The following is a 72,089-nucleotide window of genomic DNA, read 5'->3' as shown; positions in this document are numbered from 1 at the left end:
GAATAATCATCTATGAAAGAGATGAAATATTCATACCCACCTTGAGCTCTAACATTCATCGGACTACAACAGTCTGAATGTACAAGCTCCAAGGCTTCCTTGGCTCTGTAACCTTTTCCAGTAAAAGGTCGTTTGGTCATCTTGCCTTCGAGACATGATTCACATACCGACAAAGAGTTTTCTTCTAAACTCTTTAGAAGTCCACTTTTAACTAACTTCTCAATCCTATTGAGGTTGATGTGACCTAACTTAAGATGCCAAAGATGGGCGTTTTCCTTTGGAGAAACCTTTGGTCTTTTAGTTGTTTTTGCCGTACTGAACATTTCAATGTTAAACAAGGCTTTTATGACTAACGATCTTAGTATATATAAGTTATTTGCCATTGAACCATAATCAATCTCCATTCCATTCTTGAAAATAAACATTTTATTCTCAGAAAAGGAGATGGAATAGCCTTGTTCAATGAGATAAGAAACCGAGATTAAGTTCCTCTCAATATGAGAAACTACAAAAATATTATCCAGTAACAGATAACGTTTCTTGTCAACAAATAACTTCAGCCAGCTTATAGCAACAGCTGAAACAACCTTACCAGTACTGACTCGAAGATTTATCTCTCCCTGTGGCAACGTTTGTCAGGAACTGAATCCTTGGTAAGAGGATCTGATATGATTGGTAGCACCTGAATCGAGGATCCAGGCAGAATCATCATTCTCTATCAGATATGTCTTCAAGACCAATAAATCATATTTACTATCTTGTCTCATCTTTTGGAGAGTAGTGGGATGAAGGTCGTTTGCTACAAAATTCGTTTCACACGATCCTTTCCACTGTAAATAATCAGTCATTTTTAAAAGCTCTAAACGGAAATACGAACGAGTTTCTGAAAGGAAAAACACATTGACCTACGTTAGGTTTTGAGCAAATACCCATTGTAAAAAAAAAAAAAAAAAAAAAATCCAATAAGGTTTTAGCAAAACTAACATGAACCCCGTGTGACATCTAGTTTCGCAATGACGCTTCAAAGGTTTAGGACAAAAACCGTCGAAGGGAGGTAAGTTATCCCTCCTCTGAATTGAGAAGTAGCATCTCAACTCAAGGTCTTTTATACCCACAAGAGGAAAGAGTCTCTATCTCAACCAGTCATTAATACCAGAACAACTCTTGTTCCTATAACAACAAGCCATCATTGATTTGGCCAAGAGATCATTAACTTACTTAACGATCTCCCGTAAGTGTGACCCGCCATTTTAAGCCCTAGAGGTCCGTCCCAAAAGGCCAATCCGAAGGAAAAAATCCGATTGGGGGCAAAACCTAAAGCAACCTTATCCATTCTAGAGTTCACCTTCATATTGACCAACTGCACAAAACCCATCCAAAGGGGACGCTTCGAAGGCGACACGAAGGCATACAAAATGATCTCACGGTGTGAATCAATGACAGAGACCATAGGATGTGTTGACACACACCCTTCGCCTACTTACTATAAACACTCTCTCCGTTCATCTTGATATTGACTCATGCAAACACCATCCGAAGGGGGATGCATTCTGGGGACCACGAGGCCAAGCATGAATCTCACGGTGTGAACATACAGGGAGAAACATGAGTGAAATCATAGACATATCTGATATGCCTCTTCCTCTCACTAAGTATTTTATAACCTAGGGTTTAGCTTACATAAAAAAAACAGGCCAAGGATTTTAACTAAGTGACTTTTAGGTTTTCCCAAGAATAAATTTTACCTTGGATAGTGAAACAACTTTTGATCATCATCCATTAAACTCTTTAACGGAATCTTTGACCAAATCATCGCATCTTGTTGAAAAATCTATCTAATTCACCTTTCTAGGTAGGTTCCTAGGTAGGGGTGTTACGTTTCCGTCAACTTAAGAACCCTAGCCTAGTCAGGGCCCACCTTAGACAAAAGGTCCCTTATAGATAGGTTTACAACAAATTTAATCTTTTATTTAACCACTTTAATCCTATTAAACCGATTTTAAAAGATTAATCTAGTTTACTAAACTCTTTAGAACCACTTGAACTTAGGTCTATCTCAATCCAATTTTAAAACCCTTTTAAAAACTTGAGTTCACCCTAAGTCTACATGCAACTTTGAATTATTGATTTTAAGTCTAATTTCCTTTATAACACTTATAAACGGAAACAACCATAATGTTAAGCTAACACATGCAAGACATTCATAACGCTTATAAACAACCTAAGTGTCATGCACAATGCATTGTTCATTCATTGCTACTTCTTTTATATAGAACTTATACAAAACAACAATGAAACAAGCAAAACATGCTTCCATTCACCTTTAGACTATAACACTTATAATAAAAGGATGATGCATGATAATGCTCACTGCATGCAAAATATCTCTTATATTTCATGATGCATGCACATGCTTTCAAATAATTTCTTCATGCAATATTATAACATTTATAATACATGATGCATGAATAATTACACAACCTAAGGTGGGTTTTTAACTATGTGACAAACACTTTGCCATATAAGTACCGTACATCACATGTACAAGCAATAAATGTTGATGAACCGGGTAAAATTTCCTTAAAAAACACAAAAAGAAAGCTAACTATTGCAAAGACATGGAGTCTCCGGTTCAAACAGGAGAATCGGGTCTTGAACCGCTCGGGCAAAGCATCGCTTCTCCAACCATCGTGTACTAAGCACCCCGCGATCGTCTACATGATAAAACAAACTCTTTGCTCTATCGCTTACCAATGCTCCTAGAGCTAAATGACCGTTTAGCATTTACTATATTATCATTTACAAAAATCCAAACAATCATTTAGGTATTACTATACAATCGTGTACCTTTACTAAGCGATGAAGCTTGAAGTACACGATCGCTTAGCGTGCTCCGCACAACGTCCATTTTCTGCGATCGTCTAAATGACTACGATGCTGCAGAGCACCATCGCCTAAGCGATTGCTTAGCTAGCGCCTCTGTATAGCATACGCACAACCGCGTAGGTAGTAACTAAACGATGAAGCTTGCTAAATACACGATTGCCTAGCGTGCGCCTTTATCTAAACGATTGGGCATTGCATGCTCCTACTACGATTGTCTACCTCCAGCGCCTATGCGATCGCACAACCAACGCCACACGATATGGTAAACGATTTACCCTATCGCTTAGCATTAGCTAAACGATCGTTTAAAAAATACTACTCGATCGCATCGCTTAGTTAAATCCCAACGATTACTTACCCGAGGCTACACGATCTGACTAATGCTTAGTCTTCTTCTTCGTTGTGAGCTACATCGCCATGCGCCGAATCTTCATCACCGAACGACTCGACGAAATCAAACATTTTGAATTACAGACTCGATTTTAATGTTAATTTCGCCCAAAAACACAGGGGCCCTTATGATTAACACTTTGTAATAACTAAAGCTCTAATAAAAAAGTCAATTTAAATCCGAAACGTTCATCATTTTCATCCACAAGTGCAGAAAACAGTTAACCACAAATGCAGAAACCCACCGCGACTGAAAAATGAGTTCAAATTCAGATATGTAATTTGGAATATCAGAGAACCTAGCTCTGATACTAATTGAAGGAAATCGGATCCGAGATTTTCATTAGCAACGGAACAATATTATTCCAAATCACAATCATAAATGAACATAACATTTACAATCAAATTCAAACAAGTGGTTATACAATTCATACAAAAATTACAGCATGAAAAACTCAAAAGAATAGAGGGAAAAACTGTATGAACAAATGCAGAAGCGTCTCCACGTTCTGTTGCGCACAAACGCTCGAATGCTCAATCTACACAACCGCAACACCGCAATGAACACAACACGAACACTTCGCGCTCCTCCTCAAGGATCGCCTCGGCCATGAACTCCTCAGTAACACGAACGACCTCCATAACACCACGAACGACCTCCAGAAAACCTCGACGGTGTCGAGTTGAGTCTGATACCACCAACAAGGTTACCTTGGTATTCTTGGTATGAGAATCCAGAGGGTGGGCTCTATTTGGACTTGGTATGAGGCAAACGAAGGAGGAAACACCGATTTGTACACGACTGGACAAGTGAGAGATGGTGGAGACCTATCGTATAGGTCGATGCCTAATCGTTTAGAAAAAGCTAAGCGATCGTCTAGCAAAAGCTATGCGATCATTTAGCTCATCGTTTAGCTTGGTATATCGCCTACAGACTATACACGATCGTTTACTTTGGGCAAGTGATCGTCTAGCAAAACTATGCGATCGTTTAGTAAATACTGCACAATCGTTAACTCACCCAACCGTCGTTTAGTAAATCCGTATTTACTTGATGACTTCGTGAGTTTCTTTTTGCGAGATAAAAAACTCAAAAAACTTTTTACAAAAAATTTTCAGTGTTTTTAAATCTTCTTTTTGAAAATAGGAAAACCATTTTCCTTTTAAACTCACGATTACCATGAATCTAATAACCACCCACTCATTTGGTTATTAAAGAAAAAGAATTAATTATCCAATAATTAATATTATTATAAATATAAATGATAACCAACTTATCATACTATATTTATAACCTATAGTTTTAATATTTCATCTCATGAAACATATAAACCATAGTTCTTTTTCTATTCTATGGTACTTAATGTAAATCTCATTTACATCAATCCTCCAATAGATGTATCTCGTACATCATATCAATTATATCATATATAATCAAAGTACCTCTTGTCAATTAGAATATTTCAAATCAACACCAAGAACTGATCCTCAACTAAATCCATTAAGCTACCAAGGGGATCTCATGGACCTGTAACTCGAAGCTCCAACGGTACGTGAATAACTGACTAAACTCTTTAGTCACCGGATCCACCATCCGTTAACTGCCAGGCACTCCACTAAAGACTGACAGCTGAACTCTCCTTACCATAGATATATTATGTGTCTATCTTAACCAAACAACAGTGCGACAACTCTTCACAGATCGCTCGTAAGTATAGCTGGGCCAATAATCGTTATGCCTCTGTAGTTACATCTGTCTCCTTAAGTACCACTGATCCCTTTAATGAACATAAGTCATAGTCGTATTATGACCGAGTCTTCTCTTCCAAAAGAAGTTGTGGCCACTATGTTCAAGCGTCGGAATTAGTCCTTAAGGGAGCAATCTTTCTACTTATCCCTGCTTCGGGAAAGGAGTGAATTCCATTTTGTGGATTGAGTTCTCAGTTCCCAGATCAGATAAGTCCCCAAAAAGGTAGGCATATTGAGTTGGCAATCTGGCCACTCTCACCCATACTAATCAAAGGAACGCTCTCAAAGGCAGGAGTTCCCAAAACACTCAGGATTGAGGTTGTGTCACCTATGGTCGTTTAGGTGAGATGTAAGTCTTTAGTATCAGTGACGTTATATATAGAGTCTAGTCATCTCGTGGTCTAGGTCTTATACAAACTCTTTGTATAGGATACCCCCGCTCGCAAGTCTCCACATGAATGGTTAGGATCAACTATCTGTAGTAGTTTGCAACACTTGCAAACCTCTACAAAGCAGGCCGTATTTGTAGTATCACCAGGATCAGGTATCCCACCTTAATTCTTATACTATAAACCTATTTAGGTTATCACTTAAGTCATGATCCACTTGTATATCACATATACATGCTTAAGTTTACATAAGATAACCAATGGGCTTTGTTTATTGGATATGAGTAAATGTCAGAATTAAATAACATTTATTTTATTCATTAAACAATGTGTATCTTTACAAAACAACGAGACTCCGGAAGAATTAGGATACCAATCCCAACAGTAACATGATGCTTATGTTGGGTTTTATGTCATAAAACTCGTGGTTTTGTAAAACAATAAACTTATTTTGTAAATCAATAAAGTTGTTATTGAAGTGTGGATTCAATAAAGTTGTTATTGAATATATGAATTACTTATTTCGTTTCAGAAATAAATCCAATAAACTAAAAGATCCATGACTATTACATGAGTACTTGAACTTTATGTGGAGACATAAGAGTGGATCAGGTTTGAGTAAATAGTCAAAATGATTTATAGTATACGAATAAGGTTAGATACCTTATTCTGGTAACAATTACTATTGGATGTGGCCTACTCTGTAGTTGTTACAAGGAGGTGTAAAGTGCTACAAACAAAGTGATATTGATTTGTTTATTTGGTGACATCAGGAGTGAGGGTGTCCTGTGCAATGAGTTTGCATAATATCAGACCAAGAAATAGGTCAATCTTACTTGATAACGTTGTTTACTATTTAAGACTAATTATTTCATAATGATGAACTAGGTAACTTAACCTTAATCCTGAGCTAACTATGAACTACTGTTTATTCGGGATTATCCTTAGATTTGCATAGGTGAGGGTTGGCTCAACAACGTCGGCTCAATCAGCTTCCCATTTCAGGGGTAAGACTGGGTAGATAGCTGGGGACATAGGGTGCAAAAGAAAATTCACTCCTACCCGCTTTCAGGGAAAGTAGAGAGGTTGTTCTCTTGGGTACTGGCTCCATGTCTTGAACAAGGGGCCCCACCCTTTCATTGGCTTGAAAGGGACTCGGTTTGATGATCAGATCACAAACCAATTTTTTATTAAAGGATCAATGGGACTTAAGGAACAAGAAGTAATCTCAAGGGTAAAACAACCTTTTGACTCAGCCGTTGTATAAATCACATACTCTACATGAAAGGGTAATAACAGGACATGGAAAATAGATTTTTGTGCTGAAGTGGTATAATTAAGTACAATCATTAGCATTAAAAAAACTCCAAATAAGTAATAATGAATATAAAGTAAATTGAGTATTGAGTCTTAAGATCACCAAAAGATCCAGTTATTATTAAGTTTAATTTCATTGTTTGTTCTACCTAAAAAGCTCTGACGGAGATGAATTTTGAACTTAACAGCATCTTATGGAGATGAAATACATTTCATTGAACCATGACCATTTGTAAATCAGGAATTACAAAATACTCCAAAAACTACTTACGAAAATATTTGATACATGCTTACATTATTAATTATGTTGCTTCCCTCAACACACCCAAATGATGAGAAAGTACATAAACCTACATTAATAAATCACGATTCAATCTTTTATTTATAATCCAACCTAAATAGATCACAAACATAATAACTTGTAATACTCGATGCTTAAGTCCTAAACAAAGAGAGAGTTTACCCAACAGATGCAAGAAAACCAGCAAATGTCATTGCCAAACTACCAGCCAGTGACTTATATTTGCTGTAAATGAGATAACAAGTTGGTGGACAAAAGTGAAAAGTACCATTTCCAGCACATAAGTTGCATATTAGAGCAATTGAAATGTGGGACGTCCTCCAGTAAAATGTAAAAGATATATATGCATACAAAACTAAAGGTTATCGATGATGTATTGAATAAAAAATATTGTACCTCTTAAGGCTAAGAATATTGACAATAGAATCAAAACCCAAAACACCTGTTTGGATTCTCGTTGGGGGTCATGGAATTTAATACGAGGAGGAGAGTTTCCTTCTTTTTCAGTGCTTGCTTGAGAGCCCACTTTTACCTTTATGCCATAGAAGCAATAGATCTTCAAACAAACCACATCTCAATATATAAACACTTTGAAGTTCTAAGCATATCAAAAGAATCATCTATGACCACATGTAAAATTCAACATTTTACATCTTCTAGACTAACATCCCCCAAATATTAGGCTTATCAACAATAGTATTGAACTATCATGAAAATAGGATATGTTTTACTGAACAAATGGAGTTACCAAGATAACTTAATGTTAACTTAAGCAACAAACAAAAGACAATAATTTGTAATGTTTCCAAACACCATTTTGTTTTCAAACTAAATATTATTCTTGATGTAATTGGTTCTTGCACCAACCATTTACTACTTAAACACCCCTCCCCCGGAAAATAAATAATCATAATGGTTATAAACTACAATGAGTTGTGATGCTTATTGACTTCAAACAGAAATGTTGGACACGTTATACATGAACAGACACCAACATTTGAAATGGTGAAGCCTCGACACTTATATAAAAACTTTTCATTAAAATAATGAAAAGATACAAGGTCGTCACTAAAAGAATAATAAACAAACAAGTTTGAGAGAAGGCATAGTTAAGCTAGAAAACGAAAGGGCAGGGGACAGCTTGATGAAGAAGACGAAGAGGCCTTTGAAATCTCAGTATATTAATCATGCAGTATTCACCCAATACACTCTATTTTTATACAACCGAAGCCCTAGGATCTGTGGGAAAGAATTAATAAAGAATAATAAATAATGTAAAATTACAAGTGGCCGCCAAAGAGGGGTGGTTCTCACTAACGAAAATCGAATCCGAAGATTTCCATGAGCAGTGGAAAATAGATCATTCCAAATTACAATCATGTATGTGAAGGAAATCGAACTTGAGATTTCCGTGAGCAACGAAAGCAAGATTATTTCAAATTACAATCATGAATCAACAATACATTTACAGTCGACTTCAATACAAGCGGGCAAATATATAGAGAAATTACAACATGAACTATAAATGTACAAAGAGACAAACTCTATACGAACATTGGCAGAAGCGTCTCCACGCTCTGATGCACACTCTGATCGATCACAGCAACCACGAGCGCTCGATCTACACGATCGCAACACCGCATGAACACTTCGCGCTCGTTCTCAACGATCTCCTCGGTCACGAACTCATCTGCAACAGTGAACGACCTTTGCAGCACCACGAACAGCCTTCGAAAAACCTCGACGGTGTCGAGTTGAGTCTGACACCACCAAAAAGGCGACCTTGTTATTCTCAGTGTGAGAATCCAGAGGGTGGGCTCTGTTCGGACTTGGTGTGAAGCAGACGAACGGAGGAAAGACAGATCGTATACACGACTGGGCAAGTGGGAGAAGTTGAAGACCTATCGTGTAAGTCGATGCCCAATCATTTAGATAAAACTATGCGATCATCTAGCAAAAGCTGTGTGGACTTGGTATGAGGTAGACGAAGGAGGAATGAACAATCGTGTACACGATTGGGTAAGTGGGAGATGGCTGAAACCTATTGTATAGGTCGATGCCCAATCGTTTAACAAAGGCTAAGCAGTCGTCTATCAAAAACTAAGTGATCATTTAACTCAGTGTCTGTCGCCTACAAAATACTACACGATCGTTTACTAAAACAAGTTATCGCTTAGTAAATCTGCATTTACTTGACACACTCCGTGAAAAGTTTTTCCGAGAGAAAATCTCAAAATTACTTTTGCAAAACTTTTTCAAAACTTCCTAAAATCAAGAAAATAATTTTCCTTTTATCTCACGGTTACCATGAATCACCAATAACTACCCACTTAATTGGTTAGTAGAGAAAAAGATTTAATTATCTAATATTAATATTATTATAAATATAAATGATAACCAACTTATCATACTATATTTATAACCAATGATTTTAATATTTCATCTCATGAAACATATAAACCATAGCTCTTTTTCTATTCCATGATACTTAATGTAAATATCATTTATATTAATCATCCACTAGATGTATCTCATACATTCTACCGATTATATCATATATAATCAACATACCTCTTGTCAATTTGAACACTTCAATCAACACCAAGAACTAATCCTTAACTGAATCTATTGAGCTACCAAGGGGACCTTATAGACCTATAGCTCGAAACTCCAACGATACGTAAATAACTGACTAAACTCTTTAGTCACGGGATCTACCATCCGTTGATTGCTAGGCACTCTACTTAAGACCGACAGTTGAACTCTTCTCACCACAGATATATTATGTGTCCATCTTAACCAATCAGCAGTGCGATAACCCTTCACAGATCGCTCGTAAGTACAGCTGGGCCAATAATCATTATGCCCCTATAGTTACATCTAGCTCCTTAAGTACCATTGATCTCTCTAATGAACATAAGTCATAGTCCTACTATGACTGAGTCATCTCTTCCAAAGAGAAGTTGTGTCCACTATGTTCAATCCCTAGAATCAGCCCTTAAGGGAGCAATCTCTCTACTTATCCCTACTTTGAGAAAGAAGTGAATTCCATCTTGTGGATTGAGTTCCCAGCTCCCAGATCAGACAAATCCCCAAAAAGGTAAGCATGTTGAGTTGGCAATCTGGCTACTCTCACCCATACTAATCAAAAGACCGCCTTTAAAGGCAGAAGTTCACAAAACACTCAGAATTGAGGTCATGTCACCTATAGTCGTTTAGGTGAGATGTAAGTCTCTAGTATCAACGACGTTATATATAGAGTCTAATCATCTCGTGGTCCAAGTCTTATACAAACTCTTAGTATAGGACACCCCTGCTCGCACGTCTCCACATGAATGGTCAGGATCTACCATCTGTAATAGTTTACAACACTTGCAAACCTTTACAAAGCAGGCCGTATCCATAGTGTCACCAGGATAAGGTATTCCACCTTAATCCTTATACTACAGACCTATTTAGGTTATCACTTAAGTCATGATCCACTTTTATATCAAATATACATGCTTAAGTTTACATAAGATAACCAAGGAGCTTTGTTTATTGGATATGAGTAAATGCCATAGTTAAATAACAATTATTTTATTCATCAAACAATGTGTATCTTTACAAAATAACGAGACTCCGAGAGAATTAGGACATCAATCCCAACAATCACACCATCAGATTATTCTCTAAATAATTTTTGTTAGTCACATAAACGGTCCATTCAGCTGCTGATTGTGTTGGATTGAGGTACCACGGTGGCCTTGTTGCTAACATGGTCATCTTTAGCCTTTTCCTTAACATCCCCCCTCAAACGAGACGGAAGTGCAAGAATGTCGAGTTTGTCCCAAAGAGTAAAAAACTGTGAATGTGTGAGGGTCTTAGTGAGACAATCAACTACTTGATTAGACGAGGGTACATACCGAACATCTAAGTTCCCTTTGAGGACTTGATCTCGAACAAAATAAATGTCAATCTCGATAATTTTGTCCTAGCATGGAATACCGAATTGACAGCAAGAGCACATACACTTAGATTGTCACACCAAAGAACTGATTTTGTACTTTGCACCATACCAATCTCTTCAAGCAACTATTGAATCAAAATTATTTCAGTTGATGCATATGCAAGGGCCTTGTATTCTGATTTAGTGCTTGATCGAGCCACCACCGACTGCTTTTTGGATGACCAAGACACAAGACTATTACCAAGGAAGACGCAATATGCGACAATGGCTTCTGATCATCCATATTAGCAGCCTAGTCAACATCTGAGAATGCCGAGATAGAGAGATCAGAGCTGGGCTGAATATAAAGTCCAAAATGCTTTGTGCCATTGATGTATCGTAGGAGTTATTTGACAGCTTGCTAGTGAGCATCGATTGGACATTTGAGGAATTGGCTGAGCTGATTGACTATATAGGTGATGTCAGGTCTTGTGTTTGTGAGATATTGAAGAGCACCAATCGTGCTTCGATACACAAAAGGGTCGGTAAGAGGTGTGCCATCAGAAATGGAGAGCTACCGATTCATGAAACTCGGTGAGGGGGCTGGTTTTGTGTCAAGAAGATTCAACTTAGTCATTAGGTCATCAACATACTTCTCTTGACTGAGAAGGACAACATTTTTCAGATAATGAATTTGCACGCCTAAAAAGTAATGGAGAGGCCCAAGGTCTTTTAAAGCAAACTGACTGTTCAACATCTTGACTAGGTTGTTCATCATATGAGAGTCATTACCAGTGAGGATAACATCATCAACATAAACGAGAAGCAACACAAGAGAAGAACCATTACGAAAAACAAACAAAGAAGTATCAAACCTGCATTTTGAAAACCCCAAGATAATAGTTCTTCTCTTAAGGTGGTATTCCACGCCCTTGGTGCCTGTTTTAGGCCATAGATGACCTTATTCAGCTTGCTACGTGATTGAGACAATGAGGATCAGCATACCCTGGTGGTTGGCTCATATAGACATCTTTTTGAAGTGTGCCATTGAGAAAGACATTGTTGAAGTCAAGTTGCCTTAGTTTCCAACACTTAGCTACTACAAGAGTAATCACAACCCGGACAGTTGAGGCCTTAACCACAAGGCTGAACGTTTTAAAGAAGTCCACTCCAAGTGTTTGATGAAAACCTTTAGCAACTAGGCGAGCTTTGTAGCATTGGATAGTGCCATCAAAATGCCTTTTGATTTTAAACACCCACTTTGTGCCTACAACATTATAGGAGGTTGAGAATGGAAAAAAGCGCTAGGTATTATTCTTTATCAAGGTAGAGTATTCAGCATCCATTGCTTCCTTCCACTGTGGTATTTTGAGTGCATCACTAACACGAGTAGGTTCTGTGGTTGACTAGTCCCTTGAAGGTTTAGTGAGTAGTACTCTAAGTTTGAAGATGTCGACTTTCCTACGAGTTATCATTGTGTGTGTGGGAAGTGGGAGAGGAGGCATTGATATGACTGTTGTTGCAGAAGATGTAGTGGCTGTAGGAAAAGGTGACTGAGGGGAGGAAGCATTGGTTGGTAAAGTAGGTGTGGACGTAGGAGTGTTGGGATGATTTTGTGGAGAAGGGGTTGGATGTGGGCTGTTTGTGGGAGACACGGACAATGGTGGAGTATTGGTGGATGAGAAGTTGGTTGTGGCCTGTATAGGAGGAGAACCGGGCGAAGGCACATCATGTTGATTTAAGGGAGATGGGCTGGGTAAAGGTGGGGAAGGCATAGTTGGTTGTACCACAGAGACTGAGGTAAGCCAAGGTGTAGGAGTATATTGTTGTACAGGAGCTTGCTGCACTGTTGTAAAACTGGACTTAAAGGAAAAATCAAGTTCATTAAAGATAACATGCCTAGAAATAAATACTCGTCCGGACTCATTCAAGCATTTATAACCTTTATGATGCGAACTAGGTCCAAGGTAAACACACTTCACTTTACGATAGTTACACTTGTGAGTAGTATATGGTTTCAGACAAGGAAAGCAAGCACAACCAAATATTTTCAGAGATTCAAAATCAAGCTTCTTACTTAATAGAAGTTCAAGTGGATATTTACCTTGAAGTACCATAGTTGGTAAGCCATTTATGAGGTAAGTAGCATACACAAAAGCATCCCACCAATGTTGAAGGGGAATGGAGGCTTGAGCAAGCATTGTGAGGCCTTTTTCCACAATATCCCTATGCCTTCTTTCAGCCTTACCATTTTGTGTAGAGGTATAGGGATAAGAAAATCTGGAGATAGTTCCCTGTTGTCCACAGAACTGATGTACCTTGACATATTCACCCCCATTGTCAGATTGAAGCATTTTAATAGTACTGTCAAACTGTCTTTTAATCATGATAGTGAAGTGTTGATAGGCAGCTAGAGTATCACTCTTCAACAGTAAAGGGTAAATCCAAGTATACCGACTGTAATCATCAACAAATATAACATAGTATTTATAATCATCAGTAGATAAAATTGGTGCAGGCTCCCACAAGTCTGTGTGGACTAAATCAAACAACTTAGTGGCTTGAGACTTAGAGTTAGGAAAAGCAAAGAGTGAGACTTTCCATATTGACAGAAATCACAAAACTCAATATCTTCATTGATGATTATAGGAAGATTAAATTGCTTTAAAACTAACTCAAGTGTTCTTAAAGAGGGATGACCTAGACGTTTATGGCACATACTTTTAGACACCTTCCTTGAACTAGACAATGTTAAGGCAGATAAACTATTATTTTTGTGCATAGACTGCTGCTGACCAGACTCCTTCAAGAAACCTCCATTCGAGCAAACTTATACATCTCTTAGCTGATAAAGACCATCTCTAATCTACCCCTTCAGTATGATTAGCTCTGTATCCTTGTCCTTGATAAGACAAAAACCATCATGAAAATCAATAAATATGTTATTATCTTTAGTAAGTTTGGATACACTCACTAAATTTTTGGCAATATTGGGTACACACAACATATCTTTTAGTTTCAGTTGGCCTTTATTACTAGATAAACAAACATCACCAATATGTGAAATGTTAAAGTTGTCACCATTTGTAATAACAACAGATTCCTTACCTCCATACTCATTGGCATTTCCAAGATTGCCATAGTCAGCTGTCACATGACTTGAGGCTCCACTGTCAGCATACGGACTTGTTGAGATTGGTGTCCTAATTCTCCCAGAGTCTCGTTGTTTTGTAAAGATACACATTGTTCAATGAATAAAATAAGTGTTATTTAATTCTGGCATTTACTCATATCCAATAAACAAAGCTCCTTGGTTATCTTATGTGAACTTAAGCATGTATATATGATATACAAGTGGATCATGCCTTAAGTGATAACCTAAATCGGTCTCCACGCTTCGTTGCACACTCTGATCGCTCGAACAACAGCAACCACGAACGCCCGATCTACACGACCGCAATACCGCAACGAACACCACACGAACACTTCGCGCTCGTCCTCAACGATCTTCTCGGTCACGAACTCCTCCACAACACGAACGGCCTCCACAGCGCCACGAACGACCTCCAGCAAACCTCGACGGTGTTGAATTGAGTCTGACACCACCAACAAGGCGACCTTGGTATTCTCGGTATGAAAATCCAAAGGGTAGGCTTTGTTCGGACTTGATGTGAGGCTGACAAACGGAGGAAACAATGATCGCGTACACGATTGGGCAAGTGGGAGATGGCTGAGACCTATCATATAGGTCGATTCCCAATCGTTTAGATAAAGCTATGCGATCGTTTAGCTCTGTTTGTCGTATATAGACTCTACATGATCGTTTACCTTTGGCCAACGATCGTCTAGTGATGCATTATTTTATGATGTGGAAATGTGAATGAAATGCGATGGTGAAGTTACGTTGAGCTTTCAAGTTTCCTCAGCAGAATCCAAGTGTAAACTCCACTGAGTTTCCTAGTAAGTCCAGGGTCGAACTCAGGGACTTGTGAAAATAGGTTGGAGTGGTAATTCTTAGGAAAACTTTGCGGTAACCAAATAAATCAATAGTTGTTGAGGTTGTTGTTTGCGGTACTGAAAAATAAACAAATGTGGCGGAGTTTGAAAAGAGTTGAATGAATAGGAAATGCGATGAGTATGCGTTGAATGGTTTGAGAAAATTTTCAGGTAACACTTCCTAGGATGCGTTCATGCTATGCGATCATGCAACATGCATACAACAGTAAACCACCTATCGATGCGAATGCCACGGCTTCTAACGGTAGAACACATGCGATATATCAATAAGTCTATAGGACCTACACATAAGCCTTTATTTTTATATTCTTGCGATGACAAAATGACATACACACAAATAAAGCGACCATATAATATCATTCCCATCTCTAAGATGCATGCGATGCAGGTTGACAACAAAGCTTATCTCTAAGTCCCTATCTCTTGTTTATGCAGTTCTAATCTTACTCTCTCAAGTCTTGATTCTAACCTAGCTCTCTCAAGTCTTAGGTTCTTTCTTCAGACTCTCTCTCGAGTAGCTCTAAAGGGGTATTTGGCATAGCATATCACAAGTTATCGCAAGCATTAAACTTCCTAGGTCATGTTAGCTTAATTCTTCTCAACCCATTCGACTAGTTTAGCTACTCATGCGTGCTAAGAGAGTGAACATATGTAGAATAAGAACTTCCATTGTATAAATATAAAGATGAATCACAAAATAATAATGCAAGTATAGAATAAAGAGCTTGGTAGTAATCTCTTACTACCCAGGCTTTTACACTGGTTTTCTACTCGTGTTCAAAAGATAATCTCGCTCTCACGAGAGTCGGCCCGTTCTCTGCTTCTACGCCTCAAGGTTCTCTCTCGAGTTTCTCTGAGCGATCTCCGACGTCTTTATTCTTCTCATGCTCCGCCTTAAAATAAAAAGGAAAAAACTATGGACAAAGACGCGCTGAGCTCTCAAATTCGTGAACAGGTTTACCCCTTTTTTGAAGAATGCCTTTGGTATTTATAGAGCTTCGGGGTGAAGACGGATTCTCTCTTATGACTGTTCAGATGGGATGGCTTTAATTCCCTGACAGATGCGACGAATAGTTGTCATCGAAAAGCTAAATGTACTTGTTATCGTTAGCGGCTGTCAGCTTAATTCGGATTCGACCGTCATCAGCTTTCTGTCCCATCGCGATTAATTATGCCTTTCACCTAGATACACCCACCAAGTTGCGTCGACCAAGTTGTGGCAATCCTTCTTGAACAAATGTTTGCGAACACAATCACTGCAAAGCCTTGCGGTAATGCTGCGCTCGACCAATGTTTTTCTATGATCGCAATTTCCGCCTTGCATCAATGCATATTCTGCATAAAAATACAAAAATTAACTGTTCCTATGCGATGAACGCATGCGGCCACAATATAATAAACTTAATGCTGCAATCTAACACATTTTATCAACGCAAACCAACATTGTTTAAGAACTTAGCACAATGATAACGTGCATTTCTGCCCGTTATCATCTAGCAAAGCTATGCGATCATTTAGTAAACATTGCACGATCGTTTAGCTCACACCTGCACGATTGTTTAGCTCGCTCAGCCATCGTTTAGTAAATCTGTATTTACTTGATGACCACCATGAGTTTCTATATGCCGAGAGAAAACTCGAAATTCTTTTCAATCTTTTGTAAAAACTTCTTTTCAAAATAGGAAACCACTTTCCTTTTAAACTCACGGTTACCATGATCCAATACAACTAGGCTCAGTGAGTGTTTTAGGGCTGGTAGTGGAGGGATGAACACTTTGTGAGGTTACTAAGGCTGACTGAATCTGGGGAGTTCCCCTATTTTGCTGTGGATTGAAGTTGTTTCCCCCTTTGTTTTGTGAAAAAATTGGTGGTGCTAGTTCTCTGTTGTAGCGTCTATAGCAATAATAAGAAGTGTGACCAAGTCGCCCACACACCTGACACATTGGCTGTTGCCTCTGCCTCTGCCACATCCTTTGTTACCTCCACCTCGCTGACTTCCATTCTTGTTAGCTCCATTCTGAGGTTTTTGGTTGTTGTTAATAACCGACCCTCTAGTATTGGCATTGTGACTGAAACCGATAGAGGTTTTTTGTACAACTTGATATTCTAGGTGTTTCTCAAGCAGAAGCAATTCAGATTGCATATCAAACCAGGATACTTCTACTTTGCTTTGGATTGTAGTCACCACTGTGTTGTGCTCTTCATCCAGACCTAAGAGGACCTGTGACACCAAAGCTCTCGTAGAATCCAGACTACTAGCTTGTTCAAGTTTATCAGAATTGTTCTTTATAACTCTTAAATATTCTTCCATTTTCATATTACCTTTGTGAGTAAATTGGAAAACTTGTTTGAGATAGTCTTATTCTACACAATATTAGACCCCAAAGAGTTGCTGAACGCTGTCCAATGGGTCTTTCGCATAAGAACACCCCATTACTTGAACGAAAACTTCAGGGGTCATTGAGTTGTACAACCAGCCGAGCAAGAGTTGGTCGACAACCATCCAAGCTTCATACTGAGGATTTACCTCAGGAACCACAGTGAAGCTCGAAGCTCCGACACTCCCACTTGAGCCTCCTTCAGACAAGGATGCTCCAATAGCAACTTTACTGATGCCAACATTTACAACTCCTACAGTGTTAGACTTTCCTCCCATAGCCATCTGAAGATACATCGGGGGACAAGTCTTCTGGCCGCTCAGGTGACTTTCAAGCCTATAGCTCCTTAGAATAGGTAGTGCAAGGTTATTTCATAGCAGGAAATTACTCCGATCCAAATTTATCGAGGTGATTTGGTTCAGAAGTTGACTCAGGGGAGGGCTACTAAATACAGTGCTGTTAGGGTTAAAATGGGAGCTGCCATTGATATTAGCGTTGGCCATAATGGCTCTGATACCAAGTTAAGGTAGAAAACGAAAGGGCAGGGGACAGTTTCATGAAGAAGACGAAGAGGCCTTTGAAATCTCAGTATATTAATTATGTAGTATTCACCCAATACACTCTATTCTTTTACAACCGAAGCCCTAAGAACTTTGGGCAAGAATTAATAAAGAATAATAAATAATGTAAAGTTACAAGTGGCAGCCAAAGGGGGGTGGTCCTTGATGCGCGAAAAATGGAATAAATAAATATGCGTTTATCGTCCATTCTCCATGTGTCGTTGGTCATGCATTGGTCTATGCAATATGCATCTAAGAATCTATGCGATGACCATGCATTCTTGTCACAAGTTTTCTTGCTTTCTCGCCAAGTATAACGAGATTGCAAGTTTCTCGGGTGATCCGAGATCGAACTCAGGGACTTGTAGCTAAATGTTATGAAGTAATGTGTTGCGACGAAGAATAAAAGAATATTGAAGTTTAAGGACTATGCATTACTCCTACTCCTGACTAAACAAATTAAGCAATGGAAGTATGACTATGAGAGATAGAGACACGACAACTGTTAACGCGTAATAAGATGCATGAGAAAAATAGATAAAATGGCATAGATGACTTCACCGCATCAATAAGCTTGATCGCAAGGGTAACCCCATCCAGCGCAAGCTATGCGATTATGCTATACACACTCGACGAAGACACATGCGATGCATATGCGATAGTATGGATAGAACTTATGTCTAAGTCTCTATTCTTGCTCACGTGCTCCCACACATGAACAAGGTGACCACATACCACCGTATCCTACTTCTAGACGCATGCGATGTGACCGCATACTTTCATATCCTATCCTATAGGGTGCATGCGATGTGTAATAGAAAACAGAGCTTATTCCTAAGCCTTTATTCTTGCTTATGTGATCCAATTTGACTTTCCCAAGACTAGATTTGGTTTTTAGACTACTCTCCCAAGTATGCCTAAATGATGAATGATGCGCTCATAAGACAAGGTAATCACATAAAGCATGGTTGACATAAGATTATTCCTATCCCTAGGAACACTGCTTACTTCGCTTAGTGAGTTCAACTACTTATCCTCTCGAACAGTTAGTCGCTACTGATTCTGCTCATAGACAAGCATTATGATCACTCATAGACAAGCGTTACTACAGCCTCACACTAAGCAAAGAGGATTTTCTCACAAAACTTGCGTAGCGCACACCTCTCGGTGGTTTGCTACATGCTTCATATGTCTATGTCGTATGATTAAGTATGCGATACTCTAGTAATCTTACTTAGTCGTTGCAATGATAGTAAAGGATGATAAGAAGAGGTAAATGACGATGAAATCGAAGGAAGTAGAGAAATGCATTGATCACAAAATGTATTAATCTCTTAAGCCAAAATGTAATACAATACAGAGATAGAAAAGAGATGGAAGGCCAGATGTAAGCAATTCTTGCTTCCATTAGATGTGTGTCAAGGCTGCTGGTGGTGCCATGGATGGGCGGTGGAGTAGTCTCTCTCGAGATCTATCTCCGACGAATCTTCAGTCATCACTTGGAATGGTTGAAGGAATAAAGAACTCTCAATAATGTCTTCTCACGCTTTCGTCTGGATCACAAGGATCTGCCCTAAAGCAGAAGCTCAGATGGTTTCAAGTTGTGCTCTAAGGCTTCTATTTATAGAGCTCAATCGCCGACAACATTAATGGTCCTTTTCTAAATTTCTGCAGCTAACGGCGTGATGGACCTGCTCTGAATCTTTGCTGCTAACGACGTGGTAGGTGAAATGTCAACTTCATCTTTTAGTACTCCCGAGGTGTGCATTCATGCTTGGTTTCCAAAGTATCTTCGCATTCCACCACTCTTGTGTTCATCCCTTTATTATGGTTATTACTTTGTAGCCGTAACCTCTATGCAATGGATACATGCGATTAATGGCCGTAACATCCATGCGTCGAACGTATGCGATCGCCTCTGCGATGGTGAGATTCACCGCATTCGATCGTTTTCTACGTTAGCTACAAAAATAGACATTTGGATGCAAAATAACGCATAATAGTGGGTTAGCCGAGATTTTCATTGCCGATCGACGCAAACTCACTTTCTCATGAATTCTTAGTCTAATCGCTGCATATTCTTTTTATCAGCCCTCATAATTCTAAATAAAAGGCCTATAATAACGTATATTTCTGCCTGTCATCAGTCCTCACACCATCAGATTGTTCTCTAACCAATTTCTGTTAGCCACATAAAGGGTCCATTCAGCTGCTGATTGTGTTGGACTGAGGTGCCACGGTGGCCTTGCTGCTAACATGGTCATCTTTAGTCTTCTCCTTAACAGGCATCACTAAAAAGCTTTATAGAAGTTTGATTTTATCATGTAGGCAATCACTTGCATAAACATCATTGTTCACAACAACAAAGTGATCCAACTCATAATCACGAATTTTTAGTTCAATATCTAGGAAGTCGTCCATCTTGTAATAGTTAAGGTGATGTTTTCAATTGTTTATATTTTTCAATAACATCAAGCATCTTATTCAAAACAAATTGAAAGACATCAATTAAAGATAATTTCAACACAAACAACAAATGCAATGCAAAGGACAAACATCAAAAGATCTCATCCCCCAAACTCGACCATCCAAACAGAGAAAACTTTTTAGAAACCAAATATTCAAAGCATAAACATATTATTTTCCTCAGTAGAAAGTTCTCATATCTTGCATCTTGTGTAGACAGTGAAATATATTTTTACAAAATCCTGAAATAAAATGTATCCAAAAGCCAATCGTCCACGTATGCCACAAATATTGTATTTAGAAGGATATTCTAGGATATGGAAGAGAGAAAAAATGATCATATACCAAGAAATATTGCTGTTATTCATGTTTTAGATTGAAATAAAATAAAAAACGGTTTTATATCATTTGGTGGCATACTAGCACATCTCTTAAAACCATGGACTCGCGTTAGCGTTGGAGGTGTTGCTCGTTGACGTGGATTCACAAATCTGCTGGGGAAAGAGAAACACGATTGAGAAAGGGAAAGGAAAAATGCTGTTTGCGCGTGTCGTGTGGAGAGGAGTAGAAGTAGAACCTAATTCGTGTGTAGAGTTGCTACAGCTGCTTGTTAGATTCAAAGTGATGGAGTGCGGATCCAGCGAGATGGACTGAGCTACGGTCAGATCCGATGAGAACCAACTATTATAATCAGATTTGACAGCACTTGAGCGAACGAATGGAGCTGAAGACGCTTGAACGAACAAACGGAGCGGATGGGGGAGCTTGAACAGTTAGATTTGGTGAAGGAAAGGTACCGACGAGTGAAGGTTGAGCGAGCGGAGATGACGTGCGCGGAGGCTGTTATGGTGAACGACAACCGAGTTCGTGGAGAAGAAAAAGTCATCGATCGTGCAAAGGAAAGCGGGTTTAGCTAAATGTGTGGGAAATGTATATCATCCAAACTTTTGTTGTTCTTGATTGGGAGGAGGGAAATAAAATTTGAGAGAGATATGAAAGCGGGGAGGGAGGGAAACAAAAAAGTGAAAATATTAAAAATTGTTTGAGATTTTCAAAATATAGAATCACCTACCATGTCGGTTTAAACCGACATTATATGTACATATACAATGTTACTTTAAAACCGACATTAAAGATTTACTTTTTTTTCAAAGAAACCAACATTATACATCCGTTAAATGTTTAAATCTTCCACTATATGTTGAAGAAAGAAAAAAAGACTATATGAATGATAACATATGATACCAACAGAAATAACATATATTTATTTATTTTAGGAATTTTTTTTAGAGTTATTATACATTTTAATGTATCGAAGCATTTCAACATTTAAATATAATTTTTTTTAAAGGTATTGTAATTAAAAGTGGAAGTGGAAAAATCAAACTTCAAACTTCGAGATCGATAGTTCAAACATTATGCCAATTGAACTACACTTTTGTTGGCGTTTAAATATATGTATTATAACGTTATTATGGTGAATTTATAGCAGCAATCTCACGCTTGAGATTCTATCCCCACCCCCACAAATAATCGGAAAAAAGGAAAAAAGACTCTTCCGACCATCTCTCAAAAATCTTAATTTCAATGGTTTTTGTTCTAAGATTTCTCATTATTCTTCATTTTATGTTTTTTTTTAGAGTTAACTGCTCTGGGTTTGATTATTATCTAAATCTTCGAGGTCTCCCTTTATTTTCTCTCACCCACTCTAAAAAACACATTATTTAATAATGAGAAACCTCACAAGAAAAAGAAAAGAAAGTATAAAAAGATGGAGGGAAAAAAACAAGTGGGCCGAGTTAAAACGTGGGCCTGAGCGTACAATGGGCCGAATTATGGGTTGAAGCCCAACTTTACCAATTAAACCTAAAATTACCAAAACCGACTCACTCTTTCCTTCAAAGAGCTCTCTTCGATCGAGAGCTTTCGTTTTCTTCATCTCTAGGGTTTATCTTCTACAGACAATTTGGCCATTGTAGACTTTCGCCATGGTTGATACTTAACTCATGAACTGAACTTTTACATGTTTCCCGTTACTTTCATTTTAATAATTGATTTTTGTATTCGTTTGTTGTTTAACAGCCGCAGGGAGATTACATTGAGCTTCACAGGAAGCGACATGGCTACCGCCATGATCACTTTGAGCGGAAACGCAAGAAGGAGGCCCGTGAAGTGCACAAACGATCTGCTATGGCACAGAAGGTTGGTTTCGGTTCCTTCTGTTAAAATTTCCGCGGTCTTATTTGTAGTTTTCAATTCGGCTGTGATATTGCCTTTCCCTTTCTGATCAGCCTTTGAATGTTGCAGGCTCTGGGTATTAAGGGCAAGATGTTCGCGAAGAAACGATATGCGGAGAAAGCTCTGATGAAAAAAACGTGAGTTTCTTTTGTGAATTCTTTTGAAATTATGCTCCGGTTGTTAATATCATTGATTTTGTATTTCAATAGTTCTTTCGGGGTTTCATTTATCCTTCTGGCAATGCTTTATCGTGAATTTGGTATTTTCGATAGTAGACTCCAGTTGTAATAGTTTCGATAAATGTTTAGAAACCCTTTAGCCTCTGTGGACTTGTTTGTCCGTGTATTCTTTTATTTTTCTCTTTCGATAAATGGTTAGTACTTTACTGTGCATTTGGTATTTGCTTTTGCTATAGTAGATTAGAGTTGTAATCGTTTTAACAAATGAAGTGGCGCACACTTGATTAGGGCGTTTGAAAAATTTAATTACATTATTGAATTTTGAATGAAATGAATTGAGAGTTAGAATGGTAATGGCTGTACACTTGTTTCAACAGATTGGCTATGCATGAGGAGTCTTCAAGTAGACGCAAGGTTGATGATGATGTTCATGAAGGTGCTCTTCCTGCCTATCTATTGGATCGTGAAAATACAGCTCGGGCAAAAGTATGCACTATTTCAACATTCTTTTAATTTCAGCCATGTACTTTTTCTAAATTTCTATCTGGATATCTTACTGTCTACTGTGAAATAGGTTCTTAGCAACACCATTAAGCAAAAGAGGAAAGAAAAAGCTGGAAAGTGGGAAGTCCCCCTGCCCAAGGTAAGGCTTTTTTGTGGTTGTCCTATGTATCTTTAGTTTAAGAGTACCATTTTTCATATGGCTCACCTCTTCTTTTGGTCTTGCTTCCTTGTTTAGGTCAGGCCTGTTGCCGAGGATGAAATGTTTAAAGTGATAAGAACTGGTAAAAGAAAAAGTAAGTATTTCATAACCGATTTGTTCATTTATTTGCAAATGTTTGTCTTGGATTGTTATTTTTCGCGATACAGTCTGTAGCTATTGTCGAGAATCTTCAGTTATTGTCTATGAACTATGAAAGCTCACTCATTAATCCCTGTCATTTTTACAGCCAAGCAATGGAAGAGGATGGTCACAAAAGCTACATTTGTTGGGGCAGGTTTTACAAGAAAACCTCCCAAGTACGAGCGGTTTATCCGCCCATCAGGGCTTCGATTTACAAAAGCACATGTAACACATCCTGAACTTAAATGCACTTTCAATCTCGAGATCATTGGAGTGAAGAAAAATCCGAATGGGCCAATGTATACATCTCTTGGTGTCATAACCAAGGGAGCTATTATTGAGGTATATTGCTCACTCACTCGACCTTTTCACTGTGCATGAAGTTATTCAATCAATTCTGTTGTGGATTGGCCACTTATTTTCTTCTTTTCCTTTAAATTAGGTGAATGTGAGTGAACTGGGTTTGGTTACACCAGCAGGGAAAGTAGTATGGGGTAAAGATTTTTCTTTCCTTGTTCTATAGTTTTGGAAAGTTCACATTGTGGATCTTCATTTTGTTTCATTTGGGATGAAGTTGATTGAAATGATTGTTTTTTGTGTATGGTTGGTTTCTTCAGGGAAGTATGCTCAGGTGACCAATAATCCGGAGAATGACGGCTGTATAAATGCTGTTCTGCTTGTCTAAACAAACTGATGATGGGAAAGAGATTAAATTAAACTTGGAGCAGAGGTAGCATTCTTTTTGAAGAGATAGCATGAACTTTTTTTTTTGGACCACCTTCCTGGGTATTATTTCTATTTGCTGACATGTAACCACAAATGTATTCTTATTTAAATATATATTTTTCATGCGGATTTTGTCCCTGCAAATTGATATATAAACATATCTATATATACTTGGGAGAAGAATTTTCGGTTAACAAATGTAATCTCTGAAGTTCTGACGTAATTATTTGTTTATTTTTTTTTTTAAATTCAGCCTAACCAATGGTTTGTTGTCACATTTTAGGAGTGTTTTTCTAAAATAAGTCAAAATTTGAAAACTAAAATAAATAGTTTTCAAAATTACTTATGTTTTTGAAAATTCGCTAGGAAATCAAACAGAAAATAGAAACAATGAGTAAGAAATTGTAGAAATATAAGTACAATTTTTGTTTATAGACTAATTTATTAGTTGCATGGGCTTTGTTATTTGTTTTTGGATTTAAAATTTATGTCAATACATTTATATTTGAGATAATTTGTATATGTTAAGCAAAAAGGTTAAATTATGAGAAATATTCGTGGCTGTCATTCATTTAAAAAACAGGGCTGTAACTAGGTGTCCATGCATCCCCTTTTTCATACATGGTATTTTCTTTTTCTAAAAAATATTTTTCGAAGGTTGTAACATTATTTTGAACTTTTATAAAGTAATTGCCACACTCAAACATGTCTCTATTTTTTTCATTTTCTTTAATTTAGGTAGGTTGAACCAATTTTTATAGATCGGCATAACAATCACTAGTGATGGATATCCTTCTTTATTTTTGACAAAAATTGCGTCAAAGTTTTTTTTTAAATTTATTTTTTTATTTTTTTTATATAAAAATTCAAGCACAAAAATATATATGTATATATATGTATGTATATTCTTGAAAATATATATTTGAATTCTCTATTTGTATTTTTGGTTGTCCAAGTCCCGGTAATTGAATGGGGATTTCGACCACCAAAAAAAAAAAAAAAAAAAAAAAACTCTTTGAACTAAACGGGGACAATAACCATCTTTGTTCAATTTATTTTATTAATTTTTTTTCATGGAAAATTAACCTGGAAAATAAGGATTCATACTGAAAATTAAGGTTTTTTTTTTGAGGCAACTCAGATTTTGTTTTAGATTCTTTAGCAAATATGTGTTGTGTTTGATTGGTAGTATGGATTATGTTTTTGAAACTGTTTCTAGATTTTGTGATCCAAAGTTTAAATTCTGAAAACAACTTTTATATATTTTTAGTGGATCTAAATTTTGAATTTAAAATTTTAAAATATAAAATTATATTAAAAATGATAAAAACAATAATACAATTATACTATTTTATGTTATAAACTCAATTATATTTGTTGAATTTAAAATATGTAATATATTATATGATATAACAAATAATAATTGTACAAAAACTTTAACCTAAAACAAGTTAAAAAATTAATTAATAATGGTTTATATTCTATCTAATATTTAGTGAGTGATTAAATATATTTTCAATCACATTTTAAAAATTTGTTTAAATCGAAATTTCGTTCCTAAATCTACTATTAGACACGTATATGAAAACATGAAACACAACTTCGATTTCGTTGATTCCTTATTTTGAAATTTCTGTTTTTAGATTTTGCCTACTAAAATGTCCTTAACTATTTAATTGACAATTTTTTGAAAACTATTATTTGATTTTTTAAAAGAGATTTAACCGGGAATAATTATAGCATGGAACTCAATCTCTTCAAATTTTCCACAAGAATTCCAATTTCTTGAAGATAGAGAATTAAATAGGGACGGGACGAAAAAGCCATTCGTCTCCTCCCAGCTCAATGAATATTATCATTATATAAATTGAATTCTAAATTATTGAGAAAATTAGATCCAAAAAAAAGCAAACGATAAATTCTGTTCTGCCAACTAATTCTTAAAAGAACAAACTATTAGAATAAAACCCGAAAATAAAAATGCCTCGAATTAAAAAAAAGTTAGGCACGGTGCAGTGTGGAAGAACAACGTGGAGTATTGGAATAATTAGACATTATTTTAATTTGGAAAAAAAAAAAGAAGGTATTTATGGGAAAATTTCATGTCCGCCAATAAAATTGGGACAAAAATCCCCAACCGTCACCTCGGCCACAAACGATGGCTCTCACAATCTGTTATCCATCGTCTTTTCTTCTTTCCTCAGAATATTCTGCAATGAAACCCTAATACGCTTCCCCTTTTCTCCTCCAATCCCTCTTCGCCACGTCATTCTCCCTCTCTCATCTTCCCTCCATGTGGGTCGTCGTCTCTTCACACGCTTCCAGAAAGTTTCAGAAAAACCCCACCCAAAATCTCAACCGCCATTCCCCCAATTCCCTTTCTTCTTCTTCTTCTTCTTCTTCTTCATAATTCCCATTCTGGGTTGCCTGAAATTCCCTTGAAGAATCACAGTCTACAATGGTAACTGACGCTTCTTCTTCTTCCAATGCCTTTTCCTTTATTTCCAAAGGATGGAGGGACGTTCGTGATTCAGCGGACGCGGATCTTCAGTTGATTAAAGACAGAGCCAACTCTTTCAAGAATTTAGCGACGTCTTTCGACAGGGAAATTGAGAATTTCTTTAATTCGGCTTCCAGTTTCTCTGTTCCTGCAATTGGGTCGGGGTCATCTCCTCCTGCTGAGATTGAGTTTGTGAAGAAATTGCAGCCGAAGATATCGGAAATTCGTCGGGTGTACTCCTCGCCGGACTTTAGTAAAACTGTGTTGGAGAAATGGAGGCCCAGGACGAGGATTCGGATCGATTTGTCTGCAATTAAGAACGCAATTGTTTCTGAGATGGAAGATGGGGATAGGGTTATTGATGGTGATGGGGCGAGGAAATGGAATAGAGTGAGATTTAGGGAGTTTTGGGGAGAATCGAGAGGAGAGAATGAGAGCGAGGACGTGCATGTTAACAGGGATTGGGAGCCAATTCAAGCGTTGAAAACGAGATTGAGGGAGTTCGAGAAGCGGAGTTCATCCGCCGAGATGTTTGAGGGATTTAAGAATGGGGACTTCGTGGAGAAAGTGAAGTCGAGCTTGGTGTGTTCTTGTTCTTTAATCTTATTTAGCTTGTCTTTTAATGTATTGTCGTTTTCTTTACTTTTCTTTATTTTATCTCGTATTAGTGCCAGTCTCAATTGATTCAGGAACTTCTACTCTGCTGAATATAATAAACAACTCACGCGTTCCATCTTATGAATAATAGAAAATATGGAAGGGGAAATGGTCTCCTTGCTATAAATATAACGATATCAGTCTTTGTTATGACTCATGAGTTCATTTTAAGGATATCAGTCTTCGATTATGTGATAGAAGTATAAGGAGACCCTTACAAGGTCATTTTAGCTATAAAAGTCTCCGAATTCATAATTTTCTGGGTATTGTTTGGGACCCTTAGATTATTACTAGCTATTGTTAGTTGTTACCTGGGTTAGACTTGTGACCAAAGGGTTAAGTTGTGAAGAAAAATTACTTTGAGATTGTGAGTTCAAATAATGATCGTCTATCTTTCTAGGATATTATGTAAATAACCTACCTTTACTTGATGCCAATGACTTTAGGATTACATGATTGTCCTCTGAGGCTAGTCAAATGGTGGCACATAAGTTTTTCTGGATACTCATGAGTTATGGTTAAAAGAAAAACAGTTTATCTATGCCATTGTAAGGGCAAATAATGAATAGTTAAAGGTGGATTATATTCTTTGATCGGACATGCAAGTAGCCTCTATTGTGTTCTGGATAGTAACTGCCGTGTTATGTTATTCCCATCTTAAAAAAGTGTTGATGTATTGTGTGTCTGCATGGAAAACAGCATATATATATGGGTGTGTGTATATGATGCATCAAACACGTGTATGAGCTCCTGCACAATAAGTTATTGGTGTCATTAGTTTATCACCCTTGCAGAGTTTTTCCAAGACGTCACAGTATTTGAATTTACTATACTGTTTCTTGCTTCATCGCAATGGTATAGATTCTGGTGATGGTATAAATTGATTATTAGATTAGTGTTACCGTTGTAGACTTGCTCTACCTGTAACTGATATCAGTATTGATGATTAAAAAGGGACGAGGCACTTTTGTTCCATAATGATTCGTTTGTATTTCTTGTTCGCAGAGATCAATTTGCAAGGACCCTGAAGACTCTAAGGTTGGCCACATCTTTGATTTTAAAATGTTTAGTCATTGGATCAATACAATTTTCATAGACGTACGAGCATGCTAGCTTAGCTGAAAGGTTGGTAGGTGTAGGTAGTCTGTGCTGTGTGTTGTCCTTCTCGTATTCCCTTCTCCTTTCGCTTTATTGTTACATTGTTTTTCTTTCTTTTCTGGAGTGTAATTAAGCTAATGGATTTGTCATTTTTGTGCATGTAGGAGGTGCCGCCACTGGATGTACCAGAGCTTTTAGCATCTTTAGTTAGGCAATCTGGATCTTTCCTTGATCAAATTGGCATTAGAAGAGGTATAAACTTGTGTTATAGTTATCTAGAACCGCAGCCTATAAGATTTCCTGATGCACTCTGCTACTATATTTATTTTTTTGCTTGGGGGTGGGGGGCGTTGAATTCCCCTCCCTTAATAACTTCCATGTTAATACTATCCACTATTTTTTTAATTGGTAGTGAGAAACCTAAATATGGAGGAAGTACTGATGCTTATGACAGATACAAGGATACAGCTTACAGCAAAAAAAAATTCACTCAATCTTGAAATTGTATGCATATTCCTTAGGTTCTATATTTAAAATACCCAATGAATGCTGGGAAAGGGAAGTCTGCATGGGATATTTCTTTCTTCCTATCTTCGGATTATCTTTCATGTTGGGCAATTTGTTTGAAATGTTATTGGCATTTTGAAACCCCAGGCAAGTTTTGTGGCCACATTTCACTTATCTGTTTGGTGCTAGTGAATAAGACATATGAGATTATTTTTATTTATTTATTTATTAATTTTTTTTTTTGTTTGGGGGGATATTTATGAGTGCCTGGGTTAGCTTGCACCACCTCGACGATTCTCATAGGAAAACTGTTTGACCCTACTATATTTAGTTGAGCTACTTAGGATGTTAAATCCTAAGTAGGTTGCCAAGTTGTTTCTTTTGAATCTTTTATTATTTACATATCGCTTATTGACCACTAGATCAACCCATAGTGTTTAAAACGTCTGGATTGAGGGGCTAATCTACATGGTTTATTTGCCTGTAAAACATTGGTAGTGGTACATGTGTTTCTCTTTCTCCTTTCCATATAATCATAAAAATAGTTCAGAATTGAAATTGGATCATTGCATTTCCTTGTTTAATGAGCTATATGCTCATCCTCCTCTTGCTCCACGTTCTCTCTCTCTCTCTCTCTGTGTGTTTTAATTCTATATAACCTGTTGATCGTATTCTTGCAGATGTTTGTGATAAGATAGTGGAGAACTTGTGTAACAAACGTAAGAATCAATTTCTATGGGGCTCCTCTACAGGAGAGACATCTGTTATAGGAAATGAAAATGTAAATGATGAACTGGATTCAAGGATAGCCAGTGTCCTCGAAAGTACCGGTCATTGCTATGATGGTGGATTTTGGACTGATCACACAAAGCACGTACCATCAGATGGGAAAAGGCATGTTGCAATTGTCACGACAGCTAGCCTTCCATGGATGACTGGAACAGCTGTAAACCCCTTGTTTAGGGCTGCATATTTAGCACAATCTGCAAAACAGAGTGTAACATTATTAGTTCCTTGGCTTTCCATGTCAGATCAGGAGTTAGTTTATCCTAACCATCTCACCTTTAGTTCTCCAGAAGAGCAAGAGACTTACATTCGTAAATGGCTTGAGGAAAGAATTGGCTTTAAGCCTGACTTTAAAATTTCATTCTATCCAGGAAAGGTGAGTGTCTTGTGAATTGTTAAAAACATTGTTCTCGAATGGATTGTAAGACTGAGTCACTGATTTATGGTCATTGTTTAGTTCTCTAAAGAAAGGCGGAGTATCATACCTGCTGGAGATACTTCTCAGTTTGTTCCTTCCAAGGATGCCGACATAGCGATCTTGGAAGAACCAGAACACCTTAATTGGTACCATCATGGCAAGCGTTGGACCGATAAATTTAACCATGTTGTTGGTGTGGTCCATACAAATTACCTGGAATACATCAAGCGGGAGAAAAATGGTGCTCTGCAAGCATTCCTTGTGAAACACATAAACAACTGGGTCATCCGAGCGTACTGTCACAAGGTATTAGTCTAATAGATCATGATGGATAATCTTTTTTGTTCCTTCCTCATCTTTATAACATCACTTTTTCTTATTTAGACTGTTCTTGTTTGCTATAGAAAGATATCCTCTAAGATGTCCCTTCATGATGGGCTTTTGCTCTTACATCCAGGGTTCTCAGAGTCAGTTTCAATTAACACAACCATTTGTCCTTTGTTTCTCTCCCAGGTTCTTCGACTTTCTGCTGCCACTCAAGATCTTCCCAAGTCTGTTATTTGCAATGTCCATGGTGTAAATCCAAAATTCTTAAAAATTGGAGAAAAGGTTGACGAGGACAGGAAACTTGGGAACATAGCTTTTTCAAAAGGGGCATATTTCTTGGGGAAAATGGTCTGGGCAAAAGGATACAGAGAACTAATAGATTTGCTGGCAAAGCACAAGCATGACCTTGATGGGTTCAATTTGGATGTGTATGGAAATGGAGAGGACGCCCACGAGGTTCAGAGTGCAGCTAAAAAGTTGGAGTTGAATGTAAACTTTTTGAGAGGGAGGGACCATGCAGATGATTCACTTCATGGGTAACCTCTCTTAAAAACCTTGTTCCGTACTCTCTCTGCCCCCCCGCCCCCCCACCCACCCCGAATTTGTATGCATTTATTGTGCAAAGTAGTTTTTCTTCTAATCTATTTGATGCCTCCCCAAGAATTCCGTATTGTAATGACAGATAAAAACATGTTTCACTGAAAGATCTTTCATCAAGTCCTGCAATTAAATTTCTTTCCATTTAATCCGCTGAAAGTATTTCTATTTTCTCCTTGAAGGTACAAAGTTTTTATAAACCCGAGTGTCAGTGACGTGCTCTGTACAGCTACGGCCGAGGCGCTTGCCATGGGAAAGTTTGTAGTGTGTGCAGATCATCCATCCAATGACTTCTTCAGGTCTTTCCCCAATTGTTTGACTTACAAGTCATCGGAAGATTTCGTTGCCAAAGTGAAAGAGGCATTGGAAAATGAACCTCGTCCTCTTACTCCTGAGGAAAGATACAACCTCTCGTGGGAGGCTGCTACTCAGAGATTCTTGGAATATTCTGATCTTAACAAAGTCTTGAACAGTGACAAAGAATTAGAATCAAACAACACCGATGGGAAGGTAATCAGGAAGTCAATCTCAACGCCTAGTCTGACAGAAGTCGTCGATGGTGGTCTTGCATTTGCCCATTATTGTCTTACTGGTAACGAACTCCTCCGACTTTGTACTGGAGCAATCCCAGGGACCCGTGACTATGACAGACAGCACTGTAAGGACTTACATCTCCTGCCTCCTCAGGTTGAAAATCCTATCTATACATGGTAAAATCAGAAAAATAACGAACTCTCATCTGCAAAACTGTCTGTAAGGTAGAAAAAAACTAAAACATGTGTTGAAAACATGTCGTTCTTCCTTGGATGGATAAATTACCAATCCATAGCAAGGTTTAGATAGGTAGATGCATATTCAAGGATCATTATTTTCCCTCATATAGGTTGTGTATGCCCTGTAGAATAGAATAGAATAGGGAATATGTGTCAAGGATCTGGTTATGGTGTAAGCTGTTGGGCAATGGAGATTATCAAATGAAATGCTTCATTTGCTAGTTCTGTGTCCTTGATTAGGATTATTATACTTTATAGTTAAATGGAAGTGTAACATAGGAATGGCAATATTTAAGTAGTGTTGATAAAGTTAAATAGTGTATTTGTGTGGTTTATGTTACACAGTTTCTTTCTGAAACTATATCCTAAAGGGAACTTTAAACATCTACATTACCGAAACACGTGTTGTTTTGTTGCTTGGATTGGAGGTGTAACCTTCCATGGTGAGTATAATAAGTGAAGGACTTGAGCTTGTATTGTTTTCGTCTTGTTACATACGTGGTTGTAACATGGTTTGGTTGGACGAGAGCCTGATAGAGAGGGTCTTAATCACTTCTCAAGTTTTGAACATGCTAAAATTCCTGTTGTAAAAGAATCAACATATTCTTCAAATTATTAACAGGATTAAAATATCTGTTGATATTTTGATATATCGATTGATATATTTCTAAAATGAGAGTTGGACATCAATTTTAACTTTGTTCAGTTTGATAAAAAATCGTCATTATTAATTTTTTTTTTTGAAAAGACTTACCCCATCGATGTATTTGTAAATATTTGTTGATATGTTGAAATTAGTACTTGGTGTTAGTGCGTTAACTTTTCTAAAAATAAAATTAGTTCATGTGAGTCTCTCTTTCATCTATAATTTTAAAAATATGTTCACATTATTATTAATACTATTATTGTATCCAGTTCAATAAAATTTAACTTTAGCTGTTTAGCTCCCTGTTGGTACCATAAATATGATCTATTGGGGCCAAACATGGTTTTAGGTTTATTGATTTTTAAAATAATAATTAAGATGAGCTTTAAGATCTATTTAACGTATATAGATTATGAACATAGACAAGAGAAAAATAGTGAAATGATACCTAAATATCAAGATTGTATTTCAACTCCAAAAAAAAAAAAAAAAAAAAACTAACAAATAAATATTACTATAGAAATGCTTAAACCTATATTGGAACATACATGTTTTTAAAATAGAGAATAAAAACAATGATCTATATAATTATTTTAAATGATAAAATTATAGTAAATATTTTCAATATAGTAAAAAATCATTGTCTATCCGTGATAGACAGTGTAGTCATTGATAATATTTTGCTATATTTATATATAAGTTAACTCACTTTCTTATATTTGAAAACAATTCTAAAAAATATGAAAAAAATAAAGAAAAATAAAATAAAATACAAAGAGAATGTTATGACAATATCACCCAACTCTACTTTGAAGTCAGAAGTTATACCAATAAGTTTGGCCATTAATTATTTAATTAAAAGTGTTTCCATTTTTATTTTTAAATAATAACTTTCAACCAAACCTTTTAGATTTTGAAAAAGCATTCCTTTGATAAGCTTGGAAAAAGTTTAATCTTTGTAAGAACTGATAAGGCTAATATTAATTATTTAGATATGAATTTAAACAATTCTTAATAAAAAAAAAGTGTAAAAGGAAGAATCTCTTTCTAATAATTCAATGTATTTGCAAAATCCTTCCTTCTGAGTTCTATTTTTACACATGTTAAATAAAATATCTTCAGCCATGTATATCCAATTCCTTAAGAATGCTTGCTGATCTAAGTATTTAAACAAAATTAATTAAAGTTCCAATTAATTAAACATATGTGCAACTCAAGTGTTTATAACATTGGAACCAACCTATAAATTAATAGATCATAACATTACAATTCATAAATGTTGTATAAATGTTCATGATAATGCTAATCATATTTTTATTCACATAAACTAAAGTTTCGTACATTAATAATTTATAATATTCAAAATGCGTCAGTGCAACATCTTTTTGGGTTTTTCTTTTCTTTTTTATTTAAATTAATGCTTGATGCTTTTCATTTTTCAATTATCTTGTTCACTATGACCTAATTGTTAAAATCATTTTTTTAAGTACTTGTTTATTGAAGATAATATATTAAAGGACAGTTATATTACAATATTGTTATTTATTGTTCATGTTAATAATCCAAAATATGGGCAACTGAGTGGATCGTAGTGGAATAATGAAAATCTTAAATTCATAAATTATATATGTTATATATGTAAAATTTTCTAGAAAAATTTCGAGGATACCAATAAATCTAAATTTGCTCGTCTCTTTAAACTTTAAAAAAATGTTTGATAATAATTTAAACTTTAAAAAATATTTAACACATTAAATTAAAAAGTTTAAAGATGTGAGATATTTTTAAGATTAAGAGATTTATTAAGGAGATACATACAAATGAAAATATTGCATCTATCTCTATGCATCCATTTCATCATAAATAAGAAAAAAATATTTAAAAAATTATTTAAAGAAACGACAAATTTACTACGTGTCAATTTTTGATTGGACATTTGAGTGGATTGTATAAAAATAAGTGAAGTTCGAAATGTAGTCAAGCGTTTTTCCATAAAAATCCAAGAATTAATGGTATGACTTATTCTCAGCTTTTTCTTATGTGTGAAGCTATCAAAATACATGTACATTGTACATAACCACTATCATTATATTATATTTCTTAGATTTTATTGGTATATAATACATATACATACAACATGCAATATGTGCAAATATTATTTGGGTGGCTGTTTGGGGCATGTATTCTTTAATTACATTTGGGCACTCTTTTGCCATTCTTCAATATAACTGTTTAGTACAAACTCAAAATATATACACTATTTTTTTTTGTTTTAACTCTTTGAGTATTTTTTTGGAAAAAATATCATTTAAAAAAATTGGAGTGTTTTCCTACCCCTTCAAATAATTTTTGAAAAAATGAATTTATAAAAATAAGTTAGTTTGAGAAAAATACTTAGAAAAATGATTTCTAAATGCTTACAGGTTACTCTCTCTCACTTGTATTTATCATAAAATTATCAAGATGTCTTTACTAGTCATCTACCTCACTTTCACCATGGTTGTGATTGGCTATCATTACCTTCTGGCAGTCACCTTTGACAATCATCTTTGGCGACCACCACAAATGACCAACTCCATGCAACCACCTCTAGTTACCACCACTACCAATTCTGGTAGCCATCACTGGCGACTAACTAGATGACCACCTTCAACGATCAACCTGGATTACTAACTAACAACCCTCTTCGACAACCAACTCTAACAATAACCACCTTCAACGGTTAGTCCTAGCGACCAACTACATCAATTATCTCCACTGAGCAACTCCTAATGACTAACTGATCTAATGATCGATTAGATCGATCTTATGATAAAAATAAAAATAAAAAAAACACGACCAACAAATGTGTTTCTAAATTATTAATTCATAGTTTTTAATAGGCCCTTTATAATAATTTCACATTACTAGAAATGCTTTAGGATATAGCAAACAAAACAACTTTGTATATAAAAACACTTTTAAGAAAATGCATACACTATAAGAATTAATGTAATTCCCGACGACCAAAAAAACGTCATTGGTTTTTGCCAATCCCGACGGTCCAGACAAAGGGTCGGGATAAAAATTCACTTCCGATGATACGCGAAAAGACCGTCGGGATTTCGCATTTGCCCAACAGTCCACGAGAAGACTGTCGGGCTTTCTAATCTCCCCCGACGGTAAGCAAATCACTGTTGGGCATTCTAAGCATACCCGACGGTTACTACTCGACCGTTGGGCGTGGTGTGCAGAATCTATTGTGATTTTTAAGCTCCCCCGGTAGTAAGCGCGAAAGCGTCGACTGTTCTATATAAAGCCCGACGACACAATGCAACCGTCACATTGCGGAATCATTGGTCGACGGTGAGACAAGAACCGTCGGGATAGGTCCAACGCCCTATGGTTTTTAGTCGACTGTCGGGATTTCTAAGCAATATAATTTTTTTTTTTGGGAATTTGGGAAGGTTCCCTGACGGTAGTGTCAGGAAACCGTCGGCCGTTATTGTATTCCTGACGGTGTTCAGTCCACCATTGGGGATTCTAATTTTTCTTTTGAGAATTGGTGATTTTTCCTCAACATAGTGTCAGAAAACCGTCGGCCTTTATTGTATTCCCAACGGTGTTCAGTCAACCATCGGGGATTCTAATTTTCGTTCGCGAATTGGTGATTTTCTGCCGACGATCGTGTCAGAAAACCGTCAGGCTTGGTAGGTTTGATCGACGGTTGGGAGTTGACTATCGGGATTACTTGAGACATATCCTAACGTTGGCAGACAATCGTCGAGAAAAACTCGATTTAAACCCCACCCCGATTCTTCTTTTTCCCTCTCTCGTCAATTCTTCTTCCTCTTCTTCTCCTCTTGCTGTCATTCTCTCTCTCGCCATCTGCCACCATTCCTTCCTCTTTCGCCGCCCATTTATCCCCTCTGGTAGCTATTTTCGTCCGCTCGTTCCCTTTGGCAGCCGTCCGTTTGTTCCCTGTTCGTCCCCTCGCTGGAAAGGTAACTCCGTTCGTTCCTTGGTCATCGGTTGGTTCCCCATCTCGGCCGTTGGTTCGTTCTCTTGTCGTCCGCCGTCGTCTTCGATTTTCCTTTAGCCAGAAAGGTAACTCTTTTTTACTTATTTTCTTGATATTCTTGGTTGATTGTATTGAGTACTGAGTACTGAGTACTGCCATAAATTGGTTGATTGTAATGATGTTAGTGATTTGTTAAGTAGAAATAAATTGATTGGAATTGGATGTTGAGTTTTTGTTTATTAGATGGTTGATTGTAATGTAGATTTGTTGTGGATCATAGAATGAGGTATTCTGTTAGCTAAAGAACAATTCAATTCCGTATCATGTGATTTGCTCTATTTATGTAGATAGCCAATGGACTATGGTAGTTTTTTTCTTGCTAGATTTCTCGCTAAATGAATTTGTGTCAATAACTTAGGATATTCGAGTTAGTTTATGGGTCGATTCGATTAACTCTATAGAATAGTTTAGGGTGGAGAATAGGGGATGTTTTTTGTATTCTTTAGTTGCTGAACTACCTATTCTTCATACATTATGGAGCTAAACATTATCAATTCTTATGATAGGACTTCAACTAGCACTATCATAAGAATGATAGCACTAACATTGATTTTGTCATCAATTTGGCTTCAACTATAAGTCTCTATCTGAGTGGATATCATTTGGTTGTCTTTACAATAATTTGGCTTCAACCTCTAGGACTTCAACTAGCATTTTGAAACTATCTCCAAACATCTTAAGCCTTTCTACCCTTAGATCTACTTTTATAAGAGTAAATTGTATAGGATCAAAAGAGGAATAAGGATATATTTAGGAGTGATTCTAAAATAGTTAAAATGACTTTTGTCATTTTCAAAATCAGACTTAAACGTACTTTTAATCATTCAAAACCATGAACAATAAGTAAATAAAATGAAATTAAAAGGTGGAAATTGGAACTATATGTTCTAATATAACTAATTGTCTAAATCATACAGGTTCAATTTATCGCATATATTATTAAGAATGGATAAAGAGTGGATTAAGATTAGGAATAAGTTATCAACGTAGTATGCAGAAGGAGTATATCAACTCCTTGATGTTGCGAAACTTTATGTTAATAAGTCAGAAAAAACAAGATGTCCATACAGAAAATGTATGAATGCTAAGTGGAAGCTAATAGATGGAGTTGAACGACATTTATTCATTAATTGGTAAGATGGTCAATTTATATTTTACAAATTATCTATGCATCGGCTTCCATAGTAGTTAGTTTTTCTTTTTTGTCTTAATTTAGTATCATTTTGTGTTAGACTTGACCAACAAACTGGTCAATGATTTCATCGATGAACATATGAAAAATTCGTTCAAAGAGTATAGGGGAGAACTACACAAATACTATAAGAAATATGCAAGTCCTAAAGAGGCACGAGCACACCCATCTGATCGCCTTAAGGACAACATAGAGGATTGATAGTTTCTATGCAACAAGTTTGAATGGTCCGACTGGAAAGTAATAATTTTTATGTTTTTTTTTTGTTCTTGTTTACTTACTTTTCAATTACTCTATCGAAGTTTAATTTCCCATTTTCTTAGAAAGTGGCAAGGACGAATAAGAGGAATAGGTCAATCTTAAAGTACACTCATACAGTTGGTTCTAAAACTTTTATATGCATAAGAGAATCCACGGTAAGTTGGATAAAGTATAATTTTTATAGCTAGTTAAAGTACACTCATCTTTATATCTCATTTTCTTGTGAATTGTTTTACAGAAAGGACCCGACGGTGAACCAATGGACCTAGTAGATTTATTTAGGCAAACACATTGTAGGAGTGATAACTCTTTTGTTAATCAGGCTACGAATGATGCATATGTAAGTATGTAAGTTTTTATTCCTCAATGTAACTTTATTCATATACAATTGTCATACAATAATTAGTTTTAATTATTTATGTAGAGTCAAATGGTTAAGCTGAGAGAATCCTCCCCCCAAGAAGGGTCTGAACAAATATCAGATGAGAAAATATGCGAGCAAGTGTTGGGCCCAAGAGTTGGCCTTGGTAGGACACCGAAGGGTAAGAAAGTGAAAAAATCTAGGGGATCATCGTCCAGTACATCTTCATCAAGAATTATAGAGGAGCAACAACAAGAGATAGACTCCTTAAAGGCTAGATTGGCCAGATTGGACGAACAGGACGCCAAAAGACAAGCTGAGATGGAGGATATGAAAGTTATGCTCTTACAGCTTATGAAAGATAGACGAACTAGGTATGAGCTCTTCAACTTTCGTAGTAAACTTAATTGTAAGATTGTGTATGTTGTTATCCTGCAGTTATGGTAACAACATAAGCGTATAGTTATGTAAAGTATAGTCAATGTTGTTATCCTGAAGTTGAGTTTGAATTTTATTTTATGCTAAATTAGATGATTGTGTATGTGTTGTTATCTTGCATGTTAGGTGTTTCAGATGGTTTGTATATTATGATTGAGAATAAGTTTGGGGGGTGGGGGAGGGGGAGGGGGTGTTTCAATTGATTGTGTAAGTTAGTTTGATTGTGTTAATTAATTTGTTTTAGTTAGTTTGTTTCATTTGATTGTGTAAGTTAGTTTGTTTATCACCATTGAGAATAATTTTGGGAGGTGGGGGGTAGGGGGAGTATTTTAGTTGATTGTGTAAGTTTGTTTGTTTATTACCATTGAGAATAATTTTGGGGGATGGGGGGAGGGGATGTTATAGTTGATATTGCAAGTTAGTTTGGCTCTGTAAGTTAGTTTGATTGTGTAAGTTAGTTTGTTTTAGTTGATTGCATATCTATATTTAAGTACAAGTATGTTAAGTTTAAGTTACGATTGAGTTGGTTTGTTTATGATTGAGGTTCTTGGTTTGTAGGTTTCTTTATGATTGAGGTAACTTGGTTTGTTTAGTTGAGATTGATATATTATTGAGCATTAAATTTATTTAAATTTGTATTTTGTAATTATCTAGAGATTTTTGTTGAAGATACATCTCTAGACAAGAAGTATAGTTAGGTTTTACATTTTCATTGTGGATGTAATTGTGGATTTAATTGTCGATGTAATTGTGGATGTTATAGAACTCGTGGATTAAAGTTTTCAATATATTATTAATCTATTATGGATATGTACTTCATTTTGGCAATCTTAATTTAGTTGATTGATATTTATAAGATTCAAACAGGTATGACATTTGGAAAAAAAAAAAGATCTAAAAAAAAATAAACAGATTTAAATAGGCATTTAAATCTATTTATTTATTTATTTCAAGAATTCCCGATGTCAAGGAGTTGGGCAACGAACTCTTGACGATGACTTCATACTGTCTGGATTTAAAACTATCCCGATGGTGAATAGAGACCGTCAGGCTTTATAGCTCTCCTGGCGATCTACATCACCGTTGGGATAGTTTTAAAATTCCAACAGCGTCAAAACCCGTCAAGATAAAAACTAACCCCGACGGTTCAGAAGATCGTTAAGCTTATCATAAATGCCGACGCTCGGCCATCGAGCGAAAGCTTAAATCTCGACGGACGGGCATCGGGTTAACCTACCAATTTCGATGACTAACCTTTGGGTTTTGTTCTTCTTTCTTGATGGATTCCTTTAGGGTCGGGGAAACTCCCGATTCTTATCCGTCGAGATAATTCTTTGTCCCTATGGCAGGACTTCCCAACCATCGGGAAAGATTTCCCCGATGATGGTACCCCGACGGTGTTGTCGACGACTTCTTTGTCGTCGGGAGACGTTCGCCCGACGGTAATTGTTTGAACGATACTCTCGACTGTCGGAATTCAACCAAATTCTTGTAGTGATAACTAAACACATTGATGTTTTTGTTTTAAGCCATTTCTGATAGAAGTGTTTAAATAAAAATGACTTTGAAAAACACTTTTTTTTAGTCAATACAAACAAATCAGTAATAAAATCTCTTTATTATATAGGATGGTTTGGAATTCCTAAGGACAATTAATTTCTCATCTGTCTAAAAACATACGTGTTTGGTGAGTGATTTTAAAATCGATAAAATCAACTTTTGTTTTAACCGTTTTAAAATTACTTTCACAGCAAACCATTTGAGTTGAGTGACTCTTCTATTTGACTTTGGGATGCTGCTTTTGGTGGAATCATTTCAGCTTTTACAATTCACTTTTAGTGCAATGCAAAAGATGAACCACTACTTAACCAAGATCAATTGTCTCTCTAAGCAACTTCTACTTTTTTTCTTCTTCTTTACTATAATAATAATAATAATAATAATAATAATAATAAAAGAAATATAAGCAGCAAAATTTGCATAATAATTAACAATGAATATTAATGACATTCATAAGTTAAATTAATTAAATTACTTAGAGACAAACCCATTTGGGTGCATGGTCAAACCCCACACTCAATGCTTCCCAGCTGTGTACTTTTTAATTTTTGCAGCATTAACATAATTAATTTATGTTGTTACATCAGGCTTTATTATTTTAAACCCCCAAAGTAATCAACAAAACAACATTTTGGACAATGCCTAATCAGAAAAGCATCACCTTTTTTTATTTTTATTTTTATTATTTTTAAAAAAAATTAATTACCAAAATCTATTTCCACTATGACCCCAAAATGACATCAAACACATGCTTCCAATTGAAAAACACACATAATATTCTTTTTGCACCAAAAAACATTCCTTTATAAATATGCATGCAAATAACTCTACTTACTCACTCATTTTATACACTACTACCATAGTTTAATTGGTGTTTGCTCTCTTTTATTCTCTCTAGCTATAGCTTAAGTTTAATTTCTTCTTCTTCTTCTTCTTCAATGGGAAGTGATGAACAAAAAGTTGGGATTATGGGTTCTTGCAAAAGGAAGCTTATTAGTGTTATGGAGAGGACAAATAAACTTGGAAGAGATGATCCAAGAAGGATTATTCACTCTTTGAAAGTTGGTTTGGCTCTTACATTTGTTTCCTTGTTGTATTATTGGAGGCCTCTCTATGATGGTTTTGGTATTGCAGCCATTTGGGCTGTTCTCACCGTCGTCGTCATTTTCGAATTTACCGTAGGTAATTAACTAACTCCATCTTCGTACTAGTTTGTTCTTTTGTATAGTAAAAAAGTAGAAGAATTTAAATCACTAACATTTTGATCGTTACCACGTTCTGTATGATCGTTGAACTTATACTCACTTTGACAGTTTTTTTCCTTTTATTACAAGATGTTTGCGACTTATGGTTTTAATAAACACGAGTAATGCAAAGTTTGAGTTTATGTTAAATTAGCTATTTTGAAGTAGGAAAAGCTTCACAAATTTGGTATTAGATTATTTATTTAATTAGTGTTGTTTGTATGGTTTTATGATTTGTAAAGAGTTAGCATCTCGTATGAAATGTGTGCTCATATAGCTCTTTATAATTAATAAATTAAGTTTCATAGTTTGAGATAAACTAGCTAATCGTTGAGGATCCTCTATTAAAAAAAATCAAAGGAGCTTCATGATATAAAAACATATGTAGCTCACTTTAACTTTCTATTCTTGTACGCAAATTACTTAATCGGTAAGTCAATTATATTACAAAAAGAGATAGGACAAAAAGAATACTATTAAACATTATTATTGGTCTTAATTTTATTATTTTTCAGGTGCAACACTATCAAAAGGTCTAAATAGAGGACTTGGAACACTTCTTGCTGGAGCCTTAGGAGTGGGAGCTCAACATTTTGCCAGCCTTTTTGGCCAAACAGGAGAACCCATTGTTCTTGGCACTTTTGTTTTCTTGCTTGGTATATATATATATATATATATATCTCTATTTTTACTATTACTTCTCTATATTTTATAACAATGATTCACAAACCAAACAACTGCTAACAATATCTATACACAAATACTTTTGAATCAAAATTATATACATATTGATGGTTTTTCGATACACAGCTGCTGCATCAACGTTTTCTCGATTCTTTCCACGGATCAAGGCACGATATGATTACGGGGTTTTGATTTTCATTCTAACCTTTAGTTTGGTATCCGTTTCGGGGTACCGAGTCGAGAAAATCTTGGAGTTAGCACATCAAAGATTATCCACCATATTGATTGGTGGAGCAACATGCATCTTTATTTCCCTATTTATATGTCCAGTTTGGGCTGGTGAATCCCTTCGTAACAATATTGCCACTAATATCGAAAAGTTGGCAAACTACCTTGAAGGTAAGGGAAACTATTTACACAAAATAGCAAAATTTTAATATTCTTTGATAAAGACTGATAGAAGTCTAGTGATAGACACTGATAGAAGTCTACCACTGATAGATATTGATAGAAATCTATCAATATCTATCAGTATTTTTTTTTGCTATTTCTATAAATAGTTTGACATTTAGGTGATAATTAAAGATAGAGACTAAAAATGGTTATGGTTGGTTTATAGGATTTGGAGGTGAATATTTTCAATATGAGGATGAAGAGAATAATGTTATTATTGTTGAAGACTCAAAACACAACAAATTATCATCCCTTCAAGCTTATAAAACAGTGCTCACTTCACAGTCCTCAGAAGAATCTTTGGTAAATTTAAATTAATTTCTGTGTCCTCTATTTTTTCTTATAAATAATAAATATTAATTTGTTTAATTATGTATCTTAATTTTGCAGGCAAATTTTGCATCATGGGAACCTAAACATGGAAAATTCTCATTTCGTCATCCATGGAAACAATACTTGAAAATTGGATCACTCACTCGTCAATGTGCATATCAAATTGAATCCCTTAATGGCTATGTCAACCCAACTGATATCCAAGTAATTAAACTCATCATCTTTGCATCCACTTTATTGTTTAGGCTAAATTCTTTTTAAAAAATCCTTATTTTCTTGCAATATTACCCTTAATTTTTCACACACGTTTTAAAATTATCCTTACGCTATAAATTTGTTAGGACGTTGGATAAAATTTCTTACTTATAACGAGTGTGGTAGTGACATAGAAAACGATGTGGTAATATCTAAATTCTAATTCAAGTCACTATTACAAATTTGTTATCCAATGGCAGTTTTGAAGTGTTTATGAAAGGTTAAATGTAATATTGCAACATTTGAAAGAATAAAAGATAGGTTCCAGTAAACAAATGATTTATCACTTAATCTAAAAATTGAAGGTAATTATTTATTTGTTTAGAGAAAACTCAATAAATAATTAGTAATATTAATTGAAAAAATAGTTATGATAAACTACTATTAAACTTAAAAAAAACATTCCAGACATATAGGCTATAATATATTTAAAGTTAAAATATTTAAAATTACTTTTATTTTTTTTTTCAATTTTTTTTATTATTCTATTAACATTTTCACTGGAAATATATTTATATATTAACTTTTTTTTTTTTAAAACTATTATTATTATTTAATCAACTTCTGTAAAAATTCATTTTGAGAAATTAATAAATTTATAATTTATTGAAAGTATATGGATCAAAATTCAAAGTAAATACATATCAAACCAAAATAGTTAACCTGCTTATGTTAAACGACAACTTAATTAAACTAAAACGCTTAAGTTGGTGGATTATTATCAAATGATACTAAACAAATACGAATAAATTATTTTGAAGGTTGCGATTCAATTTCGAAGAAGAATAGAGGAATCATGCAAGGCCATAAGCTCAGAATCCGGCAAAGCTCTACGGATATTAGCTTCATCCATCAAAACAATGACAAATCCATCTTCTTCAAGCAAAACCCACATTGAAAATGCCAGGACAGCCATTGATGAGCTTAAGAACACACTCAAAAGTGGATATTTGGAGAGCTCAGACCTATTGGGAGTCATACCAGATGCAACAGTTTGTTGTATATTGATTGACATTGTGAAATCCGTTGAGAAGATATCGGAAGCCATCGAGGAACTCGGTCGGTCGGCGAACTTCAAAAGCGCGGAGGCAACGGTTTCGCCAGAGAAGTCGTCACAGTTGCTTCACCGGGGGATCGTGAACCCCGTAGCCATTGACGAACTCGGTCAGTTGGCAAGCTTCAAAAGCGTGGAGGCAACAGTTTCACCAGAGAAGTCGTCGCAGTTGCTTCACAGAGGGATCATGAACCCGGTGTCGGACGGCGAGTGTGGAGATCATGTTGTAATTAGGGTGGATGATAATAATGAAGCAGATCAAATAGTTGGTAAGAGTCAAGCTAATTTGGAGGTGAAGGCAACAAGAAAATTAGGGGAAATAATAGTTTGTAAATAGCTAGGGCATTAGAAAAAGGAAAGAAGGGTTGATCGCCAGGAAATATTTTTTAAACTGGCCAAGTAATATTAGAAGAAGAAGAAGCTGTTTTAATAGGGAGAGATCATATTTTCTTGGTTATTGCCATATATGGATTACCTTTGTATTAAGAAAATTAGATAAAAGTTGAGAAATGAAAATGTTTTTGGTTTCTTTAAATGGTGTGTTTTAGCATTAGGGTTTTAAAACTTTGAATATTTTGTTATGTTATACCACCAATTTGAATCAAATGATGTCTATTTTGATAGGAAAGAGAAAATTCTCAATTGTGACTATTTATCATTAGGGTTTATGTTCTATATTATAAATTATATATAGTTTATTAATTATTATCTTTTAATATATATATATATACACGTCATAGGGAGTTTTATTGATGGATAAAAAATTACAAAGAAGTTAGAGGAAAGACTTCCAATTAAAAAAAATAGTAGAAGCATCCTATAATTAACAAAAATAACTGAGAATTTGTGTACTAAAAGCAGCAATAGTGATAATGCACTCTAAAAGAAGAGGTTGATCTTTGGGTGACATCCCAGAAGATTCTATTGTTGTGCTCAAGTCCAAATGAAGTAGAGAAAATTGGGTTGCTTCAATGATGTTGTCCAACAAGACATGTTGAAGGGCACACACACTAAATGCAAGTTGAATGACACTCAATGAGTTATTTGAACTCCTAGTAAAATTATATACAACTACTTATTTGTTAAAATAACCAACTATTCCTTTCTTCGATATCTCTATCCATCGACGACCAATTTTGATAATCACTCTTGTAGTAAATTTAGCGAGGTACCACATATTTGACACCCAATTTCGATGACAACAACCAACTCCGACAATCACCTCTGGATGACCACCTGTGCTGAACAAATTTAAAAACAAAATCTTATTTGAGAGTCTTAAATTGATTCACATAGACGTGGTGACCATTTGGTTTTTTGTTTTTTGTTTTTTAAAATTAAGCTTATAGACACTACTTCCACCTCCAAATTGATTCATTTGTCTACTTTTTACCAATAGTTTAAAAAACCAAGTCAAAAATTGGAAAACTAAAAAAGTAGCTCTTAAAAATTTATTTTTGTTTTTAAAATTTGGTTAAAAATTCAAACATTATACTTAAGAAGGATGAAAATCATTGTAAGCAATGAGAAGAAAATAGGCTTTATCTTCAAAAACGCCAAAAACAAAAAATGAAATGGTTATCAAATAGAGTCTTAGTTTTTTAAATTTATGTTCACTACAAGAAAAACCACATTTTTTGACTTTTGCAATTTTAAATACTTGACGTTTTTATGAAAAAGTCAAGAAATAGGTTATGTTAAAGAAAAAAAGGTCAAAAATTGATTTTAAAAAGCGGGGTTGTGCATTTTTCCTGGAAAATACAGTACTTGACGTTTTAAAAATGTCAAGTTCAATTAATGGATTCTTGACATTTTAAAAACGTCAAGAATTGTAAAATATACAGGGTAGCGTTGCAACACTACATATTTTGACGGAAAAATGAAAAATACGTGCGCCTCATGCACGTAGCGTTGCAACGCTACGGGTTTTGATTGAAAAATTACATGCCTCTTGAACAATGTTGCAACGCTCTTTTAGTAGCGTCGCGACACTATCAGATAGATTTAAAAGAAATTCTAGTAGTTGATTTGTAGTCTATGCAATTGATTTTTTGTGCAATACACTCGAAATCATCTTGGTTTTTCACTTCTCTTTGATACATCTTTGTTATTCCATCAATCTCGAAGAAATTCTTCATTGAGGTAAGTAGATTTGAGGCATGAACTTTCAAAGTTAGGGCTTAATCTTGATTTTCTTGTTTAGATTGGGTTTAAGTCTTGATTTTCTTGGTTTGATTAGGCTTATTCTTGATTTTCTTGTTTAGATTAGGCTTATTCTTGTTTAGATTAGGTTTAATTCTTGATTTTCTTAATTTGGGGCAGAAGTTTCAAAGTTAGGGCTTGATTTTCTTGGTTTGAGGCATAAACTTTCAAAGTTAGGGTTTAATCTTTCATGTATATTCTTGAATATCATAATAAACTCTTGTTTCATATTGTTCTTGAATGAGATTGAATTTTAGAGAACGTGCCACTTTTTTTTAATTAAATGCTTGCCAAAGTTAGATATGTCAATGTGTCCAATTTGTTTGGACTTTATAAGCTAAGTAATGCTTTGCCAAACTTGGGTTCAGTTTTTAGTTATTGGAATTAATATATGTTTAGCACATTAGAGCATGTACACACCTTGGGTTCAATTTTTTGAGGTTCGATTACACCTTAGGATCAATTTGTTTTAGATGTGTTTGTCTTTATTCTTTGATTTGCCTTGAGGTTCTCTGATTTATCTTACTTTCTTGAGGTTGGAATGTTGTAGAGCTAGAAATGACAAGTTGTATGTATTGGAAACTTGTTTGTTTTCCACAAATTGTTTTTTGAAGTTGATCATTGTTTATCATCTTTTCTTACTAGATTTACAATCATGGATAAATCATGGATGCACAAGAGTAGGTTATCCAAAGATTATGAATTGGGTATGGAATCATAAAATTTGGATTTTCTAATAAAAATAGCTTCTATATTTGTTGTCCTTGTTTGAAATGTGGGAATTGTGAACAACATAGTAGCAAGGATATTAGAGATCATTTATATATCAATGGAATAGATGAAAGTTATAAAATTTGGTTTTGGCATGGGGAAAAACTTCTTAACTCATCATTTTGTGGAGAATCTTCTAAGTTTGACACCCATATGTATGAAGAGACTGATGTTGGAAGTTTAAAAGAAATGGTTAAAGTTGCTCACGAGGAATATTCAAGAGATTCGAATGGATTTGAGAAGTTACTTAATGATACTTAAAAACCATTATACAAAGGGTGAAAAAAAATACACTAAGTTGTCTACATTAGTCAAATTGTATAATTTAAAAGTTAGATATGGATGGAGTGATACTAGTTCTTCAGAACTACTCAAAACCTTAAAGGAAAAATTTTCCACTAGCAATTGGCTCCCAAATTCAATGTATGAAGCAAATAAAACTTTAAGTGCACTAAGAATGGAATATGAGAAGATTCATGCATGCCCTTGTTGGGTTTTATGTCTTAAAAACTCGCAGTTTGTAAAATAATAAATATTTTCTATTATCAATATACATGTTATTGATCTCATAAATTGTATGAAAGTCTAAATCCAATAAACTAAGACCCATGACTATTGTATGAGTAATTGAATTTTATGTGGAGACATAAGAGTAGATCGAGTTCGAGTAAATAGTCAAAATGATCTATGGTACATGAATGAGGTTGGGTACCTTATTCTGGTAAAACCACTGGATGCGGCCTACTCTGTAGTTGTTAAAAGAGTTGTAAAGTGCTACATATGATGTGATCTTAATTCGTACATGTTATGACATGAGGAGTGGAAGGAACCTATACAATGAGTTTGCATAAGATCAGAACCAAGAAATAGGTCACTCTTACTTTATAGCGTTGTTTACTGTATAAGACTATTTCACCTAGATGACCTAGTAAATCGATCTTAATCCTGAGCTAACTATGAACTCCTGTTTATTCGAGATTGCACTTAGATTTTCACAGTTGAGGGTTGGCTCAACAGCGCCGGCTCAATAAGACTCCCATTTTAGGGATAAGACCGGATAGATAGCTGGGGACATAGGGTGTAGGACGGAGTTCATGCCTACCCGATTTAGGGATAGGAGAAAGGTTGTTCTCTCAAGAACTAAATCCAAGTCTTGAACAAGGGGCCTCACCCTCTCACTGGGTTGAGAGAGTTTGGTTTAGTGATTGGATCACAAACCAGTTGTTCATTAGAGGATCAGTAGGGACTTGAGAAATAAGACGTAATCTCGAGGGTAAAACATATATTTGACCCAACCATTATTACGAACAACTTGTGAAGGATCGACTTGCTGATTATGGTTAAATCATGTGGACATAATATATCTATAGTGAGGGGAGTGCAACTATGGGCTTTAGTGGAGTGACCCATTAGTTAATGAATGGAGATTAATTTGGTCTAATGAGTTTACCAATTAATCTAGGATCATTGGAGCCCATGATCTATAGGTCCGCGAGGTCCCTCTTACTAGCTCGTAACGTACTAGCTCTAGAATAACGTGATAAGTTAATTTGAATCGTTCAAATTAGAATTAAGGGAATTAGTAATTATATGAGATATAATTACATGTTTAATTTGAGTATTAAATGGAATAGAAGAATTTATATATATTTAAATATGATTTAAATATATAAAGATGGATATGTGTTAACATTAATTTAATATTTGATATTAAATTAATTAAGTTTTATTTAATAATTAATTTATGAAATTAATTAATTTTTCTTTTTTAAAATCAAAATATATTTTTTAAAATCAAAATTTGATTTTATGATAAAATTGAAAAGGAGGAAAAATAAAACAAACAAAACACTAAAATGGAAAAAAAGAGATTTTCCATTATCCATCGTTGAAGTAGCTCACACATAATGCATCTTCTTGGTCTTGTCTTCTCTAAGCATGAGCTGCAACTTATGCAAGTCTCTCCTTTGCATGTTGATCTGCAATATAATGAAGAGATTGAAGTGAAAATCGGGCATGCAATCTATAGAGTTATTGAGAGAAAATTTGGTTTGAAGAAAGAGTTCTTCAGCTAGTTTTTTGCCGTGAGCATATCTCCTTCATCCCTTGATTCAAGCTTATTTTGAGTCCCACAACTCAATCTAGAGTACCAAGAGAATAGTGGGGAAGATCTTGAGGTGGTCTGCAATAAGATTTGGAGAAGATAACAGTTGGAGAAGGAGCTTTGAAAAAGTTCTACAAAAGGTATGTCTTGAAACTCACTTGTTTTTCTGCAAGAGCATGCTTTATATTTTGTCAAAATTAGTGAATTTGAATGCTTAGATGATTCTTGTGCTTCTGCTGTTGCTGATACAATCCTATAATTGGTATCAGAGCATCAAATAAGCATTCAATTCGGTTAAATTTTGGTTTGGTGGGTGTTTTATATGAGAAATATGAAATTTGTGTACTAATACGGTTTTCTGAGATTTGGCTATTTAATTCTCTTTAATTTCTCATTTAAATTTGTAATTGGCTCTTGCTTGATGAGCTTTAATGTGTTCTCAAAAGTCTGTAATTTATTTGGAGTCATTAGAGTTGAAATTAAGCTGTAAATCGAAGAAACAAGCGAAGAGGCTGAGTTGTAGTTCCAGAAAATCAGCCTCTGTTCTTATCGTCGTTGAGCTTTAGTAGCTAAACGATCGTTTAGCTTCATGCGTTAAACAATGTAAAGAAAAGCTAAGTGATCGTGTAGCTTTGGGCGTTGATTGTTGTGGTATTGTGCGCTAGACGATCGTCTACCTACTAGAACTAAGCGATGCATTGTATTGTTATGCGATGGCACTACACGATCGTGTAGCTTTGGGAGAGAGCTAAGCGATGCGATGAAGAGCTATACGATAGCCCTGAACGATCGCTTACAAAGATCGTTTACCTTTGATCGGGAGCTAAACGATGTGTTGAGTTGCTAAACGATAGCACTACGTGATCGTTTACCTCTATGCAGCAGTTAAGCGATGTGTCGAGTTGCTAAGCGATAACACTACGCGATTGCTTACCTTTGTACGGTAGCTTGGCAATGCGTTGAATGCTATACGATGGCATTAAGCGATCATTTACCTTTTGTGCGTGCTAAACAATCACTTTCATGCATTAGACGATGGAGCTAAACGATCGTGTAGTAAATTATCCGTGCTAAACGATGGATCTGTGCGATAGTATGAGACACTAAGCGATCGTGTAGCTTCCTTCGGCACTAGACGATGACACAATGCGATGAAGGAAATTACTACAAGATCGTGTAGCTTTGCTAAATGATCAAGAATTTACTAAACGATCAGGCAAAATGCAAGATGATGGTCGTCATTGCTAAACGATGAAACTTAGCGAAATGTTGAACATGAGCAAGGGCTGCTGGCTCGACCGATTCTCTTGTGGTCTGGTTTGGTTTAGCTTCAAATGGTTCTTGGCTAGTTTGGTTCAGACGCTTCGGGTTTGGTTCAAGCTACTTGAGTTCGTTTTGGAGCGGTTCGAGCGGTCCGGGAGAGGTTCAGAAACTGTTTTGTAATAATTAGGTTTTGTTTGCTTGTTTTTGCTAAAACTAAAACCATATTAGTCTGTGTTTAATTATTTATGCATTTGATGTATGTTATAATTAAATAAATCTTGTATGTGCATATAGTATGCCATTTAGATTTAAAATCCCACCATAGGAAGCATGTTACATGCATTGAAAGTATGTTATAATTGTTATAATATATAGTATGCATGTTAGAGTTTCTTGTATTTAATATAAATGTTATATTAAATGTTGAATGCCTCGTGTATGTTATGGATGTTTAGCATGTCTAAAGTTCTATAAGTTGTTATAAAATTGGGTTAGATATTTAAAATCCATAAACAACAGCTGCATGCTCACGTAGGTTGACCACCTGTTTTAATTGTTAAAACTTATAAAACCTAGGTTACAAACTCAACCGGTATATAATCCTGTCTAAGGCTGGGGGTACTTAAGTTGACGGTTTATGGAATACCTTCTACTCGGGGATTATGGCTGAATTATTGGGCGTTGGTAACTAGTTTTATGAGCATACGTGAGTGATGCGAGGTAATAAAATGGTTTATCACCTAGACATTGTAGGTTAAAATCTAATTATAAGAGTTATAATTGGATAAACCACATAGACTTAGGGTATTTTTATTAGCCGAAAAGAATCTAAGTATAAATCTACCCAAATAGAACACTTCAGTGGCAGTTTAAAAACTTCTATATAATAGAGTTATTAGAAAACTTCAGTGGGAGATTAATAACATATATGATACGTTATTTTTATCTCTCACATCTCTAAGAGTTCAAAATCCAGATTTAAGCGGTACTTCGTGTCACCCTGGGAGTGACCTCCCTATGGAGTATATTTTTTTTTTAGCTTAAATCTAGATTTCGGTAAATAAGAGGAAGTTGTTCAAATATAAGTCTATTATACGATAAATAGATTTCAACTACCACGTCTTCATATAGTTTACACCGTGAGATTCATATGACGCTTCGTGTCACCCTGGGAGTGACCTCTCTACGGAAAGTGTTTTGTATGAGTCAATATCAAGGTAAATGGAGGTAGTAGTTCATAGTAAGTGGGTAAAGGATATGTGTCAATATATCTTACGATCTTCTCTATTAGTCTGAACCTTGAGATTCTTATATTGCGCCTGCTGGTTAGCTTTAAGCGGCCCTTTGCTAGTCGTTTAGCGACGACTATCCTTATGAAGGGTTGTAACATAGGATTCAGAACAACCCAGGCTTCAGTAAAATGAATACGATCTTATAGTTCTATCTTAGATGCTATCTTCTATTTCGGAGGCAAATTCATACCGTCCTATAGGATCTGAAAATGGCGGGTTACACTTACAAGAATTACTAAGTTGTTAGTAAAGATCTTGACTAAAAACGATAACTAAATGACTATAGAAATAAGAGTTATTCTGGGGATAGTGTTTGGTCAAAATTGTTTGTTTTAGTAAAAGAGTATTTGACTGCCCCACGACACATATTCTGACTCACTAAAATATCGTTGCAAATAAATAATGGTTATAGGTATATTATTACTTTTTGCTAAAACTTGATTTTGGATTTAGTTACAATTTGCGAATTAGAATTTGTTTGAATTTTATTAGCATGTCGAATTCTAGAATACTCACTTCCGATATTATTAACAGTAAAATAATTTCAATAAATAAATTACTAGCGGTTGATTTACACCAAAAGAGTTTTAACAGAGGATTGTCCTCTATCTCCCAACTCATCTAAAATTATGAATTATGTAGATGAGAGTGCTAAATTTGAACAACAAGATAAATACGATCTACTTATTATTGAAACATGTTTAGTGGAAAACGATAATATTTAGATAATTAATTCAGGTGCCACTAATCATGTATGTACTATCTCACAGGAAACAAGTTCCTAGAGACAATTGACAGAAGGTGAAACAATCTTTAAGGTAGGGACCGAGGAGATTGTTTCAGTCAAAACAGTGGGAGATATGAAGTTATTTATCGGAGATAAGTACATTTATTTGAAAAATGTATATTATATTCCTTCTATGAAAAAGAATCTAATTTCCGTCTCTTGTTTGCTGACAAAATTATAAAGTTTATTTCGAAAATGGTGAAGTGTTCATCAAAATGAGAAATAAATAGATTTGCTTTGCAAAATTAGAAAATAACTTGTACATGTTAAAACCAACTGAGGTCAAAGCTATTTTGAACATAGAAATGTTTAAAACTGCTGGGACTCATAAGAAGAGAAAGATTTCTCCAAATGCCTATCTTTGGCACTTGAGACTGGGTAACATAAATCTCAACAGAATTGAGAGATTGGTTAAGAACGGTCATCTAAATAAGTTGGAAGACAGTTCATTACCATCATGTGAGTCCTGTCTTGAGGGTAAAATGACAAAAAAATCTTTTTCTGGAAAAGGTCTTAGAGCCAAAAAACCCTAGAGCTAATTCACTCAGACCTTTGTGGGTCTCTAAATGTTAGAGCAAGAGGAGGGTATGAATATTTCATCAGTTTTATAGATGATATTCTAGGTATGGCCATATTTACCTAATGCACCAAAAGTCTGAAACTTTTGAAAAGTTCAAAGAATATAAGGCCGAGGTTGAGAACCAATTAGGTAAAAAGATTAAAACACTTCGATCGGATCCAAGGTGATGAGTATATGGATACAGAATTCCAGAACTATTTGATAGAACATGGAATTCAGTCTCAACTCACAGCCCCTGGCACTGTTGGGATTGGTGTCCTAATTCTCCCGAAGTCTCGTTGTTTTGTAAATATACACATTGTTTAGTGAATAAAATAAGTGTTATTTAATTCTGGCATTTACTCATATCCAATAAACAAAGCTCCTTGGTTGTCTTATGTGAACTTAAGCATGTATATGTGATATACAAATGGATCATGCCTTTGATAACCTAAATAGGTATGTAGTATAAGAATTAAGGTGAGATACTTGATCCTGGTGACACTACGTATACGGCCCGCTTTGTAGAGGTTTGCAAGTGTTGTAAACTACTACATATGGTAGATCCTGACCATTCATGTGGAGACGTGCAAACGAGGGTGTCCTATACAAAGAGTTTGTATAAGACCTGGACCACGAGATGACTAGACTCTATATATAACACCGTTGATACTAGAGACTTACATCTCATCTAAACGATCATAGGTGACACGACTTCAATCCTGAGTATTTTGGGAACTTCTACCTTTGTGGGCGGTCCTTTGATTAGTATGGATGAGAGTGGCCAGATTGCCAACTCAACATGCCTACCTTTTTGGGGACTTGTCTGATCTGGGAGCTAGAAACTCAATCCACAAGATGAAATTCACTTCTTTCCCGAAGCAGGGATAAGTAGAGAGATTGCTCCCTTAAGGGCTGATTCTGGAGCTTGAACATAGTGGTTACAGCTTCTCTTTGGAAGAGAAGAGTCAGTCATAGTAGGACTATGACTTATGTACATTAGAGGGATCAGTGGTACTTAAGGAGACAGATGTAACTATAGGGGCATAACGGTCATTGGCCCAACTGTACTTAATTATGAGTGATCGACTTATGTTCATTAGATAGATCAGTGGTACTTAAGGAGTCAGATGTAACTATAGGGGCATAACAGTTATTGGACCAGCTGTACTTAATTACGAATGATCTGTGAAGGGTTGTCACACTTCTGATTGGTGAAGATGGACACATAATATATCTGTGGTAAGGAGAGTTCAGCTGTCGATCTTTAGTGGAGTGCCTGGCAGTTAACGGATGGTGGATCTCTTGATTAAAGAGTTTAGTCAGTTATTCATGTACCGTTGGAGCTTCGAGCTACAGGTCCATAAGGTCCCCGTGGACGTAGCTAACACACTGTTAGTGAACCACATATATCTATGTATCGATCTTCTCTATCTCTACGTTTCTTTTTGTGTTTTTTAATTGTCGATTTCGTAATAATTTGTAAGATTAAGATTGTGTGTAAAGTTTCAGGTGAATTATTAATTTAATTTTATAAATATTTGTTATGTCATTCCCTACTAATAATCATTACGTTTGTATAAGAAAAAAGACGCTTGCAATAAGAACATCGATCTAAGAATAAGTACAATCATCGAATTTCAAGGAAATGTTATGCTAACCTTGTTGAGAAGATGATAAGAATTTAATATATGTTCTCACGATTCCTAAATTTATCACAATATCTAATTTTTTTTTATCATTTGAATGTAGAAGAAATTATCTTCAAATGAAAGTGATTTCGATCGAGCTAACCTGTGGAAGAAGGCTCGAGTTAATAAGAAATGAGAATACAACAATAAAGATGTTCAAGAAGTTTTCAATCGAACAGTAAGACAAATATTAAATTTACATGAAGTATATGACATATAACTTAATTATATTAAATTTCATTTCTTTTTAGGATGAGATCTCAAAGAATAATACAGATCCATTATACCACAAACATCACTCTCCCAATGATATCTTAACATAAGCTTTGGGTACTTAAGAAAGACACGAGCGTGCGTGTAGGGTTTGTGGTTTTGTTACTCCAATGGCTTACTTTCATACAGTTAAACGAAAGTCAAAACATGGGAAGGATGAAAACAAGGAAATTATAAGTGAGAATGAAGCACTTCATCAACGTGTTAGAGAATTAGAATCTCGTCTTCAAATGTCATCTTCTACAACATTTTCTAGACATGGAAGTTTCTCCAAACAATTTTTAGCAGATGAGATCGAATCTCAAGATAAACAAAAAGACAAGATGAAAACTGGATATGAAAAGAAACAGAAAGAGAAGATTAAGTCCCCAGAAAAATGAAGAGACAAGATAAAGGTGAAAATAAAATCAATTAAGTTCATCACATGTCTAATTTTTCTACTTCATATACTTTTGTTGCTATGATTTTGATGCATTAGGAGAAATCTTTAATGGAAATGACTAAGAAAAAAGAAGTTAGTAACTCAATTACACCGGTTTTTCCGATATCTTTGAAATCCATTCTTAGATATACTGAGAAGGTGATGGCCAGAGAGTCTAGTATTTCTTTAGCACTTCCAGTTAGACTTTTTGGCATCAGTCGAAAAAGTTGTGTCCTGTGAGAGAACATAATTAACTTTTGTAACATGGATGAAGTCAAGACAATGAATTTGGTGGCTTACATGGCGTAAGTAGTGTTATTACTTTTGTAGACTTCAGTTCTGACATTTCTTTCTAATTTTGGTCGTCTATATTTATGTTATAAATCTTTTGTAGGTACTTGCACTCATCCTTTATTGATTCAAAGGAAAGTTCACAATACATTTTTGTAGATCCATCTCTAATTTCCTTTGGACATAACTCTCAGGAAGTTAAAACTCAAAACCTGTGTAATTGACTGATGGTCTCAGAAGTAAACCAATTAGTTCTTGCTCTTTTTAATCTTGGGTGAGTTAAAACATGCTTTGTTTTTATCAATTTTCATTAGCAATAAAAATACTAATTATATTTTATTAACTAGTGGTCATTAGGCACTACTTGCTATAAATGCATAAGATGATACTGTATACTACCTAGACTCAATAAGGACAACATCACGGGTAGATATATGAAAGATAACTAACACATAAGTTAACTTTTCATTTGTAGTGTTTATTTTAAAGTGTACTTTATTTTAGAATAATATGTGGTTATTTCTTGACTAATAGGGCAATTGCGATTTCAATCTCAAAAGAATATTAAAAAAAGCTGAAAGCAAACCTTTTGGAGAATAGTAAAGGCAAGTATAAATTAACAATGACTACTTATTCATCATATTAAGTAAAAATCTAGCGCGTAAGGATTACTTCATTCTTATTTATTGGATTTTTCTCTGTGTTCTCTACAAGTTGGGAGCACCGAAGGTGGATACTACGTATGAGGTATATTAGGGATATTGTGAACAAAAGAAGCATTATCATCTCAGATTTGGTATGTTATCGTTATTTCGAAATTTCAAATAGCATAAAGAAAAATAGAATCCATTACAATATTTGACTTTTATGTTTATAGATTGATACAAGGAAATCATACTCACAAATCGAATTAGATGAGGTGCAGATAGAGTTGGCTGAATTTTTAGGTTGATACATGTGATCGTTGTTGGTCATTTTAGATGTGTTTGTTCCGGCTGATCAATTTCTGGATTTATTTCATATCCTGGGGGAGGGGGAAGGGGGAGAGGGAGAGGGATAGTTTTGGATTGGTACATGTGTGGGTAGATGGATAGTTTTGTTGATAGAAGTTTTGGAAATGTATTTTTTGAAACTGTTCATATTGGGTTGACTGTTAGAATTATGTTCCTTATATTGTTTTGGAAGTATCCATATGAGTTGACTGTTAGAATAATATTGTTTAGGTTGTATATATTGACAATATTAAAGAAGTTAAGTTTTTATAAAGAGATTTTGGTGGTTTTTTGTTGATATATAAGTTTGTCAATGCGTGTATATTGTTTATTTGATTGATGAATGTATGACATATATATACCAAACGTGGTTGTTGGATCAAAATACAATAGCAATTATAGGTAAAAATGTCAACATTGTAGATTTTTCTAAAAAAATCACAAGCAAATTTCTTGACTTTTTTTAAATGTCAACTTCACAAAATTTCTTGACATTTTTTCCTTGTCAAGAATGCCCATATTTTTGACATTTAAAAAATGTCAAGTGTCTGTGTTTCTTGACTTTTTTAAATGTCAAGTTCACAAAATTTCTTGATTTTTTCCCTGTCAAGAATGCACATATTCTTGACATTTCAAACATGTCAAGTGTCTGTGTTTCTTGATGTTTTTTAAATGTCAAGTATTACTTTTCTTGACATTTTTAAAACGTCAAGAAAATTGACATTCTTGACACTGGCTTCCTTGACATTTTTAAAAAGTCAAGAAAAGTCATTATTGACATTTAAAAACGTCAAAAAACACTGCTTTTTGTAGTAATGGTTTGTTTCTCCCAATTAAGAATGTTCACTTTGAAAGAACCCGAAGGGCTACAGTGGAAGCGGGGATCATCCCAATTTCAATTTTATCACATAATACAAAAATTACATAACAAAAATTATGCAATTCAACAAAAAATATTTTACAACATGCAAGAAGAAAAGAATTAGGGTTAGAAAGTGCTTACTCTTGAAGAAACATTCTTTATGTAATCCTTCTTCTTCAAGAACCTTCATCGAAAATCACAGGACATCACTACAAGTGAGACCTCTGTATTCAGGGATGATAATTCTTAGGAGGTGTGGGCTCTGAGTTTTGGGAGATGGAGAATGAATATTGAGAGAAGAATTTTTAGGAAGATAAAAAACTACACAAACTCACAGAGACCCTCTCTGTGTGAAGAAGATGAAAAACCAAATCGATTGAATTAGCTTTCCCACTCACCACGTAAAAACTGAGAGAGAACTAAGGGGAGGAAGGTTATTTCCCTCCCTTTAAATTCGAAAAATAAAATAAGATAAAATAAATTTAATTTAAATAATAATAATAACAACTAACTTATTATATGTATATATAAAACTATATGTTATATCAAATATAACACATCACCTATAGTTTTTATATTGTATCAAATATAATATAACCTATAATTTTTAATCCTCTCAATCATTTGTAGTATTTAATATAAATCATATTTATACTAAATTTAATTATATGAATCTAATCCACATAATTAATATTTGAATCATATTATGATGTATAATTCCTCTCAAAATAAACTTTATATGATAATATATCAAATACATTATATTAATTATATCACATATAATTAATTTTCTCAATTAACACTACAAGAAAAAGAGACTCTCCCGACGTTAAAATCCACTGTCGAGAGATCAGCCGTCGGGAGATTGTTGGCTTTTTGGCCCTTAATTTCAAATTAATTAATTTTAATTAATTAATTAATCAATATTTTGATGATAATAAATTCAATTTTTTTACTGAAAATCTTAGTGTTTTAATATGTCCATAGCGTAGAGCTCAGAACAACAATTCCAACACCTCTTGAATCACTCAAATCAAAGCTAAAACGAAGACGATATGATCGAAACAAGTCTATAGAGAAAATACCGTGGTGGATGACGTGACATAACCAGACCATTTGCATGTAGACATGTGGCAGCATATTGGTTGAATGGTGGATCATTAAGAGATTAACATATGAAGGACTTTTGGTTTTTGGATTGATTTAAAATAAAAAATTGAAATTAAAAAGAAATTTAAAAGGAAAATAAATTTAATATTATTTTATGTTTGTGTTTAACGGCTAGTTTTTTACACCTTGTATGTTTTTACATTTTTGGATTGACTTTAAAAATAATGAATTTAAAAAGAAAATGAATTAAAAGGAAAATGAATTTAATATTATTTTATGTTTGTGTCTAACGGCTAGTTTTTGACACATGATATTTTTTTTAGATTAATTTTAAAAAGAAAAGGAATTTAATATTATATTTTGTTTGTATCTAACGACTAGTTTAGTTTAAAATCTCCACCATTGATTTTTCTTTTCCAAAATCAAATGGTCTAAATTAATTGTGGTTTCTAAAAATTTTTCCATCTCTATATAAACCATTTTCCTCTCCAAATTTTAAACTAACAAATTTTACATTTCATAATCCTCCAAAACTCAAAAGTTCCATTGTTGCTCTCTCTAAGTTCCCGATTTTTTTTCTTTTCATCTTATTTTTAAGAGAGTGTTATTGTATTGTGAGGATAAACTTGTTGAGTGCTTAAACTTGTAAATCCACTCTAGTGAGAGTTGTATTGTGTTCTTCAAAAATTCCAATTGTAACGGTTTGATCCTAAACCGTGGAAAGGATCGGGTTTGCTCTTGAACTCGTAAAAGAAGCAGTGGTGTAACGGTTGGGCTCTAATCCGTGGAAAGAGTCGGAAAGATTTTATTCAAATTCCCAAGAGGCGCTTGGGGAGTGGAGTAGGTCGAGTTTGACCGAACCACTATAAAAATTACGGTGTCTTATTCTCTAACTCTTTCCTTTTTATTTTTGCAATTAATTTAAGCAATTTATTATATGTTTTAGTTTGTTCTTATTTATTTGCTAAAATTTGATAGAATTAAATTATCATATTTTTGTCATCTTATTTGTTGCATAATTTGAATTTTTCTTATTATTTATAAAAAGTGTATTAATTAGTTTAATTGGGTTAATTTAAAAAAAAATGTTTAATTAAACCCTATTCACCCTTCTAGGGTTGCCATATCGATCAAATAGAGATCTGGTATAAAACCCAGATCGAGCATAAGGCAGATTGACTGGCTTTCTTCTTCCCCAAATTGGAACCCTAGCTAGCGAGAGAGATTCCGATTGTAGCCGCTCCGGAGAGGGATCCCATCATTCGCAGTCGATAGTAGCATCCACATGGATTCCGTCATTCGCCGTCCATAGAGATAGTGCCGTCGACATCGTTCGCCACCGATTGAAGATAAAAAAGAATATCCTTAAAAGGTAATTTCAAAATTATCTCTCTCAAAATTTTCTCTCATATAGCTAATTAACACTATACATAAAAAGGGGCTTTTGAATTTTTGCCATTTCTACTCAAATCTTTTCATCTCTCTTCCTCCTCTTATTTTAAAGGAATTTTTGGATTTTTCATCTCTCTTCCTCCTCTTATTTTAAAGGAATTTTTGGTTTTTTACTTATTTATGTACAAACCCAAAAAAAAAAAAAAAAAGAGGAGGAATAATTAAGGAAAAGTTTAGTTAATTTAATTGAATTATTTGCCTCAACATAGGCATAACTCAACTTGTTAATTAAATTTTCATCATCACATGTTGTCTAACTTAAAAAATATTGAATTGTTTATAAGAATTTGAAGGTTAACCAAAATTTCAGGTACTACTTTTTACTTGCATACATTGATATTAATATAAAATTTTTCTACGTTTATTTTATGTTTCTTTTGAATTCAGTTATCATTGGGTTGGGATTCAACCATAGAGATTTGGAATGACAATTTATTGCTTTATTTAATGAGCTATATTTGATATCTCAGAATATCCTTTAATAGTGGATGTCCTAGAATATTGGTTCTTTCAGTATAAAATTAGACATATTGTTTGAAGTTGGAAGCTATTGTTTGTGCAATGGTTTGTCCTCAATCCCTGCCGATATTTCTGAAAAATTTATGCAACTGTTGTCCTTAATCCCTGCCGATAGAGATGTTTTTGGAAACTATGAAAATCTATCTACAAATTACAAAGACTATGGTCTAGAAAAGCTTGATCTAGAAAACATGATCAAATTTGGGACACAAATAATTCCAAGTTGGTTTGGAGAATTGAAAATTTTCATAAAGGAAGGATTTTAGATTAAAATTACAAAGTTTAAGTTTAGTATGGTGAACATGAGTGGCTAAAATCTTTATTATTTTTATAGAAAGGCTAAATTCTTTATTTTAGGGATTACTGTAACTATTAGACTTAATAATGTTTTGATTAATTGAATGTCGTGGTTGATTATTTGTATGACCATTCATGGTTGTACATGCGTAAAGCTTATTATCTCTTAGACAGATTATTTATTAAATTAATCAATATTCATACTTAATAAATGAAGGATTTTAGATTAGAACTTAATATATTGCATAATTGATGGTAGTTTTAACATATTAATGATTAAGGCTTTTTTAGAGGTTATTTAAAATTTTAAATTCTCCGAACCAACTTGGAATTGTTTATTAAATTAATCAAAATCATGCTTAATAAAGGCTTTGTCATTTGTCCTCTAATACAGGTTATTGTTTTGGATTACAAGTTGGTCAGAAAAGATTTATTTTTAAGGATGAATAAAGAATGAATCAAACTAAGGAATAAGTTATCAATGAAGTATAGAGAAGGAGTATCCCATTTTTAGATGTGGTAAAGTTTCATGTTAATGATTCCGGACGAATAAGATGTCCATGCAAGAATTATATAAATTTAATTTGGGAAAAATTAGATATCATGGAGTGACGTCTATTTGTTGGGGTTGATGCCCTAAAGTCTCTTGTCCTATAGTTTGTAAACATATTTTGTACGAACGCTTGTGATGTATAATATATGATATTTACTTCACTTTTTAACTTTGCACATTTGATGTTTTATTTACTTTTCCACAAACCAATAAACTAAAAATCCCTTGTTGTCTTTATGTAACTTAAATATGTATGTGATGACATACAAGTGGATCATGTCTTAAGTGATAAACAAAATGGTCTGTAGTATATGGATATAGGAGGGAAACCTTTCCTGGTAACGCTACGGACGGGATCCGCTTTGTGGAATAGTTACAAGTGTTGTGACTTGTCACAGATGGTCTGATTCTGATCATTCGTGTAGGGGACATGCGAGCGAGGGCATCTTATACAAAGAGTTTGTATAAGACTTAACCACTAAGTGTTAACATCTCATCATATAACCCCGTTCATGACAGAGACTTCACTTCACTAGGATAACCATAGGTAACATGACCTCAATCCTGAGTGAGTTGAGAACTTCTGCCATTGAGGGCGGTTCTTTGATTTGTATGGGTGCAAGTGGCTAGAGCGCCGACTCAAACCTACCACTTTGGAGATTCGTCTGATTTGGAAGCTGGGAACTCAACTACATAAAATGGAGTTCACTCCTTCCTCGAAGTAGGGTAAGTAGACAGATTGCTCCCTTAAGGGTTCTTCTCGGGACTTGAACAATATGGCGCCATACACCTTCTCATAGTCCGATAGGTGTTCACACATAGTAAGACTATGTTGTATTGTTCATTAGAGGGATCAGTGGTACTTAAGGAGTAAGATGTTGTTAGGGTTAATGCCCTAAAGTCTCGTGTCCTATATATGATATTTACTTCACTTATTGATTTTGCTCATCTGGATGTTTTATTTGCTTTACCACAAACCAATAAACTAAAATTCCTTGTTGTCTTTATGTAACTTAAGCATGTATGTGGTGACATACAAGTGGATCATGTCTTAAGTGATAACCAAAATGGTTTGTAGTATATGGATATAGGAAGAAAACCTTATCTTGGTAACGCTATGGATGCGGTCCGCTTTGTGGTATAGTTACAAGTGTTGTGACTTGTCACAGATGGTCTGATCCTGATCATTCGTGTAAGGGACATGCGAGCGGGGGCGTCCTATACAAAGAGTTTGTATAAGACCTGACCATGAAGTGTTAACGTCTTGTTATATAACACCGTTCATGACAGAGACTTCACTTCACTAGGATGACCATAGGTAACATAATCTCAATCCTGAGTAAGTTGAGAACTCTTGCCATTGAGGGCGGTCCTTTGATTTGCATGGTGCGAGTGGTAAGTTTTCCGACTCAAACCTATCACTTTGGGAATTCGTCTGATTTGGGAGCTGGGAACTCAGCTACACAAGATGTAATTCACTCCTTCTTCGAAGCAGGGGTAAGTAGATAGATTGCTCCCTTCAGGGCTGATTCCAGGACTTGAACGATATGGCGCCACACACCTTCTCTTGGCCCAAGAGGTGTTCACACATAATTGGACTATGTTATATTGTTCATTAGAGGGATGAGTGGTACTTAAGGAGTGAGATGTAACTACAGGGGCAAAACGGTAAATTGGCCCAGCTGTACTTACGAGCATCTGTGAAGGGTTATGATTGGTTATATCCGATATACACAGAAATATATATGTAGTAAGAAGTGTTCGGCTATCGGTCTTTAGTGGAATGTCTAGCAGTTAACGGATGGTGGATCTTGTGGCTAAAGAGTTTAGTCAGCTATTCACATACCGTTGGAGCTTTGAGCCATAGGTTCATAAGGTTCCCTTGGTAGCTTGGATAAAAGTTGAGAATCAGTTTTTGGGTTAGTTTGAAATGTTCAAATTGACAAAAGGGAGTTCGATTATATATGATATAATTGAACTGGTTAATTATATATGATATGATTGACTAAATGTATGAGATACATTATTTTGGAGAAAATTGGATATAAATATGATTTATATCAAGTAAAGAAGAAAACACTATAGTTGATTATGATATCAAACTATAGGTTATGAATATAATATGATTATATTTTTTAATTTATTAATTGGTTGGTTATAAGATAATTGATCGACGTTTTCTCCGAATTCGTGCGTTAATGGGAAGTTGAATTCAGTTCTAGTAACTGAAGAATAAAATGAGAATTGTTTTCATTTTTGCTTAAGAGACGCATAATCGCTCACGGTGTGTTAGCCTTCTATCGCTTAGTGTTGAGAGCCTACACGATAGTGCCCGCTTAACTAAACGATCGCGCACCCGCACTTTTCTAAATGATCGCCCATGATTTCCTAAACGATCGCTTACCTTTTTATAGACGATCGTTTAACATTTACTACATGATCATGTACCCTGCACTAAACGATTAAGCACCTGACTATACGATAGTCTTTTCTTGCACTTGCTTAATCGTAGTATACGATAGCCTTTCCTCCTCCCCTCTACCAATTCCATCAAAGTCCACCCTTTGGATTCTCACTTCGAGAATACTAAGGCCTCCGAGTGGTGGTGTCGTCCCTATTGCCTGTTGTTCGTATGCCGCTGTTCGTGTAAATGACCGTGGTGTTGCTGGACGAGAAAGAGCTGGAGGAGTTCATTCACGGTGAGACCGAGTTTTGTGAAGAAAGCCTTCAACTAGTATGTTCTTTCCATCTTTTGTTTTTATCTTTTAAAGCATGCCAGTAATTTAACGTTAGCAATGCATATCTGTATGTTTGAATGTATATATAGAAATTCTGTCACAATGAAATGGAAAGATCTGCTTCTACTCATAGGTACTTTTGTATAAGAGTTCCGTCAGATGTAATTACAGGGGTAAAATGGTAAATTGACTTAGCTGTACTTACGAGCATCTGTGAAGGGTCATCGTACTGATGATTGGTTATATCCGATGGACATAGAAATATATCTATGGTAAGAAGAGTTCAGCTGTCGGTCTTTAGTGGAATGCCTGGCAGTTAACAGATGGTGGATATCATGGCTAAAAAGTTTAGTTAGTTATTCACGAGCTTCGAGCCATAGGTCCATAAGGTCCCCTTGGTAGCTTGGATACAAGTTGAGAATAAGTTTTTAGGTCAGTTTGAAATGTTTAAATTGACATGAGGGAGTTCAATTATATAATTGAACTCGTTAATTATATATGATATAATTGACTTTATGTTTGAGATACATTAATTTGGAGAAAATTGGATATAAATATGATTTATATCTAGTAGAGGAAAAATACTATAATTAATATATGATATTAATCCATAGGTTATGAATACAATGTAATTATATTTATTATTTATTCATCGGACAGTTATGGGATAATTGGCTGGCGTCTCTTCTGTTTTCATAACTGATGAGTAAGATGAAGAATCATTTTGAGACGCTTAAATAGCCCACGATGTGTTAAGCATTTGATGGCATAATGTTTGAAAGATTCATCGCTTCGTAAATCAGAGCCTATACGATAGTGCAGTTTACTAAACGATCGCTTACACTCGCACGCGTAATTTATTAAACAATCACTTATCTTTTACTAAACGATCATTTAGCGCCAGAGCTTTTCTAAACGATCATATAGACGATTGCTTAGCTTTTCTTTAGCTCCTGGGTTTTACTAAACCAATATATAAACGATCACTTAACTTTTTCTTTAGCGCCCGATCTTTACTAAATGATCGTATGGACGATCGCTTAGCTTTTCCTACACGATTGTATGCTTCACCTAAATGATCAAGCATTTTGTCTATACGATAGATAAGTCTTTCTCCCACTTGCTTGATTGTTGTATACGATCCCTTTTTCCTCCTCTCCTCTACCAAATCCGAACAAAGCCCACCTTTGGATTCTCACTCCGAGAATACTGAGCGCTCCGAGTAGTGGTGTCGTCCCCGTTTCTTCAACTGTTCGTGTGGAAACTATTCGTGGTAGATGATTGGGTGTTACTGAATGATAGCTGGTCGTTCATGGAGAGAGCGAGATTTCAAGTGAAGAAAAGTTTTCAACTAGTATGTTTTCTTAGTCTCTTGTTTGTTTATCCTTTAAGCATGCCAGTAATTTAGCGTTGTGAATGCATATCTGTATGTTTGAATATATGTGGAAATTCTGTCACAATGAATTGGAATGATTCGTTTCTGCTCATAGGTACTCTTTTATAAGAGTTCCTTCATTATTAACATATAGAATATCTCCCTCACACTGTGAATGGGTATATCATGGAGAGCAAGTAAACTTATTTAGAGGTTTTTCATTCAATACATAATGTTGAAGTAGATAGTATAAAGGGTAATGTTGTTGAAGAAAATGAGATTTTAAATCTTATAAACGATCTACAAGTTCCAATTGAAAACGGAGATGCAAATGAAGAAGAGATTGAGAAAGAAATGTCCTTTAATGGTCAAGAAAGAGATACCACGAACTTATTTGAAGATTTAATAACTGAAGCACGTAGTGTACTATACCCTGGTTGTTCGCAATTTTCGTCCTTGAACTTTTTAATGAAGTTGATGCATATCAAAGTTTCCAGTTGAAATTGTTTGACATGTTGCTGAAATTGCTAAAAGTAACATTTCCAGCTGACACTGCTATATCTACTTCTTTTTATGAATAGTTTGTCGGGAGGTATAGGAACTCTCGACGACGTATATTACCCGTCGGGAGTTCCAATAACTCCCGACGCCCTATATTCGACGTCAGGAGTTGGTGAACAACTCTCGACAGTCCTTTCTCGATGTCAAAAGTTATATTCCCGACAGATTTCTATTGACTAAACTCACGATGATCAATACGTTGTCGGAAGAGGATCTCCCAATACGTTTTCCATCATTTTTCGGCGATTTCATGTGTCGGGAAAAGTGTGATTTCTTGTAGTGTAATTTGAACAATTCAAATTAATCCAAAATTAGTTCTAAAAAACCTTGTTGAGCTACAAAAGGGACCTTATGGACCCATAGATTAAAGCTCCAATGGTACTTTTATATTTAATTAAACTTCTTTAATTAAATTATTCAACATCCATTAACTGTCGGTCACTCTACTAAAGACGGCCAACAGATGCACTCTTCACACTACAGATATATTTATGTGTCCATTGGATATAACTAGTCAATAATGCTATGACTCTTCACAAATTACTCATAAGTACATCTAGGTCAAAATTACCGTATTTTCCTTGTAATTACATCTAACTCTTTAAGTACCACTTATCACTCTAATGAACAATAAGTCATAGTACAACTATAGCCAAACCACTCTCGAGCCAAGAGACGGTGTGGCGCCACATTGTTCAAGCCCCGAAATCAGCCCTTAAGGGAACAATTTATCAACTTACCTCAATATTAGGGAAGGAGTGAATTCTGTCTTGTGTTGCTGTGTTCCCTGCTCCCCAATTAGATGGATCCCCAAAATAGTAGGCTTATTGAGTTAACGGTCTAGCCATTCTCACCTATATAAATCAAAGGACTGCCTTCATAGACAGAAGTTCACAACACATTCAAGATTTAGGTCATTTCACCTACGGTCATCCTGGTGAAATGTAAGTCTTTATTATTAACCGTGTTATATAATGAGACTATTCATTTCGTTGTTCGGTCTTATACAAACTTCTTTGCATAAAATACTCCCACTCACATGTCTCTACATGAATGATCAGGATCAGATCATTTGATAGCACTTTACAACAATTGTAACATCTACAAAGCAGGGTGTATTCGTAGTGTCAACAGGATAAGATACCTAACCTTATCCATCTACTACAGACCATTTAGGTTATCACTTAAACATGATCCACCTGTATGTCTCTACATTCAATGTTTAAGCTACAGTCTTGGATGTTAGTTTATTGGTTTGTGGGTTAATACTACTAAATGTCGAATAAAATATCTCATATTTTATTAAATAAATAAAATTATTTTTATATTACAATTACAAACTACAAGACCTACGAGATTTAGGGCATCAACCCAACACACATTTCATAAAGAAAATATTTAAATTCTTAATCACATTTTAAGAAGTAAAAACAATTAAAGAAAACTACAAGTTTGGCATAATAGCCATTTAGTTTTTAAAAATTAAACTTTATAAATACTATTTTCACACTTTTTTTTTTTGTTATTCACATTTTATTGAAATTCAAGTCAATGGTTCGAATTAACTAAAACAAAGCCGTTTTCAAAAAAATATGTTTATTTTTTAAATTTGGTTAAGTCAAATTTACTTAAGAATATGAAAATACGAGAAAGCAAACATAATTTTCAAAAATTAAATATAAAAATTAAATTGGTTATTAAACAAGATCTACTTGTTTTTTTTTTTTAAAACAATAACAAAGAAACTTAGTAGAACGTAGAAGGTAGTGTTTATAAATATAATTTTCAGAAAAAAAATAAAATAGTTATAAAAAAGTGACTTTAATTATCCTCAAAATTAATAAGAAGTTATAAGTATTTGTGTTAAAGACAACAAACTCACATATCTCCACATTGATTATGATAATAGTGGGCATAAAATCTTATAGTTTTGTTTTTAGTTTCACTCAAAAAGTATAATACCTATAGAGAGAACGAAATTTAACAACGATTGGCTCTAGAACGAAATTTATTTGTTAAAGTAAGCAAAACTCAAAATTAACATAAAACGTGTATCCTTGACCATTTATGATCTAAGATTTGAATCTTTCCAATCTAATATTGTATTAAAAAAAAAGAGTGAAATGTGTGCTTAACTTAATTGAAGTCTAAAACAATGAAAGAAAGACAGAGACTTTGTGGGTATTTGAAATGGTCAACCAATTTTGTTCTGTAATTTAAGGTGTGATTATGATAAGGATACACTTTGACTAAATATACAACTCTCTAACGCTGAAATTTAATAACACATATTTAAATACAACAACTTGACACAACTATATAATCCGATTGGCCTAAAAACTAATACAACTTGGCGGGAAAAAAATTACAAATTAATGATTTTTTTAAAATTATATATTTTTTAATTTAAATAGAAAAAAATATATTATTTTCCAATCTTATTTTCTTATTCTTCAAAATTTAGCAGAATTAAAAAAAATATATTTTTAAGTGTATCATAATTTTTTTCACACACATCCATCTATCTATATATGGTTTAATTTTAGTTACTTCTAAATGTAGAAATTTAGTTTTAGTATTATAGAAAACTATTAAAATTAGTCTTATTTGTGATTAATTTCTTCTTATTCTTCTTCTGGTAAGTCTATAACATTAGTCTTCTCTCTATCATTTTTCTTTGAAAGATATATATTTACATCATGTCTTTTTTTTTTTTTTTTTTTTTTTTTTTTTTTGGTTTAATGAAATCTATTATTATTCTTCTTTAGTGAGTTCAATAAAAATTAGTTTCATACTAACATTAGATATTAAATTTAATATTTATTTAAAACATAATAACTAAAATGGAATGAATCTCAAGGTACAAGCATCACTTATGACCTAGCCAATTTTCTTTTTTGTACAAGGAGAAAAAGTGTTACTTGTAGTGAGCCAATTAAATTAAATATAGTACTAGAGTCAAAACCTTAGTTAATTTCCTTACATGAGGAAAGATTAAATCCCTTCATCATATTAATTGAAAATATATTAAAGAACCTATGCATAATTTTTTTAATTTAAATATTTAAGGATGGGAGTTGGTGAGTGATGGATTCTCTCTATAAATGGGTATGAGTTGACTTCCAAATTTTCTACAATGATGTAGCATTCAAACTATAATATTTGGATCTAAGTCTTACACTCTTATTTTAATAACAACTTGTAATATTTTAATTAGTTTAAATGAAAAGGAAAATAAAAAATAAAATAAAATTGTCATTGTCCTATTTGTTCAATAATTCCTAAATGGAAGAAACATTCCCCAATGTCAAAGCAAAATAAAATTTCTATGCAATAATGTACAATGAGATGGTGAAAGTATAACATGTCATATTCTACTATATATTGAATGAGTTTGGTGTTGTATTTATTCAAGTATCACCACCATAAATCAATTAATTCACCATCTCCATGAATTCTGTTTCATTATTAGAACCTGAATAAAAAGTTTTGCTTCAATAGTAATACTTAGGTAGTTAACCAAAATTTTTTTGAGCGTTAATAATTTTGTTTTCCTTTACAACCATGTTCATAAAATGCGTTTAAAATATTTTTTCAACTAAACTAACCATTAACTATAGGAAATTATATAATATAGTCTTTCCATATTTCTAAGGTTGGACAAGGAAATGAATAGGATCGATTTAAACATAGGTAAAATATTAAAATATTCACACATTGTTTAACTCAAAAAAACATTGGCATGACCATCAACTCAATCCGAATATATCTATGATATATGTAATATTGTTATAGAAATTGAACTTAGTGAACCCTAAATGACCTTAATGTTAAACATTCAAAAGTTTTGAGATTTCTTTCCCAAAGTGTGATATATATACACATATAAGTATGTATACTTACATATGTATAGGTGTAGATTTTTTAAATAAAATAATATGAATTTAAACATGAAAGGTGAAAGAAAACAAATATATTTAAATGATGCAAAAGATATTCTTTCTTCATATTTAATCCAAAAGATCTTAGAAAAAGTTAAAATATCATCTGGATTCATATACTTAGAATTATAAATTTAATTCCTACTATTAGTTTATTGTTGATTTAAAAAAAAATCTTTTTATTATCTATTAAAATTTTTTACTATAATTTTTGGAAAGACATTCACAAAAATATTTGTTAGATGATAAATTTACCTTTACTTATTAGTTTTGGGGTCAATTAGTGCTTTAAGATGGTATCGGAGTGATCAACATATCCTAAGTTCAAACCCCTCATTCTAGATTGTTGAGTCTTATTCGTAATTTTTAGGTTAATTGATGATTTAGAAACTTTTTATTATTAATGATTCAATTTCGATAAAGATTAATAGGTTAGAGACTAAATTTAATGTTCACACACTAAAATATGAGTAGTAGGAAGGAAAATGATATTTAAAAAAAAAAAAAGAAAAAAAGTTCTTATGATTTATAAGATAAACCTGTTTGAAAAGTCTAACTAAGCTTCATCACTTTCTTCAATCCTCCGCCCAACTTCTACGTTCGTTGATTCAACCATTACAGCTTCTCCATTGACTACCATCATTATATTCCCAATCCACATTCCATTTCTCTCTTAATTCCTCAATTAGTTTCATTATACTCGAATTTCTTTCACAATCGCCATTCCAATACAGAGTAAAAAAATTTCACAATGAACGATCTGTTCTCCACAGATTCCTTCCGCCGCGAGCAGCATCAGCACCCCCATGACTCCGTCGAGATGTCCGTCGACGCGCCGTCGTCAACAACGATCAATCTCAACAGCTTCTTCGACGACGTGGAGTCCGTGAAAGCAGAATTAACGGAGCTCGATCGGCTCCATCGAAGCCTCCAGAATTCCCACGAACAGAGCAAAACTCTGCACAATTCGAAGGCGATTAAGGATCTCCGATCGCGAATGGAATCGGATGTAACTTTAGCTCTGAAGAAGGCTAGGTTTATCAAGCTCCGGTTGGAGGAACTGGACCGGTCCAATGCAGAGAACCGGAATCTTCCTGGTTGTGGCTATGGCTCCTCCGCCGACCGGTCGAGAAGTTCCGTCGTCAATGGATTGAGGAAGAAGCTGTGTGATTCGATGGAGAGCTTTAACAGATTGAGAGAGGAGATTTCGAAGACGTATAAGGAGACGATTGAACGGAGGTATTTTACAATTACAGGGGAAAATCCTGATGAGAAGACTGTTGATTTGTTGATCTCTACAGGTTTGATTTGATTTTCAGTTCGTTCTTCTTTAATCCTAATAATCAATTACATGATGAACATCAAATTCAAATTCAAGTTTCTATGATGAATAAACGGCTAAAGGATTGTTTTTTTCCCACTATAATATATTCATAGCATAGCCAAAGACATTTTGTCCATTT

The 72,089-nt window shown here is 34.7% G+C and overlaps 4 protein-coding genes, 1 long non-coding RNA gene and 1 pseudogene across 5 annotated transcripts in view; 5 read left to right on the top strand and 1 right to left on the bottom strand.

The window, feature by feature from the left end:
• Positions 1-20,533: 20,533 nt before the first annotated feature.
• Positions 20,534-21,386, bottom strand: LOC150037271 (uncharacterized). Its single transcript, XR_016528665.1, has 2 exons — positions 20,959-21,386; positions 20,534-20,875 (listed from the first exon to the last, which is right to left on the bottom strand). It is a non-coding gene; the product is annotated as an uncharacterized LOC150037271 (long non-coding RNA).
• Positions 21,387-22,233: 847 nt separating this feature from the next.
• LOC120073882 (Ribosomal protein S8e family protein) lies at positions 22,234-24,591 on the top strand. The gene is made up of 9 exons (XM_039026796.2): positions 22,234-22,372; positions 22,464-22,583; positions 22,689-22,756; positions 23,176-23,284; positions 23,373-23,441; positions 23,538-23,595; positions 23,749-23,984; positions 24,085-24,136; positions 24,260-24,591. The coding sequence occupies exons 1-9, from the start codon at positions 22,370-22,372 to the stop codon at positions 24,325-24,327; spliced, it is 783 nt and encodes a 260-aa protein (XP_038882724.1). The 5' UTR covers positions 22,234-22,369; the 3' UTR covers positions 24,328-24,591.
• Positions 24,592-26,336: 1,745 nt separating this feature from the next.
• Positions 26,337-32,371, top strand: DGD1 (UDP-Glycosyltransferase superfamily protein). The gene is made up of 7 exons (XM_039025815.2): positions 26,337-27,450; positions 28,531-28,563; positions 28,788-28,875; positions 29,811-30,292; positions 30,374-30,640; positions 30,848-31,197; positions 31,441-32,371. The coding sequence occupies exons 1-7, from the start codon at positions 26,827-26,829 to the stop codon at positions 31,970-31,972; spliced, it is 2,376 nt and encodes a 791-aa protein (XP_038881743.2). The 5' UTR covers positions 26,337-26,826; the 3' UTR covers positions 31,973-32,371.
• Positions 32,372-41,385: 9,014 nt separating this feature from the next.
• LOC120074689 (aluminum-activated malate transporter 8-like) lies at positions 41,386-45,107 on the top strand. Its single transcript, XM_090312270.1, has 6 exons — positions 41,386-41,731; positions 42,309-42,449; positions 42,604-42,876; positions 43,097-43,233; positions 43,321-43,467; positions 44,280-45,107. The coding sequence occupies exons 1-6, from the start codon at positions 41,488-41,490 to the stop codon at positions 44,907-44,909; spliced, it is 1,572 nt and encodes a 523-aa protein (XP_090168396.1). The 5' UTR covers positions 41,386-41,487; the 3' UTR covers positions 44,910-45,107.
• A 10,903-nt stretch (positions 45,108-56,010) lies between these two features.
• Positions 56,011-57,187, top strand: LOC150037270 (uncharacterized; annotated as a pseudogene).
• A 13,960-nt stretch (positions 57,188-71,147) lies between these two features.
• The window catches only part of LOC120074286 (syntaxin-121-like), a 2,701-nt gene continuing 1,759 nt past the window's right edge, over positions 71,148-72,089 (top strand). Inside the window, exon 1 of the mRNA XM_039027366.2 lies at positions 71,148-71,927. Within this exon, the coding sequence (XP_038883294.2) occupies positions 71,378-71,927 (550 nt within the window). The 5' untranslated portion in view covers positions 71,148-71,377. The remainder of the gene's footprint in view (positions 71,928-72,089) is intronic.

The sequence above is a fragment of the Benincasa hispida genome, chromosome 3, assembly GCF_027475165.1.
Source record: "Benincasa hispida cultivar pf3 chromosome 3, pf3_genome.v1.1, whole genome shotgun sequence".
Classification (NCBI taxonomy): domain Eukaryota; kingdom Viridiplantae; phylum Streptophyta; class Magnoliopsida; order Cucurbitales; family Cucurbitaceae; genus Benincasa; species Benincasa hispida.
This window is presented reverse-complemented; position numbering and strand designations above follow the sequence as displayed.

Excerpts from the sequence above, each read along its gene's own strand:
- LOC120073882 (XM_039026796.2), top strand. Across the intron at positions 22,757-23,175 it reads AAAGCTCTGATGAAAAAAAC|ATTGGCTATGCATGAGGAGT; the intron begins GTGAGTTTCTTT and ends TTGTTTCAACAG. Across the intron at positions 23,985-24,084 it reads CCAAGGGAGCTATTATTGAG|GTGAATGTGAGTGAACTGGG; the intron begins GTATATTGCTCA and ends CCTTTAAATTAG.
- DGD1 (XM_039025815.2), top strand. The coding sequence starts at position 26,827 with ATGGTAACTGACGCTTCTTCTTCTTCCAATGCCTTTTCCTTTATTTCC. Across the intron at positions 28,876-29,810 it reads TCAAATTGGCATTAGAAGAG|ATGTTTGTGATAAGATAGTG; the intron begins GTATAAACTTGT and ends GTATTCTTGCAG. Across the intron at positions 31,198-31,440 it reads GCAGATGATTCACTTCATGG|GTACAAAGTTTTTATAAACC; the intron begins GTAACCTCTCTT and ends TTCTCCTTGAAG.
- LOC120074689 (XM_090312270.1), top strand. The coding sequence starts at position 41,488 with ATGGGAAGTGATGAACAAAAAGTTGGGATTATGGGTTCTTGCAAAAGG. Across the intron at positions 42,877-43,096 it reads GTTGGCAAACTACCTTGAAG|GATTTGGAGGTGAATATTTT; the intron begins GTAAGGGAAACT and ends GTTGGTTTATAG. Across the intron at positions 43,234-43,320 it reads AGTCCTCAGAAGAATCTTTG|GCAAATTTTGCATCATGGGA; the intron begins GTAAATTTAAAT and ends TTAATTTTGCAG.